The sequence below is a fragment of the Oryza sativa genome, chromosome 5, assembly GCF_034140825.1.
Source record: "Oryza sativa Japonica Group chromosome 5, ASM3414082v1".
NCBI classification, from domain to species: Eukaryota; Viridiplantae; Streptophyta; class Magnoliopsida; order Poales; family Poaceae; genus Oryza; species Oryza sativa.
Genome location: NC_089039.1, coordinates 6,253,262 through 6,324,399, shown reverse-complemented (window position 1 = coordinate 6,324,399; position 71,138 = coordinate 6,253,262). Strand labels below are relative to the sequence as shown.

At 41.1% G+C, this 71,138-nt stretch overlaps 5 protein-coding genes and 2 long non-coding RNA genes across 9 annotated transcripts; 5 read left to right on the top strand and 2 right to left on the bottom strand.

Annotated features, from left to right (window-relative positions):
- Positions 1-8,835: 8,835 nt before the first annotated feature.
- LOC4338059 (uncharacterized) lies at positions 8,836-10,370 on the top strand. The gene has a single exon (XM_015782972.3). It carries the CDS (start codon positions 9,234-9,236, stop codon positions 9,984-9,986), a length of 753 nt encoding a protein of 250 aa, XP_015638458.1. The 5' UTR covers positions 8,836-9,233; the 3' UTR covers positions 9,987-10,370.
- Positions 10,371-20,032: 9,662 nt separating this feature from the next.
- LOC4338058 (casein kinase 1-like protein HD16) lies at positions 20,033-29,751 on the top strand. The gene is made up of 17 exons (XM_015784342.3): positions 20,033-20,340; positions 22,145-22,279; positions 22,367-22,440; positions 22,596-22,665; positions 24,945-25,000; positions 25,088-25,159; positions 25,256-25,350; positions 25,420-25,486; positions 25,585-25,714; positions 25,803-26,021; positions 26,244-26,386; positions 26,455-26,629; positions 26,809-26,899; positions 27,964-28,121; positions 28,293-28,481; positions 28,556-28,616; positions 29,368-29,751. The coding sequence occupies exons 1-16, from the start codon at positions 20,251-20,253 to the stop codon at positions 28,613-28,615; spliced, it is 1,824 nt and encodes a 607-aa protein (XP_015639828.1). The 5' UTR covers positions 20,033-20,250; the 3' UTR covers position 28,616; positions 29,368-29,751.
- Positions 29,443-34,808, bottom strand: LOC9266092 (cytochrome P450 90D2). 2 transcript variants are annotated; one of them, XM_015784343.3, is made up of 7 exons: positions 34,384-34,808; positions 33,935-34,277; positions 33,090-33,239; positions 32,707-32,973; positions 31,337-31,426; positions 30,454-30,811; positions 29,443-29,836 (listed from the first exon to the last, which is right to left on the bottom strand). In XM_015784343.3, exons 1-7 carry the CDS (start codon positions 34,806-34,808, stop codon positions 29,706-29,708), a joined length of 1,764 nt encoding a protein of 587 aa, XP_015639829.3. In that variant the 3' UTR covers positions 29,443-29,705. The 2 variants fall into 2 exon arrangements, with proteins under 2 accessions (XP_015639829.3, XP_015639830.3); XM_015784344.3 differs by having other exon boundaries at positions 30,477-30,811.
- Positions 34,111-35,350, top strand: LOC107281113 (uncharacterized). The gene is made up of 3 exons (XR_001546117.3): positions 34,111-34,252; positions 34,320-34,831; positions 34,947-35,350. It is a non-coding gene; the product is annotated as an uncharacterized lncRNA (long non-coding RNA).
- Positions 35,351-44,576: 9,226 nt separating this feature from the next.
- Positions 44,577-47,194, top strand: LOC107277179 (PRA1 family protein F3). 2 transcript variants are annotated; one of them, XM_015782169.3, is made up of 2 exons: positions 44,577-45,288; positions 46,778-47,194. In XM_015782169.3, coding segments are annotated over exons 1-2 (582 nt in total). In that variant the 5' UTR covers positions 44,577-44,707; the 3' UTR covers positions 46,779-47,194. The 2 variants fall into 2 exon arrangements, with proteins under 2 accessions (XP_015637655.1, XP_015637654.1); XM_015782168.3 differs by having other exon boundaries at positions 44,577-45,292.
- Positions 47,195-62,703: 15,509 nt separating this feature from the next.
- LOC136356720 (uncharacterized) lies at positions 62,704-63,220 on the bottom strand. Its single transcript, XR_010741649.1, has 2 exons — positions 62,906-63,220; positions 62,704-62,774 (listed from the first exon to the last, which is right to left on the bottom strand). It is a non-coding gene; the product is annotated as an uncharacterized lncRNA (long non-coding RNA).
- Positions 63,221-64,614: 1,394 nt separating this feature from the next.
- LOC4338057 (thioredoxin-like 2, chloroplastic) lies at positions 64,615-68,691 on the top strand. The gene is made up of 4 exons (NM_001420256.1): positions 64,615-64,964; positions 65,730-65,915; positions 67,632-67,796; positions 68,284-68,691. The coding sequence occupies exons 1-4, from the start codon at positions 64,791-64,793 to the stop codon at positions 68,407-68,409; spliced, it is 651 nt and encodes a 216-aa protein (NP_001407185.1). The 5' UTR covers positions 64,615-64,790; the 3' UTR covers positions 68,410-68,691.
- Positions 68,692-71,138: the final 2,447 nt, after the last annotated feature.

Below are 71,138 nucleotides of genomic sequence, written 5' to 3'. Positions count from 1 at the left end.
AATAGAGCCATATGGAGAAATGACCAAAATAAAAATTTTGCACCTCGATGAGTTCTACAACTTTGGTTTTGGTGACTTTTTTCATTTGACATCATTTAATAACCCCAATTTGATATCCTGGCCTAGGGCTTAATAAGATTAATAGAATATTCATATCAACAAGTTACAACTACTTTTTCGGAAGCCAATCTCCAAAGAACTTTCATGTTAAGCGTGTTTGGCTTGGAGCAATTTCGAGATGGGTGACCGATCGGGAAGTTTGTGCGTGCATATATTAGCACTACCAATCAACCTTATAAGCTCAAAAAAGAAACAAAGATTGTGCGTTTGTGTAAATTTGACAACTCAAATTAACAAAGTACTAATAAATGGACGCAACAAATTAGCAGATGTAATGGCAGAAAAAAGATTCTACTGTCTGTGTACATAATTAAGTGAAAGGTGTTTTCAGTAAGTTCAAAATTAAAATAGCTAGTGTGAGCCAAATAATATGGATATAGACTAGCAGATAGAGGTTAGACCCACCAATTATAGGTCAATTGGATTTCGCAATCGATGGAAGTAGTATGTCTTAGCAGCTAAGTTAGCATTCTCTCAGAATTTATGTTGCTAACTTGAGGAGAGACGGCAAAAACCTAGTTCCATGGTTTGGACTTCTCCATCAGAAGCTAGATAGCAACACCAAATAATTGCCATTAGGCAACAACAGAAAAAATGGTGTATAGTTCCTTTCAGTCTCTTCCTTTGCTCCCTTCTTCAGCCCTCCTTTTGGAAAGGCCAATCCCGAGAAAGTTCATCATTGTGTTGCCAATTTGATCAACTTCTTAATTACTACTTGGACTAGTAGTGAGAACACTCTATGGTATATGAAACCAATTAGTGTAACTAATTAGAGGAATTAAAGAGTACAAACAGCTCAAGTGACACAATGCTCACATGAATCTCCAATTAATAGTTCTATGTCATAATTATATTTCACCACTAGTGACACCAAATACATATATCTTTTCTTTACAGAATGGAAACTGAAAATTGAGTATAGTATTTTTGATAAAAAAAAAAGAGAGTAGTACTATCAAGTAACAAGCATACTAGCTAGCTAAAAGGGCGCCACAGCTGGAGTAAAAGCAACAAAGGTTAGGGCCAGGTTTGGCAAAAGTGCATAAGCTAGGGTTTTGTGGGTTTCCTTTTGTTGTGTTGTGCCTTTGATTGGTGATGCTTTTTTTTAATCTAATTTCTACCACCATCAGAGGGGACACCATGCTGGGGAGCACCAACCCACTTGCGCACCAAGCCTAATACCCCACATCTAATCTGGCCAATTAGCCTCCAAGATTACATACAAAATGTAAACCTTCCTATGGATAAGATGGATAGATATATTAATCAAAATGGCTAGCGTAATCTGATGTGATAGTTCGATTTGGATGTGTTGATTTCTGGTACATCTAGTCTTGTATTATATTGCTTATTATGTGCACAATTTATGATTTGATTAATTTATTTTCTAGAGTAATTTATAAATATGCTAGCTAGTAATATCAGTCTTTTTTTTTCTCCATAATTCCACTTTTCTGAAAAAGTTTCAATGGTATAACTGTGTTTTAGGGTTCTAGGGTTTCCACCTCTTCTTCTCTTAGGTTCTTGAGCCAAACTTCTTGGAGAGAGAGAGAGGGGGATAGTGGATTTATAGGAGGCCAGAAATGGTTTTTACGGGTGGATAGCGGGTCCGCCTGCAGGGTACGAAAATCCTCTATTTTTTCTCTTAGGCAACCGAAGATTTTGAGTTCAAAGCTATATAGGGATATCTTCCCAGGCGGACGACATAAGGTGCTATTATCCCAGACGGACGCCTTAAGAGCTCCGCCTGCAGAGATTTATCTTCCTAGGCTATTATCCTAGGCGGATGCCTTAGGAGCTCCACTTGCAAAGATTTATCTTCCAAGGCGGCACCTTATGTCGTCCACTTGGGAAGATATATCTACGCAAGTGGACGGCCATCTCGCCCCTGTCCCCATTTTGCAGGCAGATCTATGGTTACAAAAAACATACCCACAAAGAAAGAAAAAAGGACCACATCTGCAAAAATCGTTTTCATAGTAGTGTGTGAGCTAAAGTTTAGTTGAGCATTTGTGGATCGACAACCTGCTTTGGACATCCGGCTTGTTACTCTTGGAGGTTCTCCTTCTAGCCAGCTAGGTGTTACCCGCGAGTATATCCAATCTTTGTGGATAGCTTAGAAAAATTTGCGAAGGTTCATCCTCACCTCCACAAGAAAATTACTTGGTGTACATCTCACAATCTTCTCTCATATATAGCATTTAATATGGATCCTACCATATTTTTCGATTTATGTATCAAACATAATGAAGCTCGCTAGTAACGGTTAGAAGTATAGATATGTTAGTTAGAGATAAGAGTCAAATACAAATATAGAGATAAGATATATCCTAAAGATAGAATCCTAGAGATAAATCTACTCTTACTTGTATTGTACTCCAAGTCTCTATCTCCTATGTACTCCTATATATACCCCATGAGAGGGTCGATCTAATAGATTAGAAAACATCATAATACAACAAATTAGATTTTTCACATGGTATCAGAGCTATAGACCCACGTCGTTCGATCCTGGGTTCATCGACGCCTTCCGAATGCGCCCCAGGGAGATGAGATCAATGCTATAATCTCCCTGGGGCGCCACATCATTAGCTGCCACAAATAATCCATAGATTAAATTTTACTGGTATTAGATTAGATCAATTCCTTCATTAGCCACATAGAACCAACCAATCCTCCCGATCAGATCAGCAAACTCATCAGCAACACAACAGTCTTCGCCGATCCTACATCACCAGTGGTCTTCATCAATTTGTCGCCGCCGACTCGTCCACATAGATGCACACGTCGTGTCCTCTGACAGATTAATCTGCAAGACGCTTCATCGATGACATCGATCGTGTCCTCTACGACGACAACGACCGCGTCAGCGGCAACAGCATTGATCATGTCATGTACGACGACAACGATTGTATCAACTCAGCATCACTATTGTGATGACTGCTTCACGGTGCAGACGGACCAACCAAAGTGGTGGCTTCATCTCCAACGACGTCATCTTATGCAAGACGTCCCCAATGGCATCCTCTGATATCTACAAGGTGCAAGATGCTAACAATTGCAGTTCCATCTTCACAACGTAATGGCGTAAAAAAAAATTTCGCCTTCGGCTGTATGCGGCTACACCTACAACCACGGCTACTATATGATCGGCTAAATCAATGAACATCTACAACAAAAATCATTGATGGAAACTCTAGTCAAAGCGTTCATGTCATCGCTATCGTCCATGACACTCCCCTATGACTGCAAGAGGGAATAGAGAAGAGTCAAGGGACGACACAGAAGGGGATGCAGGCACCAGGTGGAGAACTATCCATCAGAGATGCAATCGATAATGGTGAGTCGAACAAGATGAAGGATAGAAGATTTCAAATCCAATCGCAATCGTTCGCTTGGCTCCTGCTACGACTGAGGGGGAATGTTAGAAGTATAGACATGCTAGTTAGAGATAAGAGTCAAATACAAATATATAGATAAGATATATCCTAAAGATAGAATCCAAGAGATAAATCTACTCTTACTTGTATTGTACTCCAAGTCTCTATCTTCTATGTACTCCTATATATACCCCATGAGAGACTCGATCTAATAGATCAGAAAACATCGTAATACAACAAATTAGATTTTCCACAGTAACAACTAATGACTAGCATTAATGGGACCCATGTTACTATTAACTTAGTAAATATAAACATTACAGTTGCTGTAAGTCAAAGCTGAAACAAAGCAAGAGCCTTCCTAGAGCACATTTGATCTTTTCCAATTGTCCTGCAAAGAATCCAAATGTACATGGACGTGACATACAAGCTACCTCTAAAGCTACTTGTTACTGTTACCACCGATTAAAGTTGAGTTAGCTTTCAAGTACAGTCGTTCATGGAGATAAACTTTGCAAGGACCCACGTGCGTAAATGTAGCTCAAATAGTTTTCTTTTATTGTTAATAGTGTGATACTAACTAAACAATGCTTAATTATATATTAGAATGCATGTTCTTATGCATATTAGGCCCATTATAAAGAAAAATCATATACAATTAGAGGATGTTCCTGCATATATATATTTCCAAAAATAATAGGTCTAGATATATATTTTTTTTGTCTATTTTCAGTAGATCATGATCATAGCTTATTTGGAGGGCAAACGTTCATGTTAGTTGGATTTTAATTGCATTCATCTTTGTCAAATATATATACAAAACATCTAGGACGTCTAGAAATAACTTGAAAAATACTACTCTCATATCTTATATATGTCTTATCATCAACCCCATAACCAACATACCAGTAAATAATTCTAGAAAACCTTTTTTTTTCTCAATAACCATTCATGATGTTCTGCTTCTATATGTGTGTCCAAAAGAAAAGGGCACCTTAATTCAACTTTTATATGTTCTTGGCAAGGAAACCAGCAGTACACAACTATAATTCCCTATGCATACGTACAGTAGTACACTAATTAATTTAACAACAAAAGCAGATATTTGACAGTATATTAATCAATCTTAACAACAAAAGCATCAAGCATTATTCTCTGTGAAAAGCCATCTGCTGCAAGGTACTAGTAGTAGTAGGTACTACGTCTTGAGTCCTGAGCTCCGAGCTGATCGATGACCAGCTTTAGACAAAGCTAATAGAGAATACAAGGCAGCCAATGCCATGCAGGAAAAGAAAAGGAATCCAAATAATAAAGGCCAAGAAAATTCTTCACTTGCTTACTAAGGAATAAGGCTTAGGGTTAGCTTTTGCTAAGCATTCGAGCACGAAACCGGCGTTGTGTATTTCCTCTTTTTTGACCAAATTGAGACAATATATATGCAAATATGCAGGATAATCGTAATAGCTAGCGACAGTGGCGGAGCAGGGCCCATTCCTCCACATGCACAACAACGCATTGATTCAACGGCATAATTACTCACAAATATTTACCTAATTACCTTGCTTATTTGTTCTAATGGAGTTTAGCTCGATGATCAGCTAACAAACAAGCAAAGCAAGGCTCAATAAAATGGTAAATGGTCTATGAAGTTATTAGTTTTATGGTTTTATGTATATATATATAGATTATATCTTTTATTAGATTTGCATTAGGCTCAAGAAAAATTATGAATCCGCCACTAGCTAGCGAGCTATACCGAATTTTACTTCAATCTTGGCGAATTATAGGTTTAGTTTTGTGCAATAATATTTAAGTCCAATTATTAAACCTTGGATTTTTTTTTCATTTAGAGTCAAATGTACGTACTTTACTAAAGATTATAAGATGTTTTAACTTTAGTTAAAGTCAAACAGCTTTAAGTTTGACCTAGTTTATAGAAAAAAATAGTAATATTTTTGACCCAAGATAAATTTATAATAAAAATATATTTAATTATTAATTTAATAAAACTGATTTGGTAATGTAAATATTACTATATTTGTCTATAAACTTAGTTAGACTTAAAGCAGTTTGACTTTGACCAAACTCAAAACATCTTATAACCTAAAACGGAGGGAGTATGATAGTAGCAGAGAAAAAACTAATTCTTGAGCTTAGATATATTTAAGCTGATTGGTAATAGCAAAGCATTCATGTAACTTATACTCCCTCTTTTTTTTTCGAAGAAACGACGGTACGAGTTCTACCGGAATTTATAAGCAGAAGAGAATTAACCCTGTTTATAAGGAAAACCGGGTCCAAAAACATACAACTGTACAGTTTGCTACAGTGAAACCGGCAAAACCCCACACAGAAGACAAAGCGAAAAAACTACGAACCACAAAAGTGACCAAGGGAAGAGCGAGACCTTCAAAGCGAAGCCTCCAAGGAGGGAAGCAACGACAGATGCCGCTGCCAACACCCGTCCAAAACTGGACTGGGTTTTCACCCGAAGGTGAAGAGAGTCAAACAAGGCGACACCTCCAAGGAGGATACGGCACCCGCAGGTGTCGATGTCGCCAATCCTAGCTAGGAAACCAGGTATGGCTTTTGCCCAAGGCTCCCTCGAAAGGTGCAAGACCTCCAAGAAACCAGAGCGAAAGTGCTGAGAGTTATCGTTGCCCAGCTCATCAACTAATCCCAATGCAGCAGCTCTGGCTCCTCCTAAGCACTAAAACTCTGGCACTACAGAGAGCAAAACACACCGCTCCAAACTCGGCCCTACGACAGGTTCACTAACACACAAGGCACTTGAAGCACAGGCGAGGCCAAAGAGCCCTGACCACAAACAAGCTGGACCAACTTCGTCGACGAACATATCTCCTCATCCACCAAAAGACTTCACGACCAAGGTCTAGAAGTAGACCGGCCAACAGAAGGGTGGAGCATCAAGGAAGGCGAGGAGGTCTGGCCTGCCGGAAGAGGAGCTGAAAGTTGAAGACAGGGCAACAGAGACATCGGAGTCTTCTATGTTTCTGATGAGATGTAAGAAGAGCTTTGCGGCGGAGGCCACATCTCCACCAAGAATCACCGGGCTTTGCGGGAAACCACCTCTGGCAACTGCAACAACCACCTCCAACTTTACCACCAACACATAGAAGAGCTGGGGTGAGCAGAACAGCAGAGCAACTAGACAACTAGGTGGGGGTGAGAGGAAGGGAGGAAAAGGAGGGGGTGGGAGGAGGAGAGGAAGGGAGGTGGTAGCAGAGGTGGGGGTGGGGGAGGGGGTGGATGCCCGGAGAGGCGCCGGAGTCGCCGATGTGCCCCGACGATGACCGCCCCACCGGACTACCGAAGAGGACGACGTGTGTCGCCTCGCATGCGCCGGCCTCCGCCACCCGCGCGCGCCAGTCTCCCGCCGACATGCGCTACAGCGCCCCACCGCCGGCCACGCGCCCCGACGACGACCGCCCCACCGGACCGCCGAAGAGGGCGACGCGTGCCGCCTCGCATGCGCCGGCCTCCGCCACCCATGCGCGCTAGCCTCTTGCCGACACGCACTACAACGGCCCGCCGCCGGCCACGCGCCACGCCGTCGAGCCACCACCCGCTTCGACCGAATCCAACCTGGGGCACGCCAGATCCACTCCCCGTCGTCAGCGTTCACCGCCTCCCCCGCACCTAAGAGGATGCGCCGTCGTCGGAGAAGGCGCCGCCGCCGCCCTCCTCGCTCGCCAGCTGGCTTTCCGGCGGTGAGCTCCGGTGGCAGCGAGGTGAGGGGAGGGAGGAGAAGGGGGCGGCGGCTCTGGGCGTTTCACCCCCCGTGTCGCATGCGCGAGGGCGACGCAGGGGCAGTTTATATCAGTGTATTATACTGGTTGCTGCTAACTTTTACTTCCTCTATATAAGCATAGATATAAAATATTCTAAGCGTTTGAAAGTTGTGGATTTATAGAGTACTCCTACTACTTATCCCATTAATTATCACTCATTTAATAGTTTACTATCTTATCCCTAACTAGCCCTAATTTAATCACATAGACCAATCTAGAAATGTTTTATACTTATGGATGGAGGGTGCACTTCAATTCTCTTTGGCAGTTACAGATGCAAAGCTTTTGCGTGTTCAGGAAAAAAAATATCTGGATTTCTTGTTTCGTCATTTGGGCAATATTTACTAATCCAACACATATGCTGTAAATTAATCTTTAACACAAGCGCACAGAATGTTCATATAAACGTCCATATTTGTTCTTTTTCCTAATACATGTGTTTCTAAAAGCATGAAAAGACAGGTTTGTGTAATTAACTTGCAAAGTGATGCTCGATCTATATCACCTAAGATATTCCAAATCTTTGGGACCTAGCTAGCTTGTGCTTTTTGGAGCGGGGTATTTAGAAGCACTACTAGTTCCATAGCAGTGTCCTTTATTAATTAATCCTTCACTGATCATCATTAACATATCCTTCTTCCTCTTGTGTTTTGCATCTGCCACCACATTCCTCTCAGTTTCCTACAAGAAGATATATGGATGGTTTAAGGAATCAAGGGCATATTCTCCAAAAGCAACGTTTTTAAGCCTTGACCAATGAAGGAAAACTTTGGGAGAATTAACCACTCCCCACAGATGGACGTTAATTGTTAAGTTATTTGTGTCAATTTCACACCAACAAAAACATAGACATTATTAACCAGACTTGAGACTATCTCATCTTTAAGTGTCAATCAGACAATCACTGTCACTGCTACCTAACCACAAGCCAAGTAGCACCAAAGCTAATCTCTTATAGTCTTTCCCATTAGCATTCCATTAGTAAAGTTTGATCACTATTACACCCTTTAGTTACAAAATCATATCGTTTTGAACAGAACCAGTCGTCGTCGAGATGCAACCACTAATTACTATGGCAAAATATTGTGGAAAACTAATGAAACTACACGTTGTAGCACTTCTAAATTATAATATTATGGATCGGAGTAGTTTTTAAAACAAACATATACTTATATGCATACAATTTTCATATATCTATATTCCTTTAAAAAGAGTGATGATGATGGTGAATGATAACTCTGCCACCACTCGTACCATCGACACCCTACTTTTTTTAAGGAGAAAGTATAAGATCAATATGTTAATAACAAATATATACATAAGTATGTTATGAACAAATATATGTAGAAAATAATGATGATGATGATGGCAATAGGTTAACAATAATAATTTTTTAAAATTAAAATCCCGTTGCAACGCACGGACAATAGCTAGCCCAGTGTAAATATTTCAACAGACTTTTAAAAAAGTTTTTATTGTTTGACTTAAAACGTAACATGTGTAGAACAGCCTTTAGCTGTCAACCAAACAAAGACAGAGTATTCAAAGATGACAATATGAACAGAGCTAAGCTAACAGCAGCCTCAGGTCCAAGCAGCAGAAAAAACAGTAGCATCATACTATCAGTAAATAATTAAACTAGACTTAACCCTTCCTTCCAAATTAAGTTGTGTTTTTGTGGGTCCCTTGAAGCCTTTCCTTCCCTTAAATACCTCCTCTGCCTCCCCCCCCAATCCTACTCATTCCATTCCATCAACCCCTTCGCTAGTTTAGCCAATTAAGCTAATCAGCCCCTCGAAACCTCACAAAATTAACAACCAGTCCCTTCTCCGATCCGTTAGCCTTCGTTTTTCTCTTTAGTGTGTGTGTGTTGCGTTTTTGCAAATACACCCCTGAGTATTATTATTATTGGGTAAAATTGATGGATCTCGCGACGACGCCGGCGCGGCGGCCCATGGAGGCCGGGATGGCGCGGCGGCTGTGGCACGTCGTCCTCGCCGTGTGCCACATGCTCCGGCGAGGCCTCTGCCGGAAGCGCCTCATGGTGGACCTCCACGTCCTCCTCGGCCGCGGCAAGCTCGCCGGCAAGGCGCTCCGCGGCCTCCTCGCCCACCACGCCGCCGCGGGGCACGGCCACCACCTCGCGGCGTCGTCGTCGTCGTCCGCCGCGCTGGCGTCGTTCTACGGCCGCCGCCCGCGGGAGGTGGAGTTCAGCTGCACCACCACGCCGTCGTCGTACCCGCACTACGGGCTGTTCCCCTTCAAGAGCCGCGGCGGCGGCGGTGGCCGCCGCGGCGGCGGAGGCGGCGGCGAGTATGGCGGCCTCGACGCGGCGGCGGTGGCGCGGGCGTTCGAGATGATGAGCGCCGAGGTGGAAGGCACGCCGTCGTCGTCGGCGGCGGCGGTGCAGGGCGGCGGCGGCGGCGGCTGGGCCACCGCGACTCCGTCGCCGATGGTGGCGTGGATCCTGGGGCGAAGCCCCGCCGGTGTCCGGCCGCTCCGCGTCACCGACTCGCCGTTCCCCGCCGTGCCGGAGAACGGCGGCGGCGGCGGCGGCGAGCAGCGCGTGGACGACGCCGAGTTCGAGGACTTCATCAACAAGTTCTACGAGCAGCTGCGGATGCAGCCGTCCGCCGCCACGCCGGACTGCCAGCTGCGCCGCCGCGGCAGGTAGCCGGCCGGCGGCGGCCGTGCTCCCTAGCTAGCTCGATATACCACCGCTGGCGTTGCTGCGGCGGCGCCGTCGCCGGCGCCGCCAAGCTCTAGCATGCGCGCGGCGGCGACGTGGCGTGAGCTTGTACGTTCGATTGTGTTGTTGCATGCATGCATGGGGCGATGGCGATGCGGATGCAGCGGAGGATTCTACATACTTGGCAGCGTATACGAGCGTTCGTACGTACATACGTGCGTACACGAATTAAATTGTTATTATACCATGATATTGGTGTCTGGCTACATGGGGAGTATTTTTCATGCATTTGTATCAAATTTGAGATCGTTTTCGTCGCCAAACGAGTTTTAATTAGTTCGTGGAGCAATTAGTTTAAGAGAGTATCTACTTTTTGGCCCCATATATATTTTATATAGAAAACTATCAAGTCGTTTTTACATTATAGATTACGTACTTAATTACATTATAATTATATTATAAATTTCAAAACTGACCATGTTAGTTTCAATATTTACATTGTAATTTTTTAATACACAAAGTATATAAAAAATAATTTTTAAAGTATTTTTTATCTAATTGAAAGAGAAGATACAGTATGAGCACATACTTACATATATAGGAAAGAGTGCAATCGCAAAACAAAAAAAAAATGTCATGCCATATTTTTAACAAAACTGTTAAATTTTATCGTACGATTACAAATTAAGAAAATTAATTTGGTAGTAGGTCGGTACGTATATGTATGAATATACTTACCATGCACCGACAAGTACGTACATGCAGTGCCGGCAGTATGAGCCCTAGCTTTGAGATTCTTAGGTTGATGTCTGAACAAGGCAGGGATCTGAGTTCACACCCTTGTAGGAAAGGATCGGAAAAGAAAGAAGATGGTGAGGTTAAAGGCCCTTAATAATGCTAAGCAAACCTGACCCTTTCCTCTCAACAACAGCCTACAGATGCCCTGCCTGCCTGCTCAAATAGCTAGTATTCCTAGTTCATGTGCGTCTACATATATATGTCCTCACCTCACCTGCACTGCACGGCAGGGCAGCCTGTATATATGCTGCGTGCTTTCTTGCATATGTTCAGTTGCATCCTTTTTGGACGCTACCAATAATATATTATTCCAATATCGTATATATAGACTTTAGTGATAATGTATCACACGGATACGTCGCTTATGGATTATTGAAAAAATAATTAGCCGTAAATACAAATATCATAAAAAAATCTAATCAGTTGAGTTACGCTCACTTCGTATATGTGTCATCCATTATAACGGAAAAAAATAGTATGCACGCATGGCAGGCCATGCATGTACCTATAGATGAACCAAAATGTGAAGTGAATGGATTGGAGCAGACAAAAAAGGGAGAAATTAAAAGAAAAGGCCGTGATCGTGATGAGATGAGATGAGATGTGAGTTGGCCATCTTTAGTTTGGGTCGTCGTCGTCGTGGTGACCACGCTGGCTCTGGCTGCTTTACGATTCGCTCGCTCGCCACCAATGATCCATCCATCTCTCGATCGATCGCCTGCACGCGCTACCAAAGCGAGGGGGTCGCTTTTCCTGCGCCTTTGCGCGCGGCTTTTCTTGGTACGCGTCGGCTTCCGGCCGAGTCACCACCTCACCCAACCGGCGGCGACCGCGTGCGAGCCAAGTGCATGCGGCCGGGGTAGTGGACATTCTATCCTGTTATTTACGTGTCATCTACTAACTGATAATGGAAAACTTCAGCAAAATAGATTAATATATAACACATCACTCTATATAAAGATGTAAGTTAAAATTCAACCTATCATATCTATAAGTTAAAACAAATTAAACTATAGTTGACGTATATTCGCAGTTAAAATTGTTTTCTTTAACTTGTAAAAGTTAAATTTAATCTTGTATGTTTGTAGAATAATTTATCACATATTAATCTATCTCGTTGAATTTCTTCTAAAAAATTTTGTAACTAGAATAGCCACCCAAGAGTTTAGCTAAATATTTTTCTGTGCATGATGTCCCAATACTTCGTACACGATAGTATCCATAGAATTAAATATGTTGTCTGCCGATGTGGTACATACGACTACTTATAATGATGTGGCAAATACAAAGGAGTTATGATGAGGGGGGAATTTAATTAACGGTACTCTAAAACAAAAGAAGATTGAGTTTTGCTTGAGACGTAGTTTAATTTGTATATGACATCTAGGACTTGGGTGTGAAATAAGTTATACTACATCCGTCTCATATTACGTCGTTTTGACTTTTTAGTAATTAAACTTTTTTAGATTTAATCAAATTTATAAAAAATATAGCAATAGTTTTTATGAAACTATAGAAATATGTTTAATGTTAGATGTAATAAACTAATTTGGTGTTATAAGTATTGCTAAATTTTTCTATAAATTTGATCAGGCCTTAAAAAAGTCAAAGCGACTTATAAAATAAAATGGAAAGAGTATTAATTACTCCCCCGTTTTATATATAAAACACTTTGATTTTTTCCCCAATGTGTACAACTTTTTAGAAAAAGCTATATCATCTCTAACCTAAAACAAACATGTCATTAATATATATTTAATGTTAGATTTAATAAAACTAATTTTGTGTTGTTAATGTTACTAATATTTTTATAAACTTGATCAAACAAAAAATTGATTAGAAAAAATATTAAAATGATTATATGAAATGGAAGCAACGTATTGAAGCAGTGTCAATATAGGGAGTTGGGTTTAGCTAGTAGGAGTACTAAACACTGCTAGTGTCTTGCACTGGGACTTTTCGAAGCCGTTTTGGAGTTTCGGGCTCGAGCCCCACCATTCCCAGCATCCGATCTGTCAAGTCCATTGGAATTCTGTAACTACTAGTTAATTTCAAACATAAAATATGCACGCATGATCATTTCATTTGAAATGAAAAACTAAAAAAAAATTGATTGATGATTTAACAAATTTCTTCTTCAAATTCTATATGCATATTCAAAACAAATGTGGATCGATAGTGTTCCATGTTCAGCAACCACTCCTCCGTTTTTTAATATATGACGCCGTTGACTTTTTCTTACATGTTTGATCATTCGTCTTATTCAAATTTTTTTTACAAATGTATAATATATAAATCACACTTAAAGTATTGTGAGTGATAAAACAACTCATAACAAAATAAATTATAATTATGTAAATTTTTTAAATAAGACAAATGGTCAAACATGTGATAAAAAGTCAACGGCGTCATCTATTAAAAAACGGAGGGAGTATCTGGCATGTCTGAATCTAAAAGTGCTTGCTTTATTGCCTTTATGCATGGGTCCTAAAAGAAGTTAAAGAGCATCTTTATGCCAAATCTTCCATTGAGGGGGTAGGTGTCGGTAAGTAGTAGTAACAATTTCAAAGATTCCCTAGCTCTTGCAGACAGTTTTTACTCTTGCAGACAGTCCAGCACTCCAGCCAGCCTAGCCTGACGACTTTTAACACAAAAGATTTTACAGACACCAAGTCTAACCAGCGCATTATGTCCCACGTTCGTCCGACTAGAGTCTCCCTCTATACATGTTGTTTATAACTAGCAAAATACCCGGGCTTCGCTATAGATAATTTTTTTTCTTAGCTAGGCTTAGAAATTTTAATGATAATTAGGATGGATAAAGATCACTATTTAATATTGATATATTCATGTTCTCATAATACTAACGATGGGCGTGGATGGTCTGATGATCAAACGGCGGTGACGACTGTGGTAGGACGTGTCCCACAATTAGACTCATCTATTGATGGTGGACATTGGTAACGAAGAAAACCATAAAAGCAGAAACGCGATTGACAACATGGTAGAGAGAGAGAGAAACAACAACGGCGACCTCCGGGTCTGATTTGGGTCGCTCATTTTTTTCCGGTCCAATCTCGCTTTTCTTCTAATAATACACATGATTTTTGCCGATTTTTTTTGCCTGATCTGGTTTTTTAATAATATACATGTTGCATAATACACATGGTTTTTTCAGGTCTGATCCGGGTTGCTTATATTTTTCCGTCTAATGTGGTTTTTCTCCTAATAATACACATGGTTGATCTGTTTTTTTAGTAATACACATGGTTTTTCTGCTCCGATCCAGGTCGCCGAGGTTTTTCATCTGGTAGTTTTTGTCCGGGTCACGGGTGAACGGTTTTTTTGTTCGATCTGGTTTTTTGTCGTGTTGCCAGTTGATTTTTTTCCGGTCCGATTTGGTTTTATACGGGGCCCACCACAAAACCGGAACAAAAAAATCGCGACCCACTAACAAAAAAATCGGACAAAAAACCGGGCCCAAAGAAAAACCACGTGCGGAGAAAAAACCAACCGTACGGAAAAAAACCAGGCAAAAAACCACGTTAAACCATGGAAAAAAAACCACGTTGCGGAAGAAAAAAAATGACGGACAAGAATAATTTAAGGAAGTCTTACTTATTTTTTAATTAGGTATAGATAATTAACTTAAATTTTTAATAAATGTATGCATCAAATATTTTCTATGACATTCGCAAATTTATCTTGTTTCTAAAATAAAAATATTTATTATAACGGCTAATAATTTCTTTTTCATTACTGCGCTTGTCACCTTCTTTTCTTTAATTGATTTAATGGATGTGCTATTTATAATAATATTATAAATAAGATTGAAATATGAAATACCATACTCATCTTTCAACTGAACAAAACAATGAGTGCAATGACTGTGATTAAGTCTTAAATTTTCTATTCATCTTCTTCGACGTTATTCCGTCCTCTCTATGTATCCAACCATAACCCTCCTCTTCGCTGCTGCTTGAGATATTTCATTTATCCACCAATTATAATACGTATTTTGATGGTAAATTTAAATTTATCCACGAATTGTAATACTACGTATTATGACTCCCACTCCATCCTTCATTTATGGTTGAGATTTATCCTACCTCACTTGATTTGCTTTTCAATCGGGGTCAATAATTGTGAGATGACGTGACTCTCATTCTAATCGAACTTTGGAGATTAACCTTTTTACTTTCGGAGATTTGGAACACGATTATAACACTTGGATCGGAGCAACAGTCGCCGTGCATGTGCATCATATCGGTACGGTGCATGCTTGTTGTGTTTGCAGTTTGCGCATCTCACTTTTCGACGGAACTCAAGTATCGATGAACTAATTTTCCTGACCAATTATCTGACGCGAAGAGCCTACCTACATGTTAGTTATACAATGTTAGATGAGTTTTTTTTTAACTTAAATGTTAGATGATAGTATGTTATAGGAGGCTTATATGCGAGCAGAGGCGAAGCTAGCATCAAAACAGATGTGCACTACTATTGAAAATCTAGAAAATTTCAGTATAATACTGTACATTCTAGTTTTTTTAAGTGAGAAATTAGAAATTTGGGGGTTCATGTGCACCCGCAAGCACAATATAGCTTTGCTACGCGAGAACAGTAGACTATTCACCGAATATTACATGCATGAACTACGTGAGATAGCAGGATGAAACAAGGATAAGTATAACTGACCGCTAAATTATACTACTACAGGATTTGAACCGCTTGTATTGAACATTTGTACGTCGTTTCTTAAGTTCTAAAGTGTCCCCGGAAAAAGCACTATTATAGAATAGTTAGATTTTTACGAATACCTCATTATTTTCACAATCGGGCTAAAAAGAGATCTGTTTGTGAAAATTCATTCGGGATGTTCGGCCAAGTCCCGTCGCAACGATGTTTTATCTTCTCCATCTTCTCCAACCCCTACAATAGCCGTACTCCTCCACTCTATTTTTTTCTCCCCTCAGTTCCCTCATCTGGCCCCTTACCTTTTCTCTCCTATTCCCTCTCCTTTTCCTACTCCTCTCCCTCACTCCCACCACCCCTCTCTTCCAGGGGCGGAGCCCAATAGGCCCGGGGGGTTCCTAGGCACCCGGGCCGAAACAAAAAATTAGCTATTACCCCTATAAATCCACCATACAGGCACCCCTTAGTAAAAAACTCAGGAACCCCCTCGCTGGCCTTCAGCCCAAAATCTGCAAGACACCAAGGCCCAACAAGGCAACAGCTAGCGCTTCACATGTTAATCCAACGTCAATCGTTGGGCACGGCACGCATCGTCTTTCCATCTTCCACCTCTTCCTCTCTCTCCTCGACTCAGCGTTGCGCCGCCGCCGGCCCGCCGCCTGTTGGCCAAAATCGCCACGCCACGCCGTCGCCCATTGGCTAAAATAGAACGCCGTCACACTGTGCCGCCGCCATGCCGATTTCGTCTTTCGCTGCTGCTCTTGAATCTTTGATTGGGTGATTTTGCCTTATAGTTATTGGCTTGTTGGCATTTGGCTAGGGTGAGCACTGTGAGGAGAGTCTAAGTTTGTCATCACCATCTCCTCGTGGAATGACTGGACGGCGTCGCCTTCTCCAACAGCCCGACATGGCAAGCCAATGATGCCAACCGGGCACTAGAGCAAGTGAGCAGATGCAAGGTCCTTTTGTCCCATGTCATCCTTAATTTCTTTTGTTTTCAGTTAATGTAATATGTACCAACATAAAGCTTGAAATTTTTTAATTAATCTTGAATAGTTTTTTCTCTATATTTTAATGTCTGGTTTCAAGTTGAACTTTCACAAATTTTGAGTATTTGACCGTACTGTTGTGCATAGTTCGAATAGATAACTGTTTGTATTTGTAAATGATTTCATGACTTATTCTTTACTTAAAATTTAACTATGTTCCTCTCTTTCTTTATTCAGTCCTAATGGATGAATGAAGACAGTGATATCACATTTTTTATGATATATTTTGTGATTTGTGACTTTTTTATACGATTGACAAATTATCAATTTCACAAATATTTTTAGCTGATTTCATAATTCAGGTACACAATTTCTGCCCTTTTTCTGAACACTTCCTTTTAGTATAATGCCATCAATGGGAGAATAGATGTTTAGGATACACAATTATCTGCATAATACTACTCCTGGTTTGTGTTGTGCGCAAAGGAAGGTTAGGCACCCCCTGATTTCTCTCTGGCTCCGCCCCTACTCTCTTCTATATCCCACTCTCAGCCAACCTACTCACCTCTCCAGGCAGTGGCGTAATGGGCTTGGGGAGTGGCGGTGGCCTCGGGCTAGGCGGATCCACCACCCGCGTCTACGGGACTGGTGGATCCGCTGTTGGGAGGCCGAGGACGGCGGAAGCAATGGCTTCAAGTAGTCGCAACGACCATGCTAGCGGTGGGCTTCATGCGACAGTGGTGACCATGGAAGAGGGGATTCGTTGCTTACGGCCATGGGAGCGTCGAATCCGTCGGCGGTGAGCTCAAGAGCAGTGGATCCGCAGCGGGCTCAGGCGATGTGGTGAAGAGGAGGCAGATCTGACGACCATGCATAGACAATGACGACCTCAACCACGACGAGGGCTACGATGACTACTGTAATTTGCCAGTTGTTAGCTGCGATGACAGTGGGTTCTAACGGCGGCGGTGACGGCTTCGAGGACGAACACTAGGGTTTCTGGATTAATTTGTTTTTGGAAAGGTCGTTGCAATTGGGTATCCTAACTTGACAGTTTGCGAAAATTGGTTTTCAGGTGCAGTTATGACACCTACCCAATCGTAATCTTTACAGACAACTAAAGCGCTATGGGTGGCTTGACCGCCTTCAAAATCACTTTTAACAGTTTAGAAAGATGTTTTCTGTAGCAGTGAACCTTGATTAGAGCACGAGGAGCTTTAAAATATTCTCTTATTTTTTTTCTCGTGTATGGTTAGTGATGAAAGCAGACTTGTGTTGCACTGAATTGTTCTCTTTTTTTTTTCATTTTCGAATGCTTGACATCATTATTCTCTGTTATTACGCCTGGTTAACTCATTTGTCATAAAATAATATGTAGAGATGTACACTTTTCCTATAACATAAACTTTGGTATCTCCTTGAATGTAAAATAATGATGATGATGCGAAAGGGCCTGTAGCCTAGTGGTTATAACTTATAAGAGTCTCAGTAGCACCTTAATTTCTGGGTTTGACTTCCCATGAGAGCGAATTTTACAGGATTTAATGGCATCGTGCTTTCAGTGGCAGGCGACGTACTTGTTAACAGCGACAGCGAGGCACCTGTGGTGATTTCGTCAAACTCAAGGATTTGCCGACCCAGTCTTCGAAGGTGCTCATAGGGTAGGGTTTAATGGCATTGTGATTTCAGTGGTAGGTGACGTATCTATCGACAGTGAGGCACCTATAGTGACTTCATCAATATAAAGGATTTGTCGGTCTAGTCTTCAAAGATGCTCGTAGGGGTAAGGTTTACGTGCGTGCATTCATAGGGATGAGTGTATGCGTTGTTCTGTGTTTATTATTTTTAAAAAATAATGATGATGACTTTAATTAGTACTACTAGTAGCAAAATCGGTGCTGCTTTTCATTTGAAAAAAAAAAGGGAAGGAAATGAAAGAAAAATATGTGCTACTACTTCACAGAAGGTTATACTAGCGCAGTCGTGCAAGGAAGCGATGCGGGGAGGTCGTGTGCCTTGGGTTGGGCCTGACCACTAAACCTCGTGTGATACTTGGGCCACATCTAGGGCTTAGGCTCTTTGTCTTTCAGAAGCCCAAGAAAATTGATTCATTTGGATAGTGTAATGTTATCAAAAAGTGCCAAGCTGAACATTGGCTTCAAACTGAACCCACCAGTGTCTACTATTTAAGTTACCAAAATATTAGTAGAACACGTTTTAATTTTAATCCAAAATAGTACTGTGATTAGTCATATCCGGTATCACCAAAGCACCTTGTAAAAATGTACGGAGATTAATGAAACGATGTAGCTTCATGTGGTGCTCTTTTTATTAAATAGCGATAATTATAAGTCATCTCGTTGATTGTATCTGTTAAAAGGATCATAAATAAACACAAAAATAAATACACATCATTAGGAGTAGAAAGTTACATCAATCTAGCATGAGAAATTCCCCCACACTGAATAAAGATTTAGCAATCAAATTGTTTACCTGATAAGGCTGCATTCGGAGGTAGAGGTTGAAAACTTCACCTCCTTGTATGTAAAATTTGTATGTAAAATGAAGTTGTCTATTAACACATTATTAATTAGAAATTAGCTAAAATGAACTTAAAAAATAGATTAACAGATTTGTTAAAGCAGCTTTTCTATAGAATTTAAAACACATTGTTTTATAGTTTAGGAAGCGTGCGCATAAAAACAATGAAGTATTAGACGAAAGAGGTGGTAAAAGAAAACACCATAAGGCTGAGCGACTCATTAGTACCTGGTTAATTAAGTATTGATTACATACTCCTTCCGCTTCAAAATATAAGTATTTTTACAACAGTGCCAAGTCAAACTTTCTTAATTTTGACCATTAATAGCAACAAAAATCAATCATGTAAATTTGATGTTACTTGATCTATCATTGAACAAACTATCATAATATACTACTATTTTTATTTAAAAAATCTTACTTTTGTAGATATTGTTAGTCAAAGTAACATCTCGAATATCATATCAAAATTCAAAAGTGCTTATATTTTAGGATGGAGGGAGTACCATTGAACAATTTGGAAAGCGTATGCGTAAAAAACGAGAAATATAAGTTAGGAACCATGGCTACCGAACACAACCTAAGTTGTCTTCTTATGTGCTTGTTCTTCTCAAGTATATCCTTTCTTTAACTTTATTAGGTTGAACTTTTGCTTTTGGTTTATCCAAAAACATTATAATTGATAACTATAGCTTTTTTTTTCTAAGTAAAGGCTGGATGTATCCAATTTCTAAGAACTCTATCATCACGAGATCAATTTCTCAGAACTTCCACGAAAACCAAAAACGCCGTCCCACGCGGACGAGATGCCCGACGGTTCACGAAAGCGCAAATACTTACGTTGATACGTCTTCCCCACTGAAAGGCGTAAAATGAAATTTCCCGTAACCGACGAGCCGGAGGAATCGATCACACGAGCAGAGTCCAGAATTTTCCATCGCTTCTCCTCTCCTCTCCTTTCTGCTTTTCTCTCGCCTTTTATTTCTTCTTCTTCTTCCCTTCTCCGTCGCCGACCACCTCGCCTCCGCCTCGCCGCCGCCGCCGCCTCCGCTCCAAACCCTAGACCAATCCACCCCCACGCCGGGTGGAGGCCCTCGTAGAAGCGGCGGCATCCACGCACACACCACGCCGGCGAGCCCCGGCTCTCGACGCGGCGGTTCCCGGTGACGGAGATTCCGAGCCGCGTTCGTGGGACTGGAGAGCGGGGGGGGGGGGGGGAAGTGGTAATGGACGACGTCGACAGCGTCGTCGGGAGCGGGGACAAGGCCGGCGAGGCGCCGGGCGACGACGGGAGCTCCACGCCGCTCCCCGAGACGGTGAGGATCGATCTCCTCTCCTCCCTTTGTTGCCTTTGCCACGAGTAGTGTGGGTTCGAAATTGGGCACTGCGTTTAGGGTTTGGGCACCCGCGATTGGACTCGCAATTCGTGCTTGGGGGGAAGCGATGAGGGTGTGAGGCCGCTTGGCCGTAGTGCATAGGGGTTGGGGCCTTGGGGGGTGAATTTGCATGCTAGAAGCGCGAGGATGGATGAAAATTGGTGTTAGGTATGGGATAGTGTGGATAATCACCTGTGGAACAGTAGGATTCGAGAGGTTATTTGGTGTTATGGATGAGTTATGAGTATGAAATGTTGTGCGCAGATTTCATGCTCTTGTCTTGTGGTGTTGGGGATTAGAAAAAAAATTGTGTTTCCTTATCTGACAAATAGGCGCACGAGTTCGAATGTTTTAATGTAGTAGTTACTTATGCAAAAAGGGCTACATTACTGTGTTTTGCAATATTCTGAAAGGAGGTGTTTATATGTAGTGACTAGTGAATAGATTAGGTTGGTTGAGATATGTTGTGCAAGTATTTATTATTTTAGGGCGGCAAGCGCTTTTCTTATAGACGAGCAACATGAAACCTTATATAGTTCTTGTTCTGGTTCTGGTTTGCCATTTGCAATGTGCGTGCCACTTTTTGTGCAAAATAGCATGCATTTATATTATTTACTTCTTTAGTATTTGTACTTCCACCCTTTCAACTAGGTGTCTAATCAAAGCATCTCTCGAGTATGTATGATCTGATGATTGATGTTTTAATGGGTTTGATCTAGTGGCCTCGATTGAAAGTGGCATACTGAACAACAGTCAAAGAAGTGTATGGTTTTCATATTTTATAGTACCATGCTGTTTAACATTTCAGATTGAAATTTGAATAACATGACTGTTTGAGCTACCAAGTATAGCGAAAAGTTGTTCAGCTATACTATAAACATGTATAGATTAAAATATACATATGAGGATGACATATGGGGTCTGGACCTGCATATCAGTGACGCAGCAATGTTGTTTTCTAACTTGTGTGATCTTTTTGTTGATACTTAGGACACCCCCAAGTTCCCTATGTTGTGTGTTTCATGATCTTGTCTAAAGTATAGTAGTACATAGAATGGTTAAATTCCATGTGGATGTGTGATGAAAGGGGAGAACATTTAGTTGACCTGTTATATATAATGGAATTGAGAGAATTGGGTGAGTTGCACCTTGGGCTTGTTCCATCCACACAATATTACTGTATACTGCATAGCAATGATTAAGTAATATAATAGGATGTCCACATTAGGCCTCCCATTTTAATCTACAGAAAGCTGCTAATGTATACAGCAATTCTATTAGGTAATAGCCCAGTCACTGAAGTTTGATGTTAGTTTTCATAGATGAGTATGTTTACCTGCTGCTCAAGATAACTATATATTTCAAATCTTTTGCATTTGATGCCCCTATTAATTGCTAGCACTTAGCTGTTTGTCTCCCTTTTCTTGTTTGCATTTTATATAGTGATTAAGTTCTGTGGCATAATATACATTGGAGGCCTAATTTTTATCATTACAAAAAAACACAAGCTGACCTTTTTCTTTCATACAAAATTCCAAACCATTCTCATTTTGCATATAGCCATGTACACTTATAGATGCCTATACTCAATTCTCTTGTAGGTACATGCATCTCGTTTCAGTTACTGCAGTTATAGGACTATCTGACTTCAAAACAGCGGAATAGGATAGCCTGGGTACCTTAAATGGTGTGTTGGGTGATTTTCTGAGGGTGACCCAAATTCTTTTTTGATTTATTTGAACAGGTCCAAGTTGCCAATTCACCTACTTACAAACTTGATAGAAAGCTGGGAAAGGGAGGATTTGGGCAAGTATATGTTGGTCGGCGTATTTCCTCTCCTGGTGTTACCGACAGGACACCTGGAGCAAATGCTTTGGAGGTCAGCTCTTCTAATCCGGATGTCTTTTTCATTTCCATATTTAAAATATCATAGTTGCATTTATATTCACGCTTTTCTTTATACCAGGTGGCAATAAAATTTGAACATCGAACCAGCAAAGGCTGCAATTATGGAGCTCCCTATGAGTGGCAAGTTTACAAGTAAGTGACATTTTGTCCATTTTTTCTGGCATGATCAACTGTTTTTTTATTCAGCACAACCTTTGTCCGCCTTGCTATTCTGTACACATTTTGATGGCAGCTGGCATTCTAGAATGCATACTAACATTTTCTTTCTGTAAACATCCATTTGGCAGCACTCTAAGCGGCATTCATGGTGTACCAAGAGTACATTATAAAGGGAGGCAGGGGGATTACTATATCATGGTAACGGAGCATATACTCTTGGCCCCACTTTATGTGTTATATACTCCCTCCATCCCAAATTGATCATCATATATGTTTATGCACCAAGACCAAGGATAATTTAAATCACATCAATCAAGACACCATGCACACATTCTCCCACAATGCATGCATCGATTAAAAGACCATGCCAATTACACCCTAGCATGCACACACTATCCCATGCTGCATTAATTGTATTCCGATGAAACCGGTGTCCATGCGGTTATATGATGATCAGTTTGAGAAATTTCAGATTCCACTATATGATGATCAATTTGGGTAGGAGGGAGTAGTAAATAGCAGTGTATACTGTGTAGAAGTCATTTGGAGGGAGGGATAGCACTAGCTCACTCAATCATTAAAACTGGCAAGGGCAATCTGGCATTAGTAACATTAGCAGGTAATGTCCAATAATATGAAAAAACATTAATGGCAGTTATTATCAGTTAAAAGTTTGAGACCATTGATGAAAGGTGCTCTGCATATGATGTAAGCATACGATAAACAAAGTTCTGCTGCTTAGTAGAAGTAATCATACAGCAGAATAGTTTTATGTACTTAGAAGAATTATCTTTTATTTGGTTGTTCGAGTGATTACTGCTGCAACATTGAATCTTTACTTTGAATCAATTCAAAACATCATCAACAAATTGTCAAATTTTTCCACAATCTTGTTGCTGGTGACCGACACAAAATGGAGTTGTAGCTTGCAATGGACAATTCATATGTAGGATGGAATTGGAGAGGGTGCAAACTGAGATGACAACTCCCGCATCCTTCCCCCATGTTTCTTTATTAGTCGCAATCAGATAGTACCGGATAACCATTTCTCTATCCCGTATCCACTCTGCATTCTGTCAGTCAGTTGGTCGGACAGACTATGTTTGCATCCTTTAATCCTTACATGAGACCATGGACAATATGGGTACATTCAGCGTGAGCATGGGTAGACTGATAACTAAGATTGTAAGATGTCAAAACGATAGCAATTAATGTTGGTAATCTTAAGTGAAATCAGATAGGTTTATCACAACACTTGCATTCGGATGTATGTCAGTGGATAGCCCTAATCATATATCAACATATCATATCCTAAATTTTCTCTGATTCCAAATTGGATATGGATAATGCCAAATTACCATTTCTCCATTCTATCTGCTCCACAATTCCTGGGCAGGCAGAGGCAAGAAATACCTGCTCCTTTTACACCCTGATGTATGATGGAAAATCTCGTTATCTAACATATTTTTCTTCACTCAATCATCTGTAAACGCCAAACATCACAAATATCCTTTCAGTTCTCTGGAATTCCCATGTGTCTATCAAACATTAGTTAGTGATAAATTGATGGTCTAATAACATTGCAACCAGTGCCTTTGTGCACAGAGACAATAGATAAATTTAGATTGAGCAGTAGATTGCGCACAATCTTAAAATTATGTTCTGAATTCCTATTGTGGATGAACTACAGAAGGTATGTTGGAGCTCAAGGACAGCATCAGCAACTTCTTTTTGCATGACAGAAGAAGGTGCAAGGCATTAGGAACTTTAGTTCTAGTCGGCTAGGGAAATCCATTTTAGGCAAGTCTAGTTAAGTTTTCGGTTAACAAGCCGTCCTTGTCTTCGATGGCAAGATATATTAGCACTCTGTATATGGAGTCCTATGTATTATTTCGCGAAGCAAGAAACCACTACCTTCTCAATTCGCTATTTCCAGTGTCCAGTCTGTTTCTCTATTCTTTTGACCATATGCTCGATGCTGCAACGATACCTTTCCAATGTTGTGTAGTTTGTCTTCGTGCCTCACATCCAATAGCCTTTGAAGAAAGATCCTGCTAAGGCTGCACTAAATCTGCCAACAAAAGAAATAAAATTGTTCATGTATTTTATAGAAACTAGGGAAAACTTCTTTTTTACTTCCCCTCAAAGTTTTGATATGAGATGTGGAGTAAAAATGTTTTCCTATAATCTTGTAAAATATGTATTCTCAGATCATTACACTTTTAAGATAGAACTTTGTTTATAGTGTGTGTCAGACCATTCATTTAGAAAGGCACTCTTAACTATACTTTGCCAAAGTAGGCATGAAAGCCTGACTCTGTGGATCTTCAACTTTTAGTAATCGCAAGCCAAGATATTTCTGTTTTCCTTTATCACATTGATTCATAATTAATCATGAACAGAGCAAAATTAAATGGATTGGTTCTTCATTACCTAGAAAACATGAAGTTCTCTGATGCAAACCAACTTATATGCAGATTATGGACATGTTGGGTCCAAGCCTGTGGGATGTTTGGAATAATAATTCCCACTCGTAAGTTTTCTAGTTGTTCGTCAATATATTCTTGAATGTTCATGTTTAATTAGCTCAGTTAATATGATATTTTTCTTTCTATTACAGAATGTCTGTTGAAATGGTTGCTTGTATTGCTATAGAAGCAATCTCCATATTGGAGAAGATGCATTCGAAAGGGTATTTGTTTTTTTCTCTGATCCTCTCTTGGCAGTGAAGCCTAATAGTTTTTTGCATGTTGCATTTTGAAATATAGCTAACTCTTATTTATGTTAGGTATGTTCATGGTGATGTAAAACCTGAGAATTTTTTGCTTGGAACCCCAGGAACCCTGGAAGAGAAAAAACTTTTTCTTGTTGACCTTGGATTAGGTACTTCTGTTTCATTTCACAAGAACCTCATTATACTGTTTTTGTACTCAATATTTATTCTCATCACAGCTACTAGGTGGAAAGACACTGGTTCGGGGGAGCATGTTGAGTATGATCAGAGGCCTGATATCTTTAGGTTTGTGAGGGAGATACTTTATTGAAAACTAAGTCCTAAAGCCCTCGATTTTCTTGTGTTACTAATAAACTGACTTGTCATACTGATTACCTGAAAAGGGGAACTGTTCGCTATGCTAGTGTGCATGCTCACTTAGGAAGAACTGGAAGCAGAAGAGATGATCTTGAATCCCTTGCCTATACACTTGTTTTTCTTTTACGGGGTCGCCTTCCTTGGCAAGGATACCAGGTGAAGTTTGTTTGCAGTGCGAATCTTTTTTTATCTGTTCGTTTTGCAACCTTTTGTCCTTAGTTACCTTTGTGTTGATATATTTTAGGGAGAGAATAAAGGTTTCCTTGTTTGCAAGAAAAAAATGGCGACCTCTCCAGAATCTTTGTGCTGCTTCTGTCCACAACCTTTCCGGCAATTTATTGAGTATGTAGTGAACTTAAAGTTTGATGAAGAACCAAACTATGCAAAGTGCATTTCTCTTTTTGATGGCATTGTTGGTCCAAACCCAGACATAAGGCCAATCAACACTGATGGTGCTCAGAAGGTACTGCATTGCTTACCAACTTTCTTGTTTCTCATAATTCACAGGTGTTAATAGGCTTGTAGCTGTGTCCGAATTCTAAAAGTCATGTAAATGCTAAATTTTAGATTGGTCCTAGACATTGCTTTTGTGGCAAGAGCTTTGGGGAGAACATTATTTGTATAATAATATTTCGTTTGTGTTGATGTTAGCTAATAGACTAAGTGTTTGTTGAACTTCTGCCAGCTTATATATCAGGTTGGTCAAAAAAGAGGTCGCCTAACGATGGACGAAGATGATGATGAGCAGCCAAAAAAGAAGATTAGAATGGGCATGCCTGCAACTCAATGGATTAGTGTTTATAATGCCAGACGGCCTATGAAGCAAAGGTGTGAACTGTTGCATCGACCACTATAGTTGGAAAGAGAATTTCAATCTGACCACACTTCTTCTGCAGGTATCACTACAATGTTGCAGATGGTCGGTTAGCACAGCATATTACAAAAGGAAATGAAGATGGGTTGTTTATTAGTTCAGTGGCTTCTTGTTCAAATCTGTGGGCTTTAATAATGGATGCTGGCACTGGATTTACTTCTCAAGTATATGAGCTTTCTCAACATTTTCTTCACAAGGTGAGTAATTAAAATTATTATAGTAGTACTCTTTGTTTCCTGCATGCTCCTATCCTTCTCATCCATCGGTGGCTATCAATATTACAGCTTACACTCTCAATAATAGCTAAGTGTGATTTACATGGTTTCACACTGCTATGTTCCAATTGTTTTGATATGCTCGCCTATGATGCTCTTAGGAATGGATAATGGATCAGTGGGAGAGAAACTTCTATATCACTTCATTAGCAGGTGCAAACAATGGCAGTTCTCTGGTGGTCATGTCAAGAGGTATATCATTGATTCCTGCTCTCAATAATAAGACATGCACTCTTGCATGCCAAGTACCAGGATTCCTATCATTTTATGTCCTGGCTTTGTGGTTCTGTGGTTTCTCAGTAATCTTGGAGCTTTTCCTATATTGTATGGCATTATCTATTTTCTAACATCAATAGGACATTGACAGATGTTAGTGGGACTCTTTTGTTTCAAGTATGTTGTGTGGTTTATTAGACTAGATTAATCTTGCCTGGACATGCAAATTTCAAGGATATTTTAGCAGCACGTTGCAAGCATAAAAATTGAGGCTCTGGAAACTGAATATATTTTAGAAAAATATCCTATGCACACAAGCCTTCTTGTGTAAACACCGTGCACACCAACTAACAAACTTCACCAAAAATTTTTACAAAAAGTTGTACATGTACTTTGAGTTTTACAAAAATTCGTTCTATATATGGAGCAACAAAAAAGAAAAAATTCTTGCCGATTTATTCCCTTAAAACTGTCAGAAACTGTATCTTTTTTGTTACAGCTAAAATATAATGAATTTGAGATTAAGATTATGGCCTGTTTAGTTTGCGAAAAGAAAATTTTTGGGTGTCACATCGGATGTTTAACCGGATGTCGGAAGGAGTTTTCGGACACGAATGAAAAAATTAATTTCATAACTCGCCTGGAAACCGCGAGACGAATCTTTTGAGCCTAATTAATCCGTCATTAGCACATGTGGGTTACTGTAGCACTTATGGTTAATCATGGACTAATTAGGCTCAAAAGATTTGTCCTGCGATTTCCCCCCTAACTGTGCAATTAGTTTTTTTTAATCTATATTTAATGCTCCATGCATGTGTCCAAAGATTTGATGTGATGTTTTTGGGAAAAAAATTTGGGGAACTAAACCAGGCCTTTACACATAAGTGTAATGCTATTCGAAGTACATATACATTTTTTTCTAGATTTTTTGGTGAAATTTATTAGTTGGTGTGTACATGGAAAGTTTGTGTGCACAGGATACGTTCCCCTGTTGTTATTACACTAGCATGTCCTTATAGATTGTAACTGATTTTGAGCAGGGACGCAATATGCCCAACAATCCTACAAAGTAAGCGACTCATTTCCCTTCAAGTGGATAAACAAGAAGTGGAAGGAGGGTTTCTATGTCACTGCTATGGCCACTGCAGGAAGCCGGTGGGCAGTGGTCATGTCCCGGAATGCTGGCTTTACAGATCAGGTATTTCTGTCTTTCTAATCAGGCCTTTTACTAACCTAAAACATGTATACACATGTATGTGCTTTCCCTTTCTGAATCTTCAATAGGATAGCTTAGGTTCAACAGTGATATGATATACAATAGGGGTAGAAATTCAGTTCCTTCGGTTGACAACACAATTTTCTTTTGTAGGTTGTGGAGCTTGACTTCCTGTATCCAAGTGAGGGAATACATCGGCGTTGGGACAATGGTTTTCGCATAACTGCAACAGCAGCTACATGGGACCAGGCGGCATTTATCTTGAGCATTCCCAGAAGAAAGCCTGCTGATGAAACACAGGAAACCCTGAGGACATCTGCTTTCCCCAGCCAGCATGTGAAGGTAATTTGATTTTCTGTCTAAATTCTACTGAACAGCCATACTTGTGCAACTATAATGATTTAATATATCTGCAGGAGAAATGGTCGAAGAATCTTTACCTAGCTTCCATTTGCTATGGAAGAACGGTGTCATGAGGTCCACATTCTGTTTGGCTGCTTCTTTGTAGAGTTTATTCATATCAACCGCTGGAGATATGATTTAGAATGCGAATTTTGAAGGGCAATGATATTTTTAATTGCTTACCTATAGTTAACTGAATTGATAGATGGCCAAGCCTCCTGCGTGTGTTCTGTATAGGTGCCCCAGCCTGGAAGTTGCATAATGTATACTGTGCTGTCCTGTTGTTGTACCCCCTTGTCCATAGATTGCTAAAGTCGCCATGTTGTAAGTTAGCGAGTTGTACCATGTTTAGAAGTCGTGCATATAGTTTAAATTTATATTTAACCTGGAGGTAGGCGACAAAATTGTACAAAGCTAACTCGAGTCTGCGGTCCTGTTATTTCTCTGTTTTGGCTTTTTCGTGTTTGTGAACCCCCTATAGTGCTTAGAGTTTGGAGTTCTTTTTTTCTTTTTGAGCTCCAAAGTTCGGAGTTCTCATCTGTAAATTAAATCTGCAATGCATGCATCTAGTGACTGGTGAATCTATTATCATTCACTCTTGCAGTCCATCACTTATGTGTAATTCTGTTTGGTTAATTTCAGATTGCATGAAGCTAAGCACAGTACATTTCGTCACTAGTTATTCATCTCCAAATTCCTATGCAATTCTGTTCTATTCTACTCATTTATATCTGATTCTGCGATCCTGTTGATTTGGTGCTAATCTGATATGTACCTGCTTTCCCAGCCCCTCTAATATTTCTGATCTTGGTAGCTTTGTGTTCAGTCACTGTATCACCAATGGATGAACGGCGGCAAGGACATCAGAGGAAACTTCACAAATCACATCAAGTTAGCCACATGCTCGAAATACTCGAAGAAAGCACTGATTCAGCAAGTATTTACACATGTTTGTTGATCTACATGCTGTTGCTTTTAGCCTTTCAACTCTTTCACCAAACTGGTGGGAAACTTCGAACAGAGACTGGTCGACTTTACATAGCCACACAAAGGGGTGAAGAAAAACAGAGAAAAAGAAACAGGATTTACTGAACTGTAGCTTCTGGTTTCCTTTTATCTAAACTGTCATTTGTTCTCTCTTTGTTGTACATACACGTGTATAGTTCACTCTCCTCTCACCTTCAAATGATCTGGACTGATTTGCATGTTATGTCTTGGGCGTGACCTTGATGGGCATTCCTCGTTTGAGCCGCACTGTTGGGAAGTTGACGACGACGTCCCCCTGTGCCACCCACCTACAACAGAGATCCATCCATTCAAGCAACAGTAAGCACCAGTTCATTCCCTATGCATATATTTTTTAACATATCTTATAAAGACACTATGATATATGTAGAAACCGGGGTTTAGTGTTGTGGATCTCTCTTTTTGTTTAAAAAAAAAATCGAGGGGAAGGGGACTGATAAAACTGGCATTTCGAAAGTTCGAGACCCCAAATATTAAAATTTGGACATATTTTGCTAAATTTAAAAACCAATTCTTTATGGTCAAATGAATATCTTATCTAGCAGGACCAACAGTCCCAAACTTCCAAAATTTCAGAAATTTCATTATGCAATATGCATTTCTAAGACTACGTCAATGTCCAAAACGGTGGAGAATTACTAGCAGTGTGATGCTGGAGTAGTGGGTGCATGACTTTGACCATAATGGTATTCACAAATATTATGTATACGCACTTACTCTTTCAAGAGGAATATAGTGAGGCTAAGAATTTTTTGGTCTCTATTTTTGAATAAGTGTTAGTGTGCGTGCTCGCACACGCGTGTGGTGTGTCTTCCGTGTAATAAAAAAAAATCTATCCAAAACAACGTGTTAACGTGATCAAATTGAAGCGAGAATGCATACGTACTTAGGTAGGTATAGTTGACATACGTGAAATTAGTGACGAGGTGGTGGAGAAAGATGGAGGTCTGGAGCCTGGCCAAGTCTAGCCCCGGGCATAGCCTTTGCCCGCCCCCAAAGGGAGTGAAGCCGCTACCACTGTTGGCAGTCGCGGCCGCCATGTCCCTCTCTTTCCATCTCCATGGGTTGAAGGCATAGGGGTCGTCGTAGATGTTGGCGTCTAGGTGGACAGAACGGAAGTAAACGAGGACACACCACCCCTTGGGGATCACCACGTCACCCTGCCCCTTCACCTCCACATCCCTTACTGCCTTCCTCATTATCCCGCTGATGATGTTGCCTATCCGTAGGGTCTCCGTGATTACCTGCACACAAAATATACATAGTTCATAACTTCGCAATTATGCATGATGGACGACAAGTAAAAATGCATTCTGTTTTAAGAATGCATTCATATTGGCATATATATGTATATATGACGGAGTTTGGTTGTATATATACTCTAGAAGATTATACCCATGTCCTAAAATAAATTAATTCATGGAGTTTAAATTTTGTTTCAAATAAATCAAATTATACGTGGCTTACATCTCTTCAATACTTCTTATCTATCAACCCATCAATACTACTATACTATTAATCTATTAATGTAAGGCTTCTTTTAAACTAAAATATTAGGTATTTTAGTTTCTCTCTCTCTCCTTTGTTCCGCTTTGCCAAGCTAGAAGTTTGTTTGCTTTTTTTACAGAGGGATTATGCATTAGCTTAAGGAATCAGGACTTGGTCTGGACATGTCAGTCCATATGTGGATTCTAGACACACATGTCAGACACATACGGTAGGGTGAATCTTGGAATATCCAACATATGTAATATGTTTTGATTAATTACATGCTGCGTGAACGTCAGTGACATGTAGTCTGTCCACTCTAGGGTTTCGCCCACGTCTGATTTCTGCCTCTTCAGCTCCATGTTCTCCTCCTGCATTAAGTACAAAGATGAGTACATCTTCCTTGTTCTACTCATTTTCTTTAGGACAGTAAAATCTTCAAAAAAATATCTACAGGTTAAAAATCAATGGACATATTCCATTTATTGCTAGCACATTAATTTCTAGTAATGTACTGCTCCCTCAGTTGATAATACTTGTCTTTTTTGCACAAGGCTGATGTCAAAATTTAAAATTTTTTTAGTGTGAATAATTTGTAAAATATTTATCTTATAAATATGATATATATATATATATATATTAGTATTAAAAATACTTTAATAAAATCATATATTTATTGAAGATTTTATAAATATTATAATAGAAAATAGTGCTCAAAGTTATTTTTTAAAGACCGTGTTTTTTTCAAAATGACAAGTGTTATTAATCCGGATATAGTACTTTCTCTGTTTTTAAATAAATGTATTACTATTTCAACTTCAACTAATAATTGCTCCTAAACTAAAGGATATAGACTAAAATAAATGAAAGTTTTATGCTTATATTTAGGATGCATATAAACTTTAATAAAAACACAATTTTAGTATTTGGAATTTTTTTGCCAAAAAAAAGAGTAGCCAAAAGCTTGAAAAATAAATAATGTCCAGTTTCGGTTATTTGAAAACAAGGGGAGTATTTCCTTTTGTAAACCTTATCGTACATTCAACTTGGAATATAATTAAGACTTTCTTATGACTTGATGATGTGCATGGGTCAACAGAATAGTGCTTGTGTTTTTAGGTAGGAGTCTACATCAAATGCCCTGGTGCTGCCGGCATATCAGAATTTGTTATCTAATTAAGGTTGCACGCCAGAGAGCTAGGCAACAAACAGTCAGTTGGGCCTCCTGGACATTGATATCATATCACAGCTTGTCAAATTGACAAATAGCACTACTATACTAATCATGCACGCACTAGATGGTTCAAGTCATGATCATGCAAGAGATCGATTGACAATGATATCTACATGATTATATGTTTATATTTGCATTTCATAATACAAAAAAATTTCAGGAAGGGGATCAGCTTAAGAATTTTTGAACCAAAAAATTAAAAGTGAATAGATTTTCACTGAACTTGAGCAACCTTTTGCTAAATTCAAACAAATTTGAAACTTTTTTTTTGCCGGAGGCACTTCCCACAAGGAAATTCTTGAAATTTTGAACCGGAATTTCAAACCCGGATCCCATCCCTGGCACCTCTCTTCTCAAACACCCGAATTTAGTTACAATTAAAAGTAGAAATCATTTTAGAGCATATATATACCGTACCTCTAGTTGCTGCAAAGCCAATGGGCATTCGCTGAGGTACTTGATGGCAAGTGTGATGAGCACTGGCACGGAGTCCTCTGCGGGGATCATGAAGTCGATCATATTGTCGGATATCAGCTCGTCGGTGAGGCTGAGCTCGTCGCTCCCGTTGCTCATCAGCACATCGATCAAGTCGCGCGAAACAGCGCAGAGATCCTTGCCTTCAAAGATCCTCCTCCTTTTCTCTTGAATGATATTTTGTATCAAACTTGTCATCCTCTTCTTAGCCTAGATGTATATATACAAAAAAAAAAGAAACATAAATTGAGAGGTTGTCATGTGGGTATTATTGTTCAGAAATTTGGAGCAACTCGCATGCCGAATTGACTAATATATGTGTTTACCTTGAGGGATCTGTAGAGCTGAGTCCCTGGAAGCTTGATGGGCAGGGAGATCAGGCCGGCAATGAATATGTGGAACTGCTGCCTGAGGTAATTCATTTCCTGACCTTGCTCTAACCCTATCAGTGCCCTCACTAAGATTTCAAAAACAATCTATGAAGCGATGGAACAAAAAAAAAATGATTAAGTTAGCCAGTCAACATCAGAACAAATAAATTAAAGAACAAGGAGTTCTATAATTCCACATTCGACGGAAAAATGCCAATTAAGTGTACAGTATAAGCATGGCATTATTTTTTGACTTTTTGAATCGAAGTCAATAAGATGTGCCACGTACGTAGACAATAAAATTTATTACTATATATAAAAACAAAAAAAAGATAATATAGAGAATACATATTTCCCACATACAATCATCTTACACACTAGAAATTTTATAAGAAAATTAATATAGTTTGCATTATTGTACGCAATATTATCGAGATATTTTTTTTGCATAAAGGGATATATTTCTAGCTAGGCTAAGACTTTTTCATCAAGTTAGGAGCTCGGTCCATATGTTGTAGAATCCTATATATACTGGGATATCTAGTACTTCCGTAGATATTACTAATAATGAACTAGGTAAACCATAAACATGATAACTAGGCTCTGATCCCCATTTCTATAGGGGTTGAAGTTTCTCTAGGAAGAAATTCCTATGAATTTCACTATTAGTTGAAGAAAAAAGACACTTATAAACGGACAAACGATCCACTCCAATGCAAGCTACTCCTCATATTCTCTTGGGTTAGCCTAGCTTAGCTATAGCTAGGTAGGTAGCAGCGCGTGTCATGCCACGTACGTACCAACTTGGCCTCGTCCTGGACGCGCACGGCCGCGCCGGCGCCGGTGGCGGCGGTGGCGCGCCACGCGTCCATGGCGGCGGCGAGGCGGCTGCGCATGTCGGCGGTGACCCGGGCCTTGAGCTCCGGCGACTTGAAGAAGGCGCCGGCGAGGCCGTGCACCCGGCGCTGGAGGGCGCCGCCGAGCACCAGGATGGACGACTCCCCCATCAGCTCCATCAGCGACCTCGGGTACCACGGCACGAACGCCGACGCGTCGCTCTGCAGCACCGCGCGGCTCGCCTCGGCGTCCGCGCTCACCACCGCCGGCGACCCCCACAGGTGCGACCTGAACACCTTCCCGTACCTACGGAATCAATCAATCAACAAGAACAAGAGAAATTTTCAGCACCACAGACGCAGCTACTACGTACGCGCGCTGCCGGTGCCATGGCGGCGGCGGTGGTGCTCACCGGCGGCAGCGCTTCTCGACGAAGGACTCGGGGCGGGAGGAGTAGGCGGCGGAGATGAACTGCAGCGTCTCGCCGACGAGCGGCCAGCCGAGAGACCCGGCGGGGGGACGTGCCTTGCAGGCGGCCGCCGTCGACCGCGCGGCGAGCCGCAGGACGATGGCGGTGACGAGCAGCGCCGCCGCGACGGTGGCGGCGTACAACGGCCAAGAGACGCCGCCGCCGGCAGCGAGTGGTTGCATGGCCGCCGGCGTTGCTAGCTGTGTGACTGTGAGGATCGAGTATTCCAGCTTTTGGAAGAGAAGATGTGCGTCTATATATATCGAGTGCATATATATGAATGTGTATCTATAGATACAAAACCTATATATATATTTAATTACTTCGATATATATAGATGTAGTCAACCAATAGTGAACAAAGAACATGAAGGCAAGAAATAGAGTGACGTGTAAGTCCCATATCCAATACTTTATACTCTGAAATTGGAACCTGTTTTGTTTGTTGCCTAAAGCAATCCTATTAAAATTTGGGAAGCCAATGAATTATACATATTTTGGATGTAGCTAGGTGGCCGGCGACAGCACATATTTCTGGAATAGCGATGAAGACGATGTTCTAAATTAGTGTTGCAACCTTCTTGAAGGCGTCGCGTTGGAAGTTCCATCTTAATTGGTGAGGCATCCTTATGGCGGTATCATAACCGGTTGGATTTCATCGCAATGGTGGCGGCATGATATGGACAAACGACTGATTTACCACTTAGTTACTCTTGGATGATACATTCCGCTTTGGTTCAACATTAATCATTGGAGATGCTGGGAGTGGAATTTGATCGACAATATAATCAGACTATGATTTCGAAGATTCTACCTTCTTGTTTAAGTAACACAAGGAGTACATGCAACTAGTAAGTCGCTGATAGAAACAGCTACAATGGAAATTTATGATGGTATACTAATTATTTTAATTCGCAGCTGTTCATCCTACAGTCTCTATAATAATTGGTCGTAACTTCTTTAAAGCAAAAGCCCAAATGAATTCCATTATGAAAAAAATGTTAACTCTTAAAACTCCGACTCTTTAATGCCAACCCAAGGTTTGATATGGCTTCAAAGCAAATATTATCTCCATTTCTTTTACGTTGTCAAATTTTGATAACTCCAATTCATGCATTATCAAAATTTGATTGTAGTGTTGTTTTGCTAACAACAAATAGGCCCTTTAGTCTCTCACACGGCTTTTTCAATTATGTTTCTCTTTCTTTTTGGAGAAATTAGTTTAGCCCCATGTTGATAGTGTGATGATTGTTGGGTAGTTAGCTATCATGTAGTTGTTTTTGGGTCCTATCTAGCTAGCAAGAGAGGGAGAGATTATGTTTCTCATGTGTTATGATGGACTTAGCTAGGCCAATTATCACCCGTATGTATATATTAGTTAATGACCCACTTTAGTTTTTTTTAAAATAATTTATAAGTATAATGTTTATAACTTATATTATGTATTTAATTACTTCATTTACTTAATATAGATTAGGTGGACAGATACCCATGAAGAAACGTTAAAATAGATTGGGTGCGTTTGTGTGTCGTATGTTGTCTTCGTTGAAATAGATTGTGTAATATTTGAAATATTTGTAGGTTGTGCGTTTATGTTGTCTTCATTTACTTAAAATAGATTGTGTCGTTTGTTTGTGTAATATTTGATTATGTTGCCTCCCATACATCTGTTAGCATTTCCTTCCCTACAATTCCTTGCCTAAATATTACATGCACGCGGATGTTTTTTAATAAAATTTTAGTGGGGCTAGGAATTTGTCACTGGTCCATATCCCTTCGAGTATATGTTTGCTCATATTCACTTGTGGTGTGGGTGCGTATACACCTTTCTCGTAATAATAAAAATAAATTAAGTAACTAACACCAGTGAAAAGATTATGAAATGCAAAGGATGTTAGTTGATATTATTGACTAATTATATTTTAAGCGGGTGTGCATGATGGTCTTGCATATATTATTACTACATCGATCAGTTTCAAAATATAGCAACCTATGATTAGAACACATCATAATACTACGAATCTGGACATTATATTAGTACTAGTATGCATTATATCTTGTCCTAAGTTGCTATATTTTAGGATAGAGTAAGCACCAACTACTAATTAATTTTGTGTCAAACTTAAGTATAATAGAAATTTTCACAAGATTCCAGGTCCAAGACTTTAGATGCATGCATGGAAGGGGATGTATCCAGACAGCACGTGAGAAAGCACTCCTAGGCAGCGATGCGCCAAAAAAAGGGCATATGCACATTGCAGCCTCATATGCAAACAAATGCAAATACTCTGTATAATATTGTACAAATGGGCATGCAATCCCAGAAAATGATAAAGGGGGGCAGGATATCTACAATAGCCCACAGCTAGTGGCACACAGAAATAGATTCCCCCTTCGTGTGAGGTCCTTTGGTCCTGTGTGCTAAGTAAAACTTTTTTTGAAGTTTGATCAAGCATATAAAAGAACACAGTTATTAATTTACAATACTAAATTAATTTCATTAAATTCTCAGTTAAACATGCTTTTATAATATATGTTTGGTGTTAAAAAATATTAATTGCTATGCTTTTCCTATAAAGTTAGTTAACCTTGACTTAGATATACATTATACGATCCTAACTTAATTCGATGGTTTCGTTTTTCGTGCAATAAGGAGGAAAAATATTTATTTTCCAAGGAAATAAATATTTTATCTAATTTGTTATATAGGTCTACATTACAAATATTTTCTGCTCAGTACCATTGCAGTGAACTAAATGGGTTGTAAAATACCATGGCACAAAAGTCAAGCTGCTAGATTTTATTAGAAAGAATTTGAACTGTAAAGTATGAGTACCATTTTCGTCAATTTTTCCCTTCCAAGGCAACGAAAACTACATCACCAAGCCACAAACCAACTAGGACACCCCCCCCCTCTCTTCTTTCTCTACTTGTTGGTTTGTAGTGATAGCTATAGGGATTTCAAATTAAAATCATTATTAATTTTTTGAAGACTCCAAACAACGTATATTTAGTTCTTTTATTCTAAGTGTATATCAGGTCGAGCTCTATTTCATTACTGAAGTTTCAACTTATACTCCCTTAATCCATATAGATGGTGAACATCGGTAAGGTGCTATAGATAAGAGGAGTGTGCCTAGAGAGAAAACCGGGTGGCACGCAAAGCCTAACTAAAATAAGTAAAAGAGGTAGTCTAAGGAGAAATCCAAAGGGGAAAAAAGCTGGCCTAATGTGAAAATACAAAATAAATAGAACCTTATTAAGAAGAGGCGGTCTAAGGTGAAATTCACTCAATGTTTTATTGATTCTATTTTGGCCTACTATTTAAATTGGTTGAATTGTTGTTTTCAGACAGTACCCTCTTTTTAAAAAGCCAAAACAACATACAGAGTCTTACTCCCTCCGTCCTAAAAAAAAATCAATCTAGGAGGGGATATGACCCCTCCTCGTCCAGATTCGTTGTACTAATAGGAGGGGTGACATTCCTTTCTACGTTGGATTTTTTTATGGAGGGAGTACACTAGAACAATAGCTAAAGAACACATAGCTGGGGATACCAGCTTTACCGTTTTTAGCTCCAACCTTCCACACAGGCAGCCAAAGATCAGATGAGCTAACATACCCTCATAGCCGAAAACCTTGGAACAAATGGACCAGCGAAAAACAAAGACACACCACTATCAAATTTCTAGACACACCAAACACCACAATCCAATTTCTAGATCGTCGGGTAGCATATCCACATGGCGAAGCTGAATCATATTATCCATCAACCTTTTATATTGTGCATTGTCGAATAGGCTGCCTGAAGAGCCCTTAGCGCTGCATCAAATTAACAATTTGTAAGCAACCTAAAAAAACCATTCTTAGTTAGCCACAACCCCAGTAAAAGCTCGCAATTAGAACCAGTCCTACTCTCACCCTCAACTTTTGCTTAATCATCTTGACACGACTACCTAAAAGTACACTAGCCCATTTTATAAACCTATGACATCTATAAGGCTGCATTTGAAGGAGCGTTTTGGACTCATCTATTCGGTAACACACAAAACGAGTTAATTGGGTATTAATTATTTCAAACTTGAAAATTAAGTTAATATGATTTTCTTAAAGAAACTTTTATACATAAGTATGAAACACAATATTTAGTAGTTCGAAAGATGTGCTCACAAAGAATAAGGAAGTAGCCGATCGGAATAGACGTTTAGAACTCATGCTCCAGTCAAACCTAACATGGGGCGGTTAAAAAAAATACATGATTCCTATCCTCAACTTGCTGGCACATTATACATCTTCATGTTCCTCCTTTCTGGTTCGTCTTGATTAACTAGAAGGCCAGCCGGGTGAAGTGAGCATAGCTCAACTGGTTAGGTTTCTTGTGGTGGAACCAGCCCACCTGGGTTCAAATCCTAGATTTGACACGGGTGCTCGCATTTACGGCTAATTATTCTTTCAGTGGTAGGTGACGTACCCATCGACAGCGAGGCGCCTGTGGTGACTTCGTCAATCTCAAGATATGTCGGCCCAGTCTTCCGGAGGTGCTCATAGAGGTGCTCATAGGGGTAGGGTGTACGTGTGTGCGTTCATAGGGGTGAGTATGCGCATGTTGTGAGCGTCTGCGTTTGTACTGTGTTTCTCAAAAAAAAAAAAACTAGAAGGCCGGCCGGATCCTGTCTCTCTCTGTGTTAGTTGAATTTTCAACATCATGCTCAATTTGTCTTAATAAATTCAGGAAAACAAATTATTTATTACATATCAAAGTATAGAGTAGATTTCACATCGTATAGAATAGAATCGTAGCAAATGTAAAACAAAAAAAAAAGGATCGTACTGTAGCATACTATATAACAGAGAAAGCAACGGTAGTGTTTGCTTTCGTGGAACTTAATTTCTCTCTGTAAAAAAATGCAATAACAGCAGTTTTGGATGGAAAAACATAACACCATTTATTTAAGTAAAAAGGTAGAGATACTCTGCCTTTATAACCATTATATGAATGGTAAGTTCTTTTTTTAATTAACGTAAACAGGTAGAGAGACTCTCGTCAGTGTCATTCCCAATGGCATTTTTCCTTTGTAACGCTATTTTGCAACTTCAGAGTTCTTTGTGATAGCTTCATTAAATTTGCTCATCTAATATCTACAGGCATTGTATTTTATTTTCATTCTGAATTTTAGATTTTCGTTGGCATATATGCTTTCCAAGCTCCTAAATAGTACATTTCGCGTAAAAGATTTCTATATACATTTTTTTCTTTGTAATATTTTTATAAAACTCATATTCAAATTTATAATAGTTAATTCAGTCGTTTATGTCCTCGAATAACTATAGAGAAACTCATGAACCTAACGATTTCGGGTATCTGAGATGGGACCTCGGTGGTGGGGATGCAAAGGAAGTTGAAGATTCCTTTCCTTCTCACTTCTCACTCTCAAACAAGAAAAACAAAATCCATCTTGTCTCTTGCCAGTCAAAATCCTCAGAGGCTGAGTTTAGCTCCAAAATTTTTCTTCAAATTTTCAACTTTTTCATCACATCAAAACTTTCCTACACACATAAACTTCCAATTTTTCCATCACATCGTTCCAATTTCAACCAAACTTCTAATTTTGACGTGAACTAAACACACCAGTAAGGTTTCAGTTCGAGTGTCAACAAATGGAAAAACTAATCCTTCCGTCATATAATATACTAGCAAATTCAAACTAGTATCAAATTAAAAAACATAACTGGACACTAAATACGAAAAGAAATATTATAGTACTACGAATCTAGATAGATAAGTTTAACTGTCCACGTCCAAATTTGTAGTGGATGTTTCCCCTTATTTTTATATTGTGATACTAAGGGCCCCTTTGAAATGGAGGATTAGCAAAGGAATTTTGGAGGATTCATTTTCCTAAGGATTTTTTCCTATAGAGCCATTTGATTCATTGGAAGAGGATAGGAAAACTTCCATAGGATTGCATTCCTATGATCAATTCCATAGGAAAATAAGCAAGAGGTTAGACCTCTTGTGAAACTTTCCTTTGTTGAGTGTATCCTGTGGTATAATCAAAGGGCTATTCTCTCCATTTCCTGTGTTTTCAATTCCTGTAGGATTAGAAAAATATACAATTTCAATTCCTACGTTTTTCATATTCCTGTGTTTTTTCTATTCTGCGTTTTGAAGGGAAGGGTGTTTGGATCCTCTAGTCCTAGGACTAAAAATTTTAGTCCCTGTTTGTCTGGATGTAGGGACTAAAAAAATCATTAATTGTACTGTACAAAGACCATATTACCCCTAACCATGCAATCGGCAAGGACAGGAATCGGAACACACATTTGCTGATCAGATCACATATTTGCACTGCATCAGTGATCGGCAATGACAGGAATCAGCTTGCAAACAGGTTTGAAACATCACGCTAGAACATGAACAAAATTGATAGATCGAAGCAGTCCCAAAATACAAATTACAAGTTCCTCAAATTACTGCAAGTGCTTATTAATACAAATTACATGTTCCACAAGACCAATAAACCAGAAATTACATTTGTTTCAAACTCCACAAACCATCGGCAACCCAGTCCCAAAATTGATTCATCACATAACTGTCCAAATAGTCCCCATGGCCTATGACACCTCCATCGCTGGAAGCTGAGCCGGGGGAACGAATCCCCGCATCCCCCTGGCGGATCCCGCGCCAATGGTCAAGGACCTGGCGCGGCCTCGTCCTCCTCTTCCTCCACGACTTATGTCGCGTCTCACCCCTAGGAAAGGAGGGCGCGACAGGGCGCCGGTGGATCTACTGCCAGGGCGAATCGGAGGTAAGTCATGGCCATCCGATTGCAGGATTTGGTGGTAGGAGGCAAAGTCGGGGAAGGCGTCGGCCTGGGAGTTCAGATCTAGGCCCCTGGATCCACTCCCCCGAAAGTGGAAGCCGACGCCAGATCCGGCGTGGCCTGACAGCCTGCGAGAAGCCGTAGTCGAAGGTGATGTGTGTGTGACGGGGACAAGATATCCACCGGCTCTTCCTCGTTGCCTGCCATGGCTGATGGCTGTTGCCCGACTAGCGGTGGCTTGCGCGGGCAGCGGCGGCTTGCACTACGCCGCTGGGGCTTGCGCGGGGCAGTGGTGGCTCTTGTGCGAAGCTGGTGCGGTGGCTTGCGCAGGGTAGCGGCGCGGCGGCGGCGGTGCGGGGTCGAGAGGAGGAAAGGAGGGAGATGAGAAAAGGATAGGGCTATGTGGAGGCAGCGGGACAAGAGGTGGAAAGAAAACATTTTAGTCCCTGCAAGCTCCTCCCACAAGGACTAATGAACTAATGTACTTTTAGTCCCTTTTAGTCAAGCTCCTCCCACGAGGACTAATGAACTAATGTACTTTTAATCCCTTTTATTTCTTTTAGTCACCCTTGTTTGGGACTTTAGGGACTAAAAGGGGCTAAAGTGGAGGGACTAATCATTAGTCCCTCCAACCAAACAGACCCTAATGCTCCCTCCGTCCCAAAATATAAGAACCTAGATAGGAGCGGATAGGAGCAGATTCATAGTATTAGGAAACGTCCCATCCGCTCCTATCTAGGTTCTTGTATTTTGAGACGGAGGGAGCACTCTTTTTTTTTAGAATTACACAGTACAACGTAGACACTTACAATGCACGCGCACTCACTCCTATGAACGCACGCACGCAAACCCTACCCCTATGAGCATCTTCGAAGACTGGCCTGGCAAATCCTTAAGATTGACGAAGTCACCACAGACGCCTCGCTTCGACGGGTACGTCGCCTACCACTGAAAGCACAATGCCATTAAATCCTAGAAAATTCGCTTCCATAGAGAGTCGAACCAACGACCTTAAATGTTACTGAGACTCTCGTAACCACTAGGCTACATGTGCTACTCCTAATTTTCTTGGAGTCGAGTGTCGACACGTCAGAGAGCAGATAAACACATGTGTAGCCGCTGATGGCATAATTGATAGCATCACCACACAGCACTTTGGAGTAAATTAAAATTAGTGAGCTAGTAATTAATAGTATATCCACAGTGCTGGCTGTAAGCAATGATGTGACCAGAGAGTACCCAAACCAAAAGCCCATGCCATTAAAGTGGTTCAACGAGTTTCTAAATTAATCACTCTGTTTAGAGGTGGCAGAGAGTATGATTACACAATGCCCTGATGCTGAGGTTCTTCTCCTCTTTTCATATATCTTAATTTGCATGGTTCTGTTCAAAACTTTGCATCAAAGATATCATTATACAGAGTGGTCAAACCAACGCCAAAAGTTTGTTAGGTCCAAAGGAGCTTTGTTTTTTTTAACTAATTTAGTATGTGGCGCCAAGTGATGAAATCATTAGTCCCCATGCACTTCCCTTAAACAAAAACAAATAATTTTGGGGAAACCATTAGCTAGCATTTGATGCTTGATGCTAGGATTCCTTAGTAGTGGGGTAGGGGGTTACTTAGTAAAGAAGCTTATAGTAACTAATCTATACCAGAATAAATATGTTACGTTCTTGAGGAAAAGATTAGGACATCATGAGCTTGCACTGATAACGGACATTAATATTGTCCATAGCAACCCTCACGATGTATTAGTATGGGGGAAGTAGGATTAAAATCCTACAAATTCCCTACTTTTACAAATCAAAGGGTCTAAGGATAGCGAACTCCACGAAAAATTTTGAGTTAAAAGCCTTCCCCTTTCATCATTTTACTTGTTTTAGAAGAAAGAGTTTGGATAAAATGTGTGTGTCTCGGGGAGAAGGCCTTATAGTGGCTATGTTTCATAGGCGGCTGGCTTATGATGTTGCTTGTGAAAATCCATTATCGTAGGTGACGTCCTCAATCTGCCATCTACGATAATGAATCTCTGCAGGCAGTCGGCCACTGGACCCCGACCGAGTAGTAAAAAGACTCTCGTGGCTGTTTTTTTAAGTAGTGCATAGTCTATTTGTTAATAACGTAGATATATAGGTCCGAGCTAGCATATAAACAAACACATTACAACTGTAGTATATATGGTTTATTTCATATTGTACATGAAGTAAGAACATAAGCGTGAAATGAGTTCTATGTGTACGTAGACCTGCTCCACGTCAAAAGATACCATAATACAGATTTTGGAAGGTTATGTCTTACAGGATCAGATCATATGCTATCCAAAATTTTCAGCCTCTCTAGCAAGATTGCAAACTAAAACTCAAACATAGAGATTTAATCGTCTAGTGACTATCCCTTTCTTCGGATGCGGGTTCCATTGACGTTGTGAAGAGCAACATTGGATGAGCATAGCACCTCATAGTAAATCACTACTTACTTACTCCCTCCGTTTCGAAATGTTTGACACCATTAATTTTTTAGCACATGTTTTACCGTTCGTCTTATTCAAAAAATTTTGTGAAATATGTAAAATTATATGCCTACATAAAAATATATTTAGCAATGAATCAAATGATAGAAAAAGAATTAATAATTACTTATTTTTTTTGAATAAGACGAACGGTTAAACATGTGCTAAAAAGTCAACAGCGTCAAACATTTCGAAATGGAGGGAGTACTTTGTTTTATATTATAAGACATTTTATGTATTAAACAGATTCATGTATGGATCTTCATATATATTTTATATGAATGTTAGTGAATTTAGTCCAGAGATAAAGAGACCAAAAGATATCATGTTGTGAAACGGAGAGAGTAAATAGAAACAAATGAACAATTGGTACTGCAAGTTTTTCTCAACTTGAATCTCAGCTCAATTTGCCGAGCAAAACTTGCAAAATCAAGCAGGCAACACAACACACATCACGTAGCAGGTGATAAACAGAAGATCACAACATGGGCCAGAATGCGACCAGGCCAAACTGGAGCCCCGTTTATATCAGGCCGGAATGGCATGGCGGCCCGTACTACATGGGCCGAAACTGGATCTCGCCTAATGTGCGGCCCATACTAGTTGGGCCGCAACGGACCTATGCCTGACGTGTGGGCCAATTTAGTTACCAGGAAAAAGCCCATTCATTCTGGGCCTTCTATTGCCTAACCAAAACTTCACTAGGCCCGAATCGAAACCAACGGCCACGATCTTGCCGTAACCTCCACCGCCACGTGTCCACCTAGCTGTCGCGGTGGGCCCCACCCATGCCATTCCTCTCCATTAATTGGGCGGTCGCTTCGCCCCTTCCAGAGTCAAGACTCCCTCCCTCTCCTCCACGTCAAGTCCACTTCGCCTCCCTCGCCGCGTCTCGCCGGCGCCGGCCACCGTCCGCCGCCTCCGCCTCCGCGCCATGTCGAAGTATGGCACCATCCCGACCTCCTCGTCCTCGGACGGGCCGCCCCCGGGCTCCTCCTCCTCCTCCCCGCTCGACTTCATCTCCCGCGCCAAGGCGCGCGGCGCGACGGCGCTGGCGGAGCGGCGGCCGTGGCGGGAGCTCGCCGACCCGCGGGCGGCGTCCGTGCCGCGCGGGCTCGGCGGCGCGTACCGCCGCGCGCGCGCCAACCTGGGCCACTTCTCCATGAACTACGCCATCGTGGTGCTCGCCGTGGTGTTCCTCTCCCTGCTCTGGCACCCGGTCTCCCTCATCGTCTTCCTCGCCTGCATGGTCGCCTGGCTCTTCCTCTACTTCCTCCGCGACGAGCCGCTCGCGCTCTGCGGCCGCGCCGTCGGGGAGGGCGCCGTTCTCGCGGTGCTCTCCGTGCTCACCCTCGTCCTCCTCCTCCTCACCGGCGCCACCGTCAACATCCTCACCTCGCTGCTCGTCGGCGTCGTCATCGTCCTCCTCCACGCCGTCTTCCACCGCCCCGCCGACAGCATCGACGAGGAGGCCGGCCGGTATTACACCCCCGTCCCGCCGCAGCCGTCCTACTAGTATGTGAGTTGCCTCCCCAATCATCTTCTTCCTTCTTGATTGCTGCTCCTTTACTTTGTGAATTGCTGTTCTTGTTTGTTTCATTTTTCAAATTCCCAATTTCTACATGATGTATTAGTGACAAACCAAGGAATTAGTTGTGTGGTGGATGAATTTGGTGAGAACTTGTGATCAATTTGGAGCCAATTTTGGCTCTGGTGATGTGTTTGCTTGCATTGGGATCGATTAGAATGCGTCCTCAAGAAGGAATTGCATGGTCAAACTCAACGAGCTTAATTTGCCTTGTGCTTCAAGGGGTGTCCAGAAAATTGACGTTCCCAAGAGAGATAGAGACGTCATGTGACCATAGTTTTTGGGCTAAACCGTGTAGCCATATGAGCCATTGAAACCAACTACTTTGTTAATTGTCTCTGACCAATAGCAAAAAGACTCTTGTACTTATCCGTAGAAGTCATCTACAACTGGATGGGTTTAAGTTTCATGCTGAAAATTCATTATCCTGTACTATTATACAGTACTACTGCTGTAGAATTATCTCATTCATTAGCTAGTATAATGTAGTCCTCCTGTTGCCATTATCTGACCCTTTTTTTTATCAAATCAACTTCGTACACGTCAGTTTCAGCTATTAAGTGGCAATATGGCATCTGACAATATCATGTTATAATGTGGTAAACTTTAAGCATCATATCTATTAGTACATATAATTCCAATTTGTTCAGAAATATATATTCGTACTGTACGCATCAATTTGTTTCAAATTCAGTGACAGTTATGATTTTCTTTCTCTTTTTTTTTCTTTTTTGTGAGAGCACAATGATTGGTGTGCCAGCTATTGAGGCCAAAATAGTAGCATATCCTGATGGGATTTGGATTATTCCATTTGGTCATTAGCAGGGGTTCATGTAGGATAAGGCAGTAGAGAACTGTTCTTTTGGGTGTTCGGTATGCCCATTCAAAATGAAAATCAAGATCCAGCGTTCAGTTGACTGTCAATAGAAACATTAATATCCTGTTGGGAAATTTATATCGCATTCATTCTTGCCATCGCTTGACCATCCAATTTCAAACTGAGCATTTGAGTTAGGACAGTAGAGAACTGATGTTGGCAATAATTCTCAGAAACCTATGTAGAAATAGATGCCTTAGCCGCATGGCTTTTTAATATCATGAGATATCTGTTGGTTTTGTTATGAACTGTCAGTTACAAGCTGACGACTATATTATGACAAGATCCTGAACATCCCCATCCTCATCTGCGCCCCGCATGTCTGCTTGGAACCGAACAATTGATAGGTACAGAACTGTGGATAACATGCAGAAAGTAGCTAGCTTGTGGATGTTTTTATTTGGGGTCAGAATCATATGTTGCTTGCCTGGTTGTTGCTTGTTGGTTGCTATTTCTGACTGTAGTCTCATCAGAAGCATATGCAAATACTGATCTAAATTTTGATTTTAGAAACTTGAATGTTCAACCTGTGTTTGCAGGACTCAACGATGGATGGCACGTGTATCACACACATTAGTGTAAATATCGTTTAAGCAAATAATCCTGGAGATCTGGAGTTGTCGCAGAAGTTCCTGATTCTAGTCTGAAGAGTGGACAGCGTTCGGATGGATTCGTGTGGTCAGTTTGTGAACCAAACCTGTATAAATTCAGCCGATTGTGAAGAAAGCACTGTGGATTCTCCGTTTCTTAGATTCTGTTCTCTATGCTGCTTTCTCCTCAGGGTCTATTGACTATGTAAAATTCTGTACCCTGCTGGAGTGCCACATCTCGGAAAACTGTATCTTGTATTTTTCCCATTTTGCCTGTGTCTGTGGTGGTGACGGTGGTTGAAAATATTGCATTTCTAGAGGTGAAATAAATCTTGCTGCAGTTTAATACTGTGGTTTTAGGCGTCCTTTTTTTTGGGTACTTCGTATGACATTCCTGGTGACTGTTTTCCGTTTAATGGGAACAATATATGTTTTCCGTATTACGATGATTGCATAGCACTATGATTTGATCCAAAAGGTTCAAAGGAATATAATGATAAAATCAGGAAAACGAGTTTATAGCGATGTGTATCAAGATGTACTGTGCAACCTTCGATCATCAGTTAAGGCCCAACCCCATTCCCCACCTATCCAGCCCATTGTGGAAAGACCCATCCTTCGAACGCTCTGTGCCATTAAATTCCTGTATATGCTATGTTTTTCAATCTGATTTTCATATGCAATCTCCATTGCCGTTAGTCATCGACGCGTATAAATATCAGTTGGTCACCAGAAAATGCTACTAGTCGTCCCGGCTTCACGGTGGTGCTGGCTCCACCACTGTCTATCATGCCCAACTCTGAAGTAAGCCTTTTGTAGTAATTTGATCTAAATTCAGTGATATAACGGCGAATTGGACCAGCTAGTGGAGAGGGAGAGGGAAGCCGGCTTAGCTGGGCCTTGGTGGCTTAGACCACCTTCCTCTCTCTTCTCTTTTTCTCATTCATTTTGCCACCGAATTGCAACAGTCTCCTACGTGGTATCCGTCCATCATGTACATTTACATGATTACATCACACCTCATGACATACCATTCTTGATCATATTAGACCACAACTCCCTTTGAGTTTGGTTCCAATATGCAATTGATTAAAGTTGACCTCAAGTACCTGCATATACCGATTGATTTCAAGAAAAAATTGGCGCAACCCGACCCATATTAGCCCACATATCGATCCACTCATCCGACTCACTAATTTTCCACCACATAAAATGTATGTTGAAATATAAGAGAAAAAAAATACCACTTTAATTAAATAAAATATTTCTAATACATATAAGTTAACCATATTTAAATTCTCGGTTTCAAACACCACAATAGAACTCCATGCAAGGGACCCTTGACGCAGCTTGGCCGGAGCTTGGGCACAGGGTGGAAGAGGATGGGGAGGCGGTTGGCGACATTGCCGACACATTGACCAAGCTTGGGACAACGACACAATGACTAAGCTTGGGCAAAAAAAAGGATGGACAGAGCGGTGGAGGCTCGAGAGGCGGTCGATCGATGATGACATCAACGTGGAAACGTGAGCTTAAGACTGCAGTACAACCCAATTTGGGTTTTGAAGGAAAGCACACCGGAGATTGAGGAGAGGGATGGTGTCGGTTACCATAAAAACTAGATGATACACCGCGCGTTGCTGCGGGATAAATGTATTTGACACAAATTTTAATGATCAACTCACACTTAGTGAGCTAATGAAAGTAATAAGAAAAGAAGGGAAAGTGAGGCAATATAGAAGGTATTCCGAATGTACAACTTTCGCAAGGAATGAATAGATAACAAAGAAACAAACACGCATGGCATTTTGAGAGCACCGATATCAATTCCTAATTAATATATAAAGCCCCAAAATGGTGCTTTGCAGAAAATAGGAACTTATCTAAGCATGATGAACCGATAGGATAGGGATAAGGTTAAACCAAAAGAGCAAATTTGTTATTCTTGCAGCGGCAACAATTGAAAATTTTCATATGTTATGTTATTACTATTACCATTGCTGAATGACAGGTATAACAGAACCCACTTATTGTTGATCAAAGGGTAGGACATTGGTGGACGATGCTAATATAAAAATATTTGGTACAATTCCTATTATTTATACGTGTCCTAGATGGAAGTCTAAAGATCATCAGAACATCTAAAAAGAAACAAACAAAAGTCACCGAGATACATAAAAATTTCAGGAACTAAATTATGCAAACTGACTGGCTAACCTGAAGTACCACCATATGAGAAAATGGGATTCATGAATAATTCACCAAATCTGCAATATTATCAATACTAGTAATCATGCACATGCAATACACGTTTTCACGATTTACATTTACAATTTCCCAATTGTGTCAAATTATATTCTCGAGAGCCATGTGACATAGACATAGGCTGTTTCTGTTTTCATCTAAAATGATAGTGAAAAAGGCATGCACAATTTTCATTTCAATTTCAAAACAAAGACATAAACTGAGTTTCATTTTCACTTCCACGGTTTCCAATGCACTCACTTCAAGGCGCTAGAATGATTGAAAAACAATCGGTAGATATCTATTACATAAAGTTCATTTTGGGAGGCAAGATGGATAAGTTCATGAAAATAGCACGGAGATAAATTTAAGGATAAATTCCTTAATGCCTGATCTATTATCCCGCGGTTCTTCAAATGACAAGTTTTACAAATGATCAAGAGCTTTAATTACAAAAGGTACCTAGCACGATGTTCGGAGATCATATTTTGATGAGTGGCCTCCACATTAAGTGCCTTCCACCATCATGCATTGCCCTATTAACATGTTTTGAGAAAGTGTGCAGTCTTAATTATTAGTTGTAACACCCTGTTGTTTCAAAAAGCACGAATATGGCTGTGTTTAGTTCCCTTCAAACTTCCAAAAATTTCATCACATCAAATGTTTGGACATATGTATGGAGCATTAAATGTGGACGAAAAAAACCTAAATTGCACAGTTTGAATGTAAATTGCGAGACGAATCTTTTGAACCTAATTGCGCCATAATTTGACAATATGGTGCTACAATAAACATTTGCTAATGACGGATTAATTATGCTTAATAGATTCGTCTCGCAGTTTACATACGAAATCTGTAATTTCTTTTGTTATTAGTCTACGTTTAATACTTCAAATGTGTGTCTGTATACGTCAAAAAAAATTTTGACAAGGAACTAAACACGGCCTATGTATATAATATAATCCATTTGGAACAATATTTCTATGTTTCTAAGAAAACATGGTCAGCCGACAGTAGTTCAACAAAAAAAGACATGGCAGTCCACAGTAGTTCAGTAAAAAAAATGGCCAGTAATCATTCAAGAACCTGACCAAAAGGATCCATAATTATTATGGTAAGGTAAACAAAATAGAGAGAGTAATACAGAATAAATGATTTTCCCTTCTAATTTATTCTTGAACACTACAACGTTGAATTCACTCAGTTGAAAGCCTGTAAATAAGGGAAACAATTATGGTTAATTGGAGCTCTTTAGAAAAGCTTTGGTTTAGGTTCTAGCTTAGGTCTCCATCGATATTACATCTGAATCTAGAAACAAAATACAAACATTCTATATTTTCATAAGGAATTATTTGAACACTAAATTGTAGAGTCATATCCCAATTTATAAAACTACACTCTTTAATGTAGATAGAAAGCAACACAACAAAGCTTCAATTAGCAATCAGCTAACCTGACTAAGAACAAAATCCATGTAATTGGCTTCACCACAACTGGTGGTAGAAAAAAATTCTTACATCTCAAGAAACCAGGGCATAGCCAAATGTAGTGCCCTTAAGCAGGTACAGACTACAGGGCACAGGCCCATAATTCCTTGCATTTCCATGCCCATGGCAAGGGCCAAAGGCATACTACTTCAACAGAAACAACCGATTACTTGTATTCTCATCTTGTCTAAGGCTTCTGTCAGATAATTTATGCAGTTTGACCTCTTATCTTGATACAATAAGGTTGAACGTATATGAACATATTCAGAATTACCCTTTTTTTGTACTTTGAACAATTATAAAAGCAAATATAAAACGTCTAAATATTTAGCACGTTTCGAACAGCAGAATCTTTGAGTCCATCTCACAAAAACACCAAGACACAATAAATCTTCATAGGCAAATAAGGATCACAAGTAGAGCATCAATTGTAGGAAACATGGTAATATTAATACTTTCGCTAATAAAATACAATGATGACTAACAATATACACTAATCAAACCCAACCAATATATTTTACCATTAAAGAAATTTCATGTCTCCATCTAGAACTGTAAAAGGTAGAGAAATTCAGGTTTGTGCTCTAGTATAAAAAAATACCTAAGGCAAATCCATCTGTTGTAGAACTGCTTCTAGCCTGTAAAAGTTGCTGAAAGAAGAAGCAAATAAATGAAATAAATTAACAATGCGTTTGTGACATCTTACATCTCATTTTATATAGGTAATCTGACAGTGCGCTGATATGGAGATTATGATGCATAATAAAAATTTTACACATCAAAATAATATTGCAGGTTGTGGACTGGTTACCTAGAATAGTAGCGGAGGAGTGCCAGATTGGAAAAACAAAACAAAGAAGATATATTCAGAAATACACATATGATATATTTAATGAAACAACACACCTTCTAACTTACAATAGCTTCTAGATCTCCTCGACATTTTCTTGTATAAAATGATCCCAATGCTCGATGTTTTCGAATATCTATATCCCTAGGGAAAATATCGAGAGAGATTTGTAAGATGAGAATAACCTTGGATTTATGCATATCCTTGAAGCATGCACGTCGTAGTGATCAAGAAGGTAGCTATCTAGCTGGTGATCACTTCATTCCTACTTGTAAATGTAAAATGCGATGGCAGGAAATATAGCCAAGAAAGTAACGTAATAAGCTTCTGAAGTGAAATGGACAATCCGGCCAGTTTAAGAACCTTTGTGTAGTCGGTACAAAAGACACATGATTCCCCAACATGGGGAGAGATATATTACCAAATTTGAACGAAGAAGGCAATAAATTCTTAAAGATGGTCTAGGCAATATCTTTGCACCCATTAATCCTAGTTATGAACAGATTGATCATTGGTAAGGAGTTCAACAAATGAAATTAATTGAATGGAGTAGCATTCAGTTATAAGGAATTGTGTGATGGATTGGTAGGGATAGTCAACATTCAATAAGAAATTAAACTGTGAGATGCATTGGCAGGGGAATTGCTCCATGCAAGCTATTTTTTTTCTGTCAATCTTAATATTCCATGGCACATAAAATGGAATAAGTGATCGAGCTGAGTCTTGTACGATAAAAGCTTCAGATAAACTGTGTTGATAGTTAGGAGAAAATTTTTAGATACTGAAACAAACTCTAATACTCCGTCTCCAAAGCTTCAGATAAAAAGAGTGCTTGCAATGATTGACAAAGTGATAGTAAAACATAATAGATTCATACCTGCATGAGATCGCCAACTACCATCCTGAATTCCTATCCTTCTTGCACACACATCCATCCTGAAAGGGGTTAAATAAATTGAAGGAACAATGAAAGAGAACATATCTGGGCTGAAAACAATTGTGTGTATGTTGGCAACATAGTAATCGTGGTGTTACATAACCCTGGGCGACAAAAGACGCTACGCTAGGGATGACAGTGACCGCAAGCGACATCAACAACCTGATTAACAATCTAACACTCAATTGGTTTGCCTAGCTTCCACATCAATTCAGAGCACATTATTGCAGCTAATTTTTAATTGAAACTGGTGCTATCTAGAGAAGAGAAGGTAAATACACCAAATCAAATATTTATTTAAATATTGACAAAAATAAACTTAATCAACATTTTAATTACTGGTGTTCCAACTTATAGAGGCTGAAAGAGTTAATAAAGAACAAAGTTCATAATTTCAATTTAAGTACAGGAGAAAACAGTGAACCAGGAAATTTCAAAGTTCATCATTGCAATTTGCAATGTGGAGTCTAAATTCTAGCAAGTACAAGCCATTGATTTAGCTGTTTCGAAAGCAGTGAGCCATGAATTAGAGGGCAAAGTTCTTCCCTTCAATTACTAATTCCTTAAGTGCAAACCAGCTTCAGAGTTGCATATTAATCAAATCTGCAAAGAAAGACAATATAAAAGGAGCCTAAAATATTTGGCAATTTCCATACAAAAGAATATCAGAGCTTCCAGTAAAATTAAGTAAATTATTTGGAAGCTCTCTTATAAGAGCCCACGAAAGCGTGATCTGTTGGCATTAAAAAGCATAGCAAGTGAGATTGAGAAAGGGAGATTAGAAACCTGATTTGTTGTTTATGTCATTTGCACGCTTCAGATTGCAAATGTGGCAAAATAGTGAGGCCTCCAGATTGTGATGGTGGATAAAAAACAGCGAGACGGCTGATGGCGAACCGCCGCAGAAGGACCCTCACGCTCTTGCGTTCGTGCAACGGCGGCGTGACCAACGAAGCCGCGGAATGGCGAGACGGACAACACCAAAACAGGGACAACGCTGATTTTGGGTCCGGCGGCAGCTGTTGTTGCTGTTACTGTGTTGCGGCGCCGAGCAATGGGGGAAGGACCGAAGGATGCGGGCGGCGGGCCGGCTTTAAAATCGTCGATGATGTAAGGTCGACGGAGATGGTGCTTCTCCCTTTAGGGACGACGGCGGTAGACATGGTGGTGGGAGAGGGGACAGCTAGGGATTGCATGGGGTGTGAGGCGAGAGATTGGCGATGACAACGGCTTAGAGAGGAGGCACGGGCGTGATTTTGGGGAACCCATGAATGGTGATGGAGCGGGTGCGAGTGGGGCAGCGATGCGATTAATAGCGCGGATGATTTGCGTGGAGGAATTTGCTGTGGTTAGGATTTCTCGCGTGGGCCCACAGTTTCTTTCATTTGGTCTTTTTTTTATATACTAGTTATCGTGCACGTGCAAGACATGTTTTGATATTATATATATATATAATAGAATAATAAATGTAACTTTTTATGCCGTGTACTCCATACAAATTCTAAAGGTAAATAAAGAGTTTCATAGACTATAGTAGTAGACTGACAATTTTGATAGATCTATTAAAAAACATGCGCCGTGTGTATTTCTAGAGAAACATGCACTTGCACGTGAAATCCATGTGACATAATATTTGATAAATAAATTACCAAAAATTGTCACTTACATTTTTATCTCACACGGCATCGTACACTGCCACATATTTTTAAGCAGAGAAAAAATGGCTAAGCAGATCTTCATGTAACAACCAAAGTAAACTATTTGATTCCGGCAGCACTTCTCTAGCTCCTTCGCTGTGGCAGTCAGCATGCATTCTTCTTGGCTGCATAATGTGCATGTCGGGTTTGCCCATGGCTATCATGCATGAGCAACTTAAAGTTCAGGTCTACAGTTGGAAAATCAGAAAAACAATTCATTTTAACATCTACATCGTTCTCACACAACCCCACAACTCCAAGGAAAACAAGAAAGTATCTAAGCTTTCAACTTTAATGCTAACCAAGAATAGCACAGACCTTTATACTCCAGTAAAATACTAAAAAGAGCAAATGAATAATTAACCTATTCTGATCAAATAAAGTAGTACATTCTAGTAATCAACTATACTTTAGTTCTGAATTAGCTTGCTAACTCGCTGTACATGTCCTTCAGCAGGGGCGGATCCACAGTCTAACGACCGGGGTCATCTGACACCGATGACATCCAGCGAATGCACGGTGATGCTCAATTTCTACCAGCTGTGACCCCGGCATCAGATGGTAAATGACCCCAGCCATCGTCTTCAGCTGGCACGTAGTACGTGAAACTAAAACAATTCACTTGGTGGTGTTACGATCCTAGTTGATTAATGATTCTTTTATTAGCATGCATAAAGTCCGAGTCAGTTTTCTTTTGTTTCCTAAGCCTCATTGTTATTAATTGTTTCTTCGTTGTGCTTTTGCTTCGTCTGTTAAGCAGTTAGTACTAGCTAATTTCAGATTTATACCTCTTTGTATGATGAAAGGAAACGCTCTTAGCCTATTCCAATTATCATTCATTCGTTGCTGGTGATCGATAAAAAACACAAGAACAACTTTAAAAAAGATTTTGCATTAATCGAGAGAACAGAATGATCTACCTAGTCTTTTAGTTAAATCAAAATTATAGCAGTGTTCATTTATATACCGGAATTCTGCTCTCTTTTTCATGTATACGCTTTTTAGACTGCTAAACGGTGTATATTTTTTCAAAAAAAATTCTTTAAATGTTTTTAAAAAAATCATATTAATACATTTTCCAAATTTAAAATAACTAATACTCAATTAATCTTGTGCTAACAATAAACTCATTTTGCATGTCTTCTTTAATCTTCTTCTTTTCCATTCTGTCAAACGCTTTAAGTTGATGACCCCGGTGGCTTTTAATCCTGGCTCCGCCCCTGTCCTTCAGTGTTCAACATATAACAAATTCAGACTTAAATTTTGCTGAGAGTATTTCACTGATTACTGTTAAGTAATAAGTAGACCAATGAACTTGCCATTGCCAACACATGTTCTATTTGCACAAAATATGTGATTGATTCTTGTTAAATAGGACCATAGGAAAGAACTTGCCAGGTGTTCCAAGGATCATTTAAGCTGTAACAGAAATTCCGTACCAAAAAGGGCAGAACAAATTGGAAAGACTGAAATCAGCATGTGTGTTCCATAAGAAATATTAGCCAAATAAATGAAGCTCGATAAATTGTATGATGAAAGAATATACTATCTTTAGTCCGCAGAATCTCAGTATGCAGTATATCAGCTCAATCACTTGAAGCTGATGACCCTGGAAGCTCAATCACACATCAAATTTACAATGTGAAGCAAAATTTTAAATGTTCTTGCAAGAACATTGAGAAAATCAATTTTCTGGTTGTGACCTGCTGACCTTTAAAGTAACTGATAATGTATGTACATATATACACACACTTCTCTTAGTTCTTACCATTTCCTGCTTGTGACAACACCGCTTGCAATCGGGCATATGCAATTAGAAGAATAAAGAAACATTACTGCTAATCTCACCCCTTTCCTATATGCAATTTCTCGAGAAAACAAACCTGATATGGGTTCTTGTCTGAGTTGCTCATCAGTTGTATTTGCACAAAATACTATTTCTTCAAACTTCTAGCTACAATTTCAGAACCTAGATTAGGACATAAGCTTAGTCAGCAACATCTTAGGCATGGTGAACGTCATGACAGTTGAAGTTGCAATTCCAGATAAGAGAAGTATAATTTCTGTACATCCTATTAACATAACCATCAAATAATATTTCAGGCAGCTACCAAATATTTTCAGACAATAATACTTCTTAATCTACATAGAGATTAAACCTATGTCCATGCATAAAAAAAGACATAATGTCCATGCATAAAAAAATGAGATTACATTTACATAGACATTTTTTGCAAAGCGGATGCCACCCGGTTGGATACCAACATTCTTACACTGATCGCCTTAAAGCTGAATGACCTACAACCATTTAATTATGTTATCAACATACCCGTGAAGCAGAAAATTGAGAACCAGTTAAGCATTGCCAAGTGCATCATACCTAGCCAAGCTCTGGATCTTGGGACTGCAGTACCATTGTAACAGAATCTTTTTCAGATCATTGAGGATCTTTTTGTAACTGAATTCCTTCTAGCCCTGAACAGTAGTTCTATTGCTGGATGCACACATGCACATAATCTAAACATAAACAGACCTAAACAGATGATAATTGAAAGTTACTGTGGGAACCACCTCGGCGGGGCGACTTGCGGCAGCGGTGAACTTCGGCAACGACGACGACGCTGGATGGGGATGGCGTCGGCTCTGGCCGCTGCGGATGGCGATGGGGAAGGGGATGTTGAATGTAATCTTGTAGGTGGGTCAATTTAGTTTTTCAAATTTACGAAATAATCGAGCTTGACTCGTGCTGTGTTCACGAGGAGTTCAGAACGTAGAAGTAGTCGCTAACTGTTTTTTCTGTTATTTCGTCTGTTATTTCTTAGCTGCAAACTCGGTCGTGATCGATCGTGGGATGGTGCGATTCAGTAGGATTGGAGCGAGTTTTGTGGATCTTTTTTCAGTTGTAACAAACTCCTGGAGTTCGGAGTATAAATAATAGAAGAGAACCGAGAAAATGCGGCCAGGTTTTACTCAGCGCCAAACTCTGTTTCCTCTGTTCGTCTTCAGTTTCGTCAGTTACTGTAGCAGTCTGAAAACTCTCGTTTCTTCAGAACGTGGGAGTGATACACAGAGCTGAGTGGTGAGGTTTGAGTGCTAGGTTTGCCAATTTCCAACAAGTGGTATCAGAGCGGTTCATTGCCGATTATGTGGCCATGTCGAGTGAAGACGGAAATCCACGGTACACCCCGCCGGGGCGGCGTGGAGCCGCCGGCGGAAGCGGCAGCTCAGGCGCCGGCAATGACGGGCAGATTGTGATGCAGCAGGCACCGCGAGAGACATGCGTGCCACTGCGTTACCCCGTGCTGACGAGAACCAACTATGCCGACTGGGCGTTGTTGATGCGTGTGAATTTGCAGGCGCAAGGCCTGTGGGCGGCTGTTGATCCAGGCTACGCCGAGTTCAGGGAGGACCGGCAAGCGATGGCTGCTCTTCTTCAGGCAGTCCCCAAGGAGATGCTGCGCCCTTTGTCCAAGAAGGATACAGCCAAGGAGGTGTGGGACGCGATCAAGACGATGCGCGTCGGCGTGGATCGTGTCCGGGAAGCGCGCGAGCAGGCGTTGCGGTCTCAGTATGAGGCCATCCAGTTCAAGGACGGCGAGACGGTGGAGGATTTCGCCCTTCGTCTGCATGCACTCGTCATCGATATCCGTGACATGGGTGGCACCCTTACCGACGAACACATGTTGAAGAAACTGTTGCGAGTTGTACCATTCCACTATCATCAGCTTGCTTTGTCGATTGAGCAGATGCTTGATCTCAAGACCATGCCACTGGAGGAGCTGGTCGGGCGCCTTGCCGCCATCGAATCCTATAAGCCTGTCAGTGCGTCTGGCGAGCTGAGGCACTGGGTGGCTTGGTGCTGCTCACCGAGCAGGAATGGACTGCTCGCATGAAGAAGAAGGAGCCGCAGGACACCTCTCCTGGTAAAAAGGGTGCTGGCTCATCGTCCAGCTCAAAGAAGCAGTGGCGCGGCAAGCGCGGAGGACAAGGGTGCTCCGGTGAGGGCAGCTCCGGCAAGGATGGTGGCGCGCCGGCGGCGTCGCGTGATAGATCATCGGTACGTTGTTTCAATTGTGATAATTATGGTCACTATGCCAAGGAGTGCCGCAAACCACGGCGTGAGCGTCGCCAAGAGGCGCATGTTGCTGAGGCTCAGGAGGAGCCTGTTCTGCTGCTGGCGACCGCGAGTGCGATGGTCACCACGGCCGCGCCAGGGACGATCGTGCTGGATGAACCGCACGCCCAACTGCATGTTGGCCGCCATGAACAGTTGTCCCCGGATCGCTGGTTCCTAGACACCGGCGCAAGCAATCACATGTCGGGTCACCGAGAATTCTTCACCGACCTCGATGACACGGTGCGCGGTGTCGTGCGCTTCGGCGACGGCTCCGTCATCGACATTTGCGGCTTCGGCGACGTGACCCTGGAATGCTACAACGGGGCACACCGTATCGTGTCTGGGGTGTATTACATCCCAAAACTCAAGAGCAACTTGATCAGTCTTGGCCAGCTTGATGAGAACGGCTGCGCAATCCACATTGACGATGGTGTGATGACGATCCGGGACAGGGCGCGCGCTCTAGTTGCGAAGGTGACGAGGACTGAAGGGCGCTCGTACCTGTTGGATTTGAAGGTGGCTCAGCCTGTATGCTTGGTGGCGAGCTGTGAAGAGGTGCCGTGGTTGTGGCATGCACGCTACGGGCATCTCAATTTCGACTCCTTGCGTCGGCTGGCTCAGGGCGCTATGGTGCGTGGTCTGCCTGACATCGAACAGGTGGATCGCATTTGCGATTGCTGTCAGATCGCGAAGCAGCGGCGTGCGCCGTTCCCGTCGGAGGCGAAATACCGAGCAACGGAGCCGCTCGAACTCGTCCATGGTGATCTCTGTGGACCAATCAGCCCAGCCACGCCAGGTGGTAAACGCCATTTACTGTTGCTTGTTGATGATATGTCAAGATATATGTGGGTTGTCCTACTGGGAACCAAAGACCAAGCTCCGGCGGCCATCAGGGACATCCAGGCGAAGGTGAAACTTGAATGTGGGAGAAAACTGAAAGTTCTTCGTACAGACCGGGGGGGGGGGGGTGAATTCACCTCGGTTGAATTTGGTGAGTACTGCGCAGGGCGTGGCGTGCGACGTCACCTCACCGTTGCCCTATTCACCGCAGCAGAATGGTGTTGTTGAACGGCGAAATCAGACGATCGTGGCAATGGCGCGGAGTCTGTTGAAGGCAAAGGAGATGCCTGGTCGTTTTTGGGGTGAGGTCGTCGTCACCGCAGTGCACATCCTGAACCGGTCGCCGACGAGGGCGCTCGACGGCCTGACACCCTATGAAGCTTGGTATGGCAGGCGCCCGAATGTGCATTATTTTCGCACTTTTGGCTGTGTGGCGTATGTGAAGAATGTGAGACCACACTTGTCGAAGCTGGAGGACAGAAGCAAGGCGATGGTGTTCCTTGGTTATGAGGACGGAAGTAAGGCTTACAGGGTGTTCGACCTGGTGACTAACCGCGTTCATGTGAGCAGAGATGTGGTGTTCGACGAAGAAGCGAAGTGGGACTGGGCGGCAACCGGGACCGGTGATGATGAAGCTGACCCTGCTGATATATTTTCTATCTCGTACACTTTTCACTCTGTCCTAGATGATGAACAGTGCTCTGGAGCACGCCCTGACGCAGACGAGCCACAAGATGCTGTTACACCGGTGTGGGAGTCATCGCCGGGTGTGCACTCGCCGGCGTCTCCCTCCACACCAATCAGCACCACGCAGACAAGCTGAGTGGAGTTTGCCACTCCGCCGACTGATGCGTCGCAACCATCTAACGAGGCGCCACGACGCTATCGCACACTTGCAAACATCAACGAGACTACCAGTCCTGTCCGAGAGTTTCAGTACTCCGGGCTGTGCCTTCTGGCGGCCGATGAGCCAGTAAGCTTCACGGAAGCTGAAGTGCAGGCCTGCTGGCGCAAGGCTATGATTGATGAGGTGAAGAGCATCGAGGAAAACAAGACGTGGAGTCTAGTTCCACTGCCTGCTGAACATCGACCGATAGGTCTGAAATGGGTGTACAAGATCAAGCGTGATCTTGTTGGCAGCATTGTGAAGTACAAGGCCAGATTGGTAGCTAAGGGTTATGTGCAACAACATGGCATTGATTTTGAGGAAGTGTTTGCTCCAGTGGCAAGGATTGAAACCGTTAGGTCGTTACTAGCACTGGCTGCTCAAGAGGGATGGCAGGTGCATCATATGGATGTTAAATCTGCATTTCTCAATGGTGATTTGGAAGAGGAGGTGTATGTCTCACAGCCATTGGGCTTTGAAGTGACTGGTGAAGAAGCTAAGGTGTATCGTCTGCACAAAGCTCTGTATGGTCTTCGTCAAGCTCCAAGAGCATGGTATGCTAAGTTAGATGCCACACTAATTAAGATGGGTTTTGAAGGGAGCACTTCTGATCCAGCAGTATACAAGAGAAACAGTGAGCACTCTACACTGATTGTGGGGGTGTATGTGGATGATCTGGTCATTATAGGCTCACAGGTTTCAGTCATCCAAGGTTTCAAGGTTGAAATGCAAAAAGAATTCAAGATGAGTGATTTGGGGTTGCTGAGTTTCTATCTGGGGATTCAGGTGAAGCAAACAGCGACTGGAATTGCTTTAAACCAGTCTGCATATGCTCTGAATATCTTGAAGAAAAATGGCATGGATGGATGCAATCCGTGTCAGGTTCCAATGGAGGCAAGATTGAGGTTGAGTAAAGAAAGTACCAATTCTCTTGTAGATGCTACACAGTATAGAAGTCTCATTGGAAGTTTGAGATACCTAGCGAACACCAGGCTAGATTTAGCTTATGCAGTTGGGTATTTGAGTCGTTTCATGGAGAAGCCTGCTACAGATCACCTCGCTGCTGCAAAACATTTGCTAAGATATGTTGCCGGTACAGTTGGATGGGGCTGCTGGTATGGAAGAAAGCAGAGTAATATTGTGCCACTGACAGGCTATTGTGATAGTGATATGGGTGGAGATGTTGATGATAGGAAGAGCACTACAGGAGTGGTGTTTGCATTGGGTGAAAATATCATCACATGGCAGTCACAGAAACAGAAGGTGGTGGCATTATCATCCTGTGAAGCTGAGTATATAGCTGTAACCACAGCAGCCTGCCAAGGAATTTGGCTTGCTCGTTTGATTTCAGAAATCACAGGTGATGAGAAGAAGTGTGTTGTTCTGAAGGTGGACAACAAATCAGCAATTTCCTTGTGCAAAAATCCTTTACTGAATGACAGAAGTAAGCACATTGACACGCGGTTCCATTTCATCCGAGGTTATGTTGAGAAGAAGGAGATTGAAGTGGAGTACGTGAGAACTGAAGAACAAGTTGCTGATATTCTGACAAAGTCACTTGGAAGAGTTAAGTTTCAGGAGCTGCAAGGCAGACTTGGAATGCTTGAGATACAGCCACAATATTAGGGGGTGTTTGTTGAATGTAATCTTGTAGCTGGGTCAATTTAGTTTTTCAAATTTACGAAATAATCGAGCTTGACTCGTGCTGTGTTCACGATGAGTTCAGAACGTAGAAGTAGCCGCTAACTGTTTTTTATGTTATTTCGTATGTTATTTCTTAGTTGCAAACTCGGTCGTGATCGATCGTGGGATGGCGCGATTCATTAGGATTTAAGCGAGTTTTGTGGATCTTTTTTCAGTTGTAACAAACTCCTGGAGTTCGGAGTATAAATAATAGAAGAGAACCGAGAAAATGCGGCCAGGTTTTACGCAGCGCCAAACTCTGTTTCCTCTGTTCGTCTTCAGTTTCATCAGTTACTGTAGCAGTCTGAAAACTCTCGTTTCTTCAGAACGTGGGAGTGATACACAGAGCTGAGTGGTGAGGTTTGAGTGCTAGGTTTGCCAATTTCCAACAGGGGACTGGGGCGTCGGCGCCGGATGGGGAAGACCTTGGCTCCGGCGGCGACTGGGGACGGCTCCGGCCGCGGCGGATGGGGGTGGGGAAGACGTCGGCTCCGGCCGCGCGGATGGGGGTGGGGAAGACGTCGGCTCTGGCCGCGGCGGATGGGGGTGGGGAAGACGTTGGCTCCGACAGGGGCAGTGGTGGAAAGCAGCGGCGAAAGGGGAAGACCTCGGCTCCCGCGGCGGCTTGAGAACTCGGCACCGGCCAGGGCAGCGGTCGAAGGCGGCGGCGGCAGCAGGAGGAGCGAGGAGGAGTGTCACCGGTGGGGATAGTAGCAGAGTAATGCAGCGGCAGCCGGGATTCGGGCGAAGCGAGGAGGAGAGAGAATGCGCACGGAGAGAGGAGCGAGGAGCGAGGGGAATCGCGCGCGGGGGGCGGAGTCATTGCGTGTGGGGGACGGAGTCACCGTGCGTGGTGGGGGGACGGAATCGGTGGGATGGGATTGGCGATTAGATGAGATGCAGATGGACGGTTGAGATTAGATGGATTTATTTCACCTGTAGTGTTGGAGGGGTGAACTCCTCCTTTTTATATTAGTATAGATAGACATGAGGTGTATAAATACTAAATTAATACTAAGTTAATTTGAGGTTGTTGAGATCATGCTATCATTACTAAAATTATGAACTCAAGTGACATTGTTGTAATGAAAATCCAAGGAGACAGGACCCTATAGGATATATGTGGCACTTACAATTGCTGGTTACATAGAAAACTGCTGAAGCTGGAAGGATCGCACAAAAAAATTGCTACGAGTCACTCCATGCTGCATATGATAAAAAAAAATATCTTTATCTAAATCAATGCTTCTCTAAATCTTAAAGTTCTCTGTGAAATCACATGCCTGTCTATAGGATCAACTAACTTTCCATATTTTTTTTTACTTCCATGAATTACCTGCAGCAATTCTTCATCTCGTTGCTTAATGCGAGTTATTAGATCATGTCCACAAAATGCGCTGCTTATAAATCAATGCATCATTGAAACTTGCTCGCAGGTATGAATTATCTGCAATGATTCAGTGAAGCAAGTTTACTGCTCAGTTTTCCCTGGCACAATATAAAATGAGAAGCAATATGAAATATAAAGCTATTGGATACAGGCAAGGTAACATGAATAATCACAGAACAGAAAAATTGGAAAACAAAGGAGCATAATACGAATTGTATAGTTTAGCAATAGAAAATGATTTCTTGTGTGCATACCAAGGAAGAAAATTTCCCATGGAAGAAATACCTGCGACTAAAATCAAGGAGTCAGTCATGCGAAATAGGATAATTAATCTGCTAGTGCAATAGTGTAGTATGGGGAAAAAAGGAGGAGCAAATTGGGATACAAAAATCTGTTGGAAATTGACAATTGATTGCAAAGAAATTAGTTTGAGTGCTCAACCTGCATCAGTCACAATATTGATTAGAGATAGATTTAACTTGATTGGGGATTAACCTGCACTGGAAACGATGGAGATCAAGTGGATCTGCCTTCAAATTGGCAGAGGGGATGGATCCCACAACAACTTCATTGTTCGGAGGAGGAGCACCGCCAACCTTTGTACTGCTTTTCTTCAGGATCCGGATCGTCTGCCGTAATGCAGAAGAGCACTGTTCATGTGAGGGGAACAGTTAGCTAATGCCATGAACAGTGTCGATTTACTGTAGCTACAGGATTCAAAACACTGTGATTCTAATGCGTGGTACTGTTCATCCTCTGCATTAGTACCTCTAATGCAGAGGATCCGAATTGCTTTCTTCATACGACGTAGAGTACATGATTACCACCAAACACTGGGATGTACTTATATATTGCAGAGAAGATAAGAAGTGAAGAAAACAAAATCGAATAATCCAAACTACAAATCATAAAAGACAGAGATGGATAAACGGGAGCGGGAAGCCAGCCGGGCGGTTTCCGTTTCTTGTGACACCTGAAGGAGGCGAGCAGGCGCTAGGCGGGGATGCGGTGGGAACCTCTACAGTGGGGGAATCGGAGGAAGGGGAACCGGCGTTGCATCAAGCATTGAGAGGTCCAGCAGATGGAATCATATGATGCATACGTACTGATATAGCGTTGGATCGATCTGCTGCAGCCTGCATCTCAACAAATCACAAATGTTTATCTGGCATCCAACGGACATAACAATTTAAACATTTCTGACAATAACTGGATCAATTGTATAGGTATATATATAGGATGTCTGGAGGAGGACTGAAGGTGTGACAGTGCCCACGCCAAAGGAAGGACGATGAGAGTGTCGACAGCGAAGAATAGGTGTTAAGTGAGATTTAAGGTTCTTACTAATTTAGACCATAGTAGAAGCTCCGTTGAACTTTTTTTTTTCCTTCAATCCCAACAAAAGTTGTTTGAGCTGTGTATAAGGAGATAGGAAAAAAAAGAGTTCACTTGTAAATATTTGTTAGAAAAAAAAAAGAGGAGACCAAACTGTAATTGAAAAGGAAAAAAGCCACGATCTTGTGCGTTTATATTTGGAATAGTAGTAGAAACGTCCGTGGCACTGGAGTGTGGGACCCACTGTGTCAGGTCGTAGTCCAGTGCTCTCCCCCATCCATCCTCCATCCTTCATCCGCCGCGACGAAGAGAAAATCCATCCATCCATCCATCCATCTCCCACCACCACACCTTCGCCCCTCCCGCGGCAACCACCGCTCCTCGCCGCCCTCGGATGCTCCCGCCGCCGCCTCCGCCGCAATCCGAGTCATCGGCGGCGGCCGCGCTCTAGCCGCTCGCTCGCTGTTGGCACGGTCCCGGAGCGGAGCCGGAGCGCATGGCGGAGGCCCTCCTCCCCCTGCCCCGGCGCCTCGTCGTCACCGCCTCCACGCCCGCGTGCTCCTCTGCCTCCTCCTCCACGTCCCCGTCGCCTCACTGCCTCCTCTCGCGCGCCAACCCGCGCCCGCCGCGCTTGGCCGCCCCCTCGCCCCCGCGCCACCGCCGCCTCAAGGTACGTGTGCTGTCCCCCTTTCTCCTCTCTTCTGTTCGTCGCGCTAATTGTGTAGGGTTTTTCGGAGGTCAATTTGTTGATTCTACGCGACCCTGTAGATCGCTATAGCACCACAAACGGCTTTGCGTTTGGTGTGGATTGGGGAAGGAAAGGCTTACTACTACTACTAGCTTTTATGTCTTTTGAGGGGTTCAAAACTTGAAATTGAGCCAAACAAGTCTCTCGAAATCATGCATGCTTCATCACCTAGCATACCATAAGTGCCATTGCTGGGTCTTTGTACAGTATCTCTGTTGCTTGATGTCAATTGAAATGGTACATGTTATGATGGAAAATGCATGGCAACTTGGTATTTTGAAGACCGCAGTTTTTCACCTCGAAATGGGTTCTTACATCATTCTTTTGTGGATTTTAGATTAGACTTTGCTCCACGATTACTTTATTCACGACAAAACATGCATAAGCTTTGCATTTATGTTTATACGTTATTGTTATATATTGTATTGTGCTTGTTTTATTTAGCCGATAGGAATCACATTAACAATTAACATCTTTCTCCTTTTCTGCCAGGATTTTATATATGTTTTGGCAACTGTGAGTGGTATGAACTAACTATTGAACTTTCAAAACGTGTCAATTTGTCCTTGCTTGAGATTTTTGTGGATGTCCTACTAGTTTATCTTGAGTTTACGTGCTTTGGAGTTCGTATGGTATTGGACAAGTTTGCCGCTGATGTTTTGATCGTTTTGGTTGATCTTGCTCTAGGCCCATGCAGCCGTCTCAGACAAAAGTGAGCAACCAAAATGGTGGGAGAAGAATGCTGGTCCAAATATGATTGACATCCACTCTACACAAGAGTTCTTGGATGCACTGAGGGATGCAGGCGACAGGCTTGTAATTGTGGAGTTTTATGGAACTTGGTGTGGTTCTTGCAGGGCACTCTTCCCAAGGGTATTTCTCATTTCCTACTGCTGCCATGAGTATAACTATTTGCCGTTTTGATCTTCTCCTTGATACAATTCTGAAATTTCTCATGTGAGCTTTATCAAATTTCCTTGCATAGTTAGATTAATAATTGATGTTTAGCATTATATGGGTTTAGATTGGTACTCTTAAGCTCTAAAGAAGTGCGTGAAAGAATCATGTGGCTTGGTCTTCTCATGAGATGTCAAAATTAGGATGGAGTCATCCAAAAAGGGTAGTATTGATTTTCTGAATTGTGAACATACATGATTAGCTGAACTCACTCTTCTTTATTCAGTTTTTATATCTTTCATGCTTTGAACTTTTGGTCTTGTTTTATAGAGTACAAATTACCTATTCATCCGCGGTTGTCACCCATGCTCATGCTTATTGATGTGTTTCCCTAGTTGGTATTGGTGAAAGCGCTCGAATGTGGGAATTCATCTGCAAATAGTCGAATATATGTTGTGCTTTTGGGGGGAACTATGTTTGGCTTGTTTCCAGGGCATGCTAGCTTCTGCTATATCTAGCTCTTCTTCTATTCTCTGACTTATATTCTGCAGGTTAGACCATCTTGTTAGTATTGCTTCAACAGTGTAGGTGTAGGGGTAATGCAACATTATTTACCAATTACCATATACAGAAGAAATGTTTAGGAGTAATCAATAGTTCAATACCCTTTTTTTCTTTCCTTGTAAACCGTGTAATGCCTCTAATGAACAGAAGGGAACCCAAACTGGAGTCATATGGCCTCCAAGTTATAATCAACAAACATGCATAGGTTGTATAATTGCATCCATGCACTTGGTTTTGTATCATTTGGACCATATAGAAGAGCAGCACATACAGCGGCCTAATGGGAGTTGCATATGGTGTGTTTTTCCTTTTTTTTTTTAATTTACTGGGAGGCTATTTTAGCCCTCTGAACTTGAATGCTTCTGCAGATACCCAAATAAGAGGTCTCTGGTCCTTCTTGTAGAAGCTTATGCTGCCCATATGCTGACCAGGTGACAATAAAAAGGCCAATACCTGAAGTGCTTGAAACTTGTGAGCACCATATATTACATGTGTAACAGTATTCCCCAAAACTGTCATCTTATCATATCTCTAGAGCATTTGCCCTATTTCAGAATTAGGTCTCTTCCTTCTTTGCATCCAGATAAAGGTTTCATATTGCCCTTTCTGTGTTTAGTTACTAGCATGGAACTGATGGATTATTGTTGAAATCGATGGCTGTTAACAACTTAACATCTGTGCATGACGTTAGTGTGGCAAGCTTGGTGCATTGTGCTTTAGTAACTAGGTTCTTTTGCTCAGAACCATGATTGGGTTGTGCTAGCTAGCTGAAGGAAAAAGGCTACTTCATTACCATCACGAGGCAACTCATGTTGCTCTGGCCATTCAACTAGGGCTAACAAATAACCTTCCCTTTGGACTGCTACATCACACTTCAAGGTGTTTTATCATGATGTATTTTGAATGTTTTAGGAAGGCCTTGTTCTCAGAGAGACAATTTTAGGGACGTCGATAATGATAATGGGGAACATTATAATCTCATCCCATGCATCTTTTTTTGCCCTTGTCCTACTTGTTTTCATGGATAAAATAGTTTTAACATTTCCATCTCACCCAGCTGACTGTTATATTGCGAGGACTTCCTTAGAGCATGTTGCTTAAACTAATGTGTTCTTTATTGTTTTGCAGCTCTGCAGAACAGCTGTGGAGAATCCTGATATCTTGTTCTTAAAAGTAAATTTTGATGAAAATAAACCTATGTGCAAACGGTTGAATGTGAAAGTCCTTCCTTACTTCCATTTTTACCGTGGAGCTGACGGGCAATTGGAGGCGTTCTCATGTTCCTTGGCGAAGGTAAGGATGCACCAGTGCGTTCATAAGTTAATTTGCTTCACCTTTCAAGTAGTTAATCACTTAATCTTCAATTCTTCATAATAGTCGGTTCAAAAAGGCATTTTTACTTTTTGAACAACCCTCTCATGGGACATGGGTTAGCTGGCCATGTGTGTACCAGCAGTCGGCATGCTAACCCACCGCTCATGCTCCTCAACCATGTTCCTTGATCCAGTGAACCCGGATTGAACAGCCCCAGTTGTAATGCAATAAATTGTCCACCTGCAGCTTATGTATATAAGGCTCATTTTATAATATCACGTTATTGTTTTGGCCAGTCACTGTTAATTTCAGAAACTCAAGTTTTCCTTGGTGATAATTCTTTTCCCTGAAGTACATTTCCTCTCTTTTTCTGATGGTATAGAGAGTGTTCTGTAGTGAAACATTAAGGGTTTATATCTGCTTTTATGTGTGTTTTCCACTTATCAGAAACTGTTCTTGCTTGCAGTTTCAGAAACTGAAGGATGCAATTGCTGTTCACAACACTGCTCGCTGTAGCATCGGTCCACCAGTCGGAGTTGGGGATGTGCTGGATAGCCCTGAGGAGAAACCTGCAGAAGCTAGTCCCCGGTAGATTTGTTCTGTTACAGTGCGTCTCGCTCTCCATTGCTATATCTGCTCATTTTTTTTACCTCGATAGATCTTACTGTAACCAACTCAGGAGAATATTCAGTTTTCCTGGATAGGGGTGGCCAGGCAACGGGCCAGCATCAGATGTTGTAAGCATTACTGTTTAATTTTTTTGAGAAAGAAAAATCGTGTATTATAGTGTGTCAACTTCTTATGCTTGTCTAAAAGAACCATAGAGTTGTACATCATTTTAGCGGAAGAATTCTTCATTGGGCAATTAGACCTCATTCTGGGATTGTTTCTGAAATCAATCTGTTGGAGTTGGGCCACATTCACATTTGCTAGGTATTGGCCAAGGGTGAGGAAAATCAGTATTTGCATGTATTGGAAACTGAGATTTAAAACTGCATTCAAATTGACATAAAAATAAATAAAAATATTTTGCAATATATATTATTCTGTTCTATATATGGTTCCACGAAATATTAACTTAAATCATGGTTTGTATAAGCAGAAGAAACGATAATTTTTTATATAGACAGTCAGCCTCTTTAAGTACGTAGTTTGAAGGTTAATGTGAGCTGAAAACACTTATATAGTTTAGTGCTTTGGAGAAATAGTTCGAGGGAGCAAGATCCACATTTTTCCTATTGTGAAGCATTTATCTAGATAAATCTAATATAAGAGCTTTCATATACTCATAGAACAAAATTAAACAGTTTTCAAACTCATTAGCGGTAGGACTTTGCATTGCAAAGGTTGATATATATGATAATCATATATTATGCACATTGAGACGCTGAGAAAGAAAATATTTATGGTGTAGGGGGCGCAAAGCCCCTTTGGTTAGAGCTTGCTTGTTAGTTTCATGTACTGATGCTTTCAATATTTTTCTTTGTCAAATTTGCCCAAGAATAGTACTCCATTACTCCATTAGTTTGATGTCACAGTGGCTCTAATCGTTTGAGGGACGGTTGATATGCCGTAGGAAAATGAACGAAGCAAAAGTAGAGTAACCCTAAAATTAAGTTTAGAAACTAAATTTAATTTGGTAGTATTCATGGGATTGATTATTGACGTGGTTATTGCCACTAATATGCCTACGAACCAATTAAACAAGCACACAACTCAATCAAACTTAGTTTATTTTTGAAGTGTGTTGATCCCACGGGCATGGACTAAACAAACAATAGCTATAATGCATGGGAAAAATATAAGGTGGAAACTACATGTATATATATATAACAGTACAAACCTGAAAACTACCGTTAAATTGAAAAATGGACGTCTCGGATTCGTTACTCCTAGTAAAATTTTTACTGCTGAGTAAATCTACGAGTAAAATTTTTACTCGCGGCGACGTGGATGAATATCATACCTCTATTTTTGATCCAACGGTAGTTTTTAGGTTTCCATTACCAAATGATTTGCAATAAATATTTCCCATAATGCATGGTGTAATGCTACATGATTGATTGGTCCGCTGGAGCAGCACATTGCCATGGTGCTACGTCGTTACTACTCCATAACAATGTCTGACTAATAATATATGTCAAAGTTGTCTTCACTATCGTAGTGTTATTTTAACTACTAACGTAATCAAATCACATTTTACTGGAGTGGAAGGGAAAAGTCAGCTTCAAAGCACACACCTTTCAGAGTCTTCTAAATCCCTTCAAATTAAAGCCAGTCCCATTAAACTCGAAACTTGTAAAACTATGACAAATCATATGTCAATCTGTAATTTTGGAGGCTTCTTTCCCCCATTTCAAACACAGACATTTCCTGTCGTTGTGAGGTTTGATCCCAAAGTAATTAATTGTGCACGTTTGCACGTGCTCCAACTAATTAAGCATGACGTTGATCTTATCATTAGTTTGCAAACTTTGCCGCCAAATTGATTAATTCCCCTGTTGAACATAATTTTCTGACTGCTGTGATGTGAACATCTTGACCATGCGCGTAGACGAATTGCAATGACACTGACTGAACCGAAGATCGCCGGCTGGCGCAATAGATAGGCAAAACAACATACTAGACTATGCAATTTCCTTCGTTGAAATTCTGATCAATTGCTTGCAAGATTGTTTTTAATTTGGCTACTAAAATGTTTCCTTTCACGACGAAGAGCATCGAAACTGTCGGCTAGGTTTTCTGGGTTACGGTCATGGTAACTGTATAATTGAGTGGAATTTTGAAAATTATTGCAGGAAAAAAGCTTGACTAGTTTCTACTAATGATTTTATTCATCCTGTTGGTTGATGTGTTAATGTCCAAGCTAGAACAAATTATTCCCGTGAGTTATGCGCCAACTTTGTTTCGTTTCACCCTCATTGGCTCACGAGAATTGTTTCGATTTTAAAAATAGTCGATTTTTTGTTTTGATTGTAAATATGGGAAGAGAAAATTTCGTTATTGCCCCTTTCGAGGTCTATACTGGCGGGCCTCATAATTTATAACCCGTGTGGATTATGGAAAGCTCTTTATATCAGAACTGAATTAATTTAATTATTGTAAAATCTCTATAATATTAATTGATTTGAAAATAATCCTTTAATGGGCTCTTTGATTCTGTGTTTGTCAAAGGTTTAGAATTAAAGTATAATTGTCATATATGCTTATTGCTACTTTGCTAGGCTTTTATTGTGTTACGTACGGGTTATCTAATATTGCTATACATGTTTGTGAAAACGGTATTATAAAAGAAATGGATGTTTAGTGAAAAAAAATGTG

What these genes read in the sequence shown, in the direction of transcription:
- LOC4338059 (XM_015782972.3), top strand. Translation starts at nt 9,234, where the DNA reads ATGGATCTCGCGACGACGCCGGCGCGGCGGCCCATGGAGGCCGGGATG.
- LOC4338058 (XM_015784342.3), top strand. Translation starts at nt 20,251, where the DNA reads ATGGACGACGTCGACAGCGTCGTCGGGAGCGGGGACAAGGCCGGCGAG. An exon ending in AGGGGGATTACTATATCATG is followed by an intron (nt 22,666 to 24,944) that starts GTAACGGAGCAT and finishes ACTTATATGCAG; the next exon opens with ATTATGGACATGTTGGGTCC. An exon ending in AGACGGCCTATGAAGCAAAG is followed by an intron (nt 26,387 to 26,454) that starts GTGTGAACTGTT and finishes CTTCTTCTGCAG; the next exon opens with GTATCACTACAATGTTGCAG.
- LOC9266092 (XM_015784343.3), bottom strand. Translation starts at nt 34,808, where the DNA reads ATGTTCTTTGTTCACTATTGGTTGACTACATCTATATATATCGAAGTA. An exon ending in TGGCTTTGCAGCAACTAGAG is followed by an intron (nt 31,427 to 32,706) that starts GTACGGTATATA and finishes TACTTAATGCAG; the next exon opens with GAGGAGAACATGGAGCTGAA. An exon ending in CACTGACGTTCACGCAGCAT is followed by an intron (nt 30,812 to 31,336) that starts GTAATTAATCAA and finishes TTTTGTGTGCAG; the next exon opens with GTAATCACGGAGACCCTACG.
- LOC107277179 (XM_015782169.3), top strand. Translation starts at nt 44,708, where the DNA reads ATGTCGAAGTATGGCACCATCCCGACCTCCTCGTCCTCGGACGGGCCG.
- LOC4338057 (NM_001420256.1), top strand. Translation starts at nt 64,791, where the DNA reads ATGGCGGAGGCCCTCCTCCCCCTGCCCCGGCGCCTCGTCGTCACCGCC. An exon ending in CGCGCCACCGCCGCCTCAAG is followed by an intron (nt 64,965 to 65,729) that starts GTACGTGTGCTG and finishes ATCTTGCTCTAG; the next exon opens with GCCCATGCAGCCGTCTCAGA. An exon ending in GCAGGGCACTCTTCCCAAGG is followed by an intron (nt 65,916 to 67,631) that starts GTATTTCTCATT and finishes ATTGTTTTGCAG; the next exon opens with CTCTGCAGAACAGCTGTGGA.